Source organism: Calliphora vicina, chromosome 2 (assembly GCF_958450345.1).
Source record: "Calliphora vicina chromosome 2, idCalVici1.1, whole genome shotgun sequence".
NCBI lineage: Eukaryota > Metazoa > Arthropoda > Insecta > Diptera > Calliphoridae > Calliphora > Calliphora vicina.
Genome location: NC_088781.1, coordinates 82,297,519 through 82,369,607, shown reverse-complemented (window position 1 = coordinate 82,369,607; position 72,089 = coordinate 82,297,519).

The following is a 72,089-nucleotide window of genomic DNA, read 5'->3' as shown; positions in this document are numbered from 1 at the left end:
AAAATTTTTTGACTGGGGAATAAAAGTAATTATTGGACGGATATTTGTTTCCTTGGCTGCAGTGTCAGCTGCTTCGTTACCGTTAATCCCGCTGTGACTGGGTATCCAAAATAATTTTACTTTATTTTTCATTTGGATTAGGAGCTGTTGAATTGAAATGATTGTTTCGTTTTTGTTTTTTGTGTTTTTAACGGCTTCGAAAACAGACCTACTGTCGGTACATACAATAATTTTTTCGTTGGACTTTTTGTATGAGAGCTTCTAAAATTGCAGTGGAAAGATTTTCATCTATAACGGAAAATCCGACATGGTTTGTGGTTTTTGAACCGTCTGTGTATATAAAATTCCAATCATGTTCTTTATATTCTGCAAAAGTTTCTTTAAATAATTGTTTATATATTACAGGAGCAGTAGAATTTTTGTTGTAGAGCAGCAATTTATTTTCAAATAATTTTGGTTCTAACAGCCATGGAGGGAAATTTTCTGTTGGAGTGGTGTATTTTTTAAAATTAAATTTTTGTACCAATTTATGTAGATGATACAGTGTGGATAGAAATTTTTGTTCTTTTCTTTTTACTTAACAATGAAATATGTTTCTGAAGAAGTGAGGATTTGTTATTTAACATTTTGTGTAATAGACGAAATTTCATTTTATTTGCATGTATACGTAGATTATCGATACCAGCTTCAGCACGCAGATTTCTGACTGGTGTTGTTCTAAATGCTCTCAAACTTGCTCTGATGGATGTGTTTAATACGTTCTCAACTTTTTGTAAATTTGATTTAGCAGCTTTACTATATATGACTAATCCATAATCAATTTTGGCCAACATAACTGACTTAACAAATCTTATAAGGCTATTAGTGTGCATCAGACTTTTTGGCGATGAGAGAAATTTAATAACATTTAGGGCCATTATTACAACTTGCCGTTATAGTTAAAGGAAACTTGCAGTTCCGTTTTCTACAAATATGTAAATGTTTTGTCTTTTCAAATGAAATATTTGCACCGGAATATTCCGACCAATTAGAAATTGATTGTAAAGCATTTTCAAAATTATGTTTGATTTCGTCACTAGATTGCGCATACCCTATAATATAGAGATCATCTGCATATAAACAGTGACTAATTTTATTATTTCTAATTAGAATGCGACTTAAATCGTCGAAAGCGATAATAAAAAGTGTTACCGATGGTGGGGATCCTTGAGGGATGCCATTGTGTAATGAAAATAGTCCTGAAATTGCATTATTAAGCCGTACTTTAAACTTTCGATTAGTCAAAAATGATTTTATAACATTAAACATTTTAGGTCCAATCGACCAACTAGCTAATTTTTGAAGAACAATATGTACCCCAATTTTGTCAAAGGCCTTAATAAAATCGATTGAAAGTATTGATGTATGCCTTTTTGAGGAACGATTTTTACATATAATGTGGTCCAAATACAATAGTGCGTCAATTGTACTAAGGCCAGATTGGAAACCGGTTTGATTATTTGATAATAATTTATGTTTCTTTATGAACCACATTAAGCGTCTGGAAATTATTTTTTCTAGAATTTTAGTTATACATGGTAAAAGTGAGATTGGTCTAAAAGAGTCAATGTTTTCCATTGGTTTACCTTTCTTATGTATTCCAATTACAAGGGCGGTTTTAAAAAATTGTGGGATTATTCCAGTATTGAAGATTTTATTAAATAATTTTAATATGCGTTCCTTAAAAACATAGGGAACGTTTTTTAGCATGCAGTACGATATTTTGTCCATTCCTGGTGTTTTCCCTTTAGATGTTCCAAAACTATGAGATAGTTCCTGCATATTGAATGGTTTTTCTAATACTAACGATTTATTCGGGCAGGATGTTACTTGAAGGGAAGAGAGGGTTTGTGTTTTACTGCTTTGTAAATTAGATGAGAAGTTTATATCTTTTGAACAATCTGACCAATGTTTCCCAAAAGTGTTAGATAAATCATATGAATTAGTGATATTATTGCCGTTGAAAGAAATTGAACTTATGGAATGAGGTATGAAATTGCCTGTCAATTTACGAATTCCATTCCATAATTGTGCAGATGAAGTTAAAGGGTTGAATTGTTCTGTAAATTCTAAGAAAGACTTTTTTTTTCTATTTTTTCGGCTCTATTGAACATGGCATTTTTTCTTTTATGTAGAAGAATGTTGTCCGTAGTCATATTTTGTCGAAATTTTTTCCAAGATACTTGCTTATCATTCCTAAGTTGTTGCAGTTCTGCAGACCACCAAGGATGCGTCTGATATTCTTGCCAGACATTATTGGGATGCTTTCATTGGCGGATAGACGTATAACTTTTCTTATTGACATTGTCAGATATTTCAAATTGCTCATTAAATTCTAAAATCTTTGTGTGGTAAAGATCCCAGTTGGCCTTTCTGTATAAATTTTGAAAAAGGGTGGAAGATTTCTTGATTTTCAAAAATAACATGTGTATTAATTGGGAAGTGGTCACTATTGAATAAATCGTTAATAATATTCCATTTGCAATTTGGTAGAAGAGAAATAGATGCAATTGCAATGCAAAAGCTGTTATGAGTACTTAAGTGTGTGGGTGAACCATCATTTAAGACTGAAAGATTATTATCATTTAAAAAGTGTTCTACTAGAGCGCCTCTATTGTATTGTTGTAATAGCTTTATGGGGGATTTTTCTTTTTATTAGAATAGCTACTCCCTGTTTGGATGTGTTATTTGGATTGTAAAAGTGACCAATATATTCTTTAGGGGTAATAGGAATGAAATTATCTTTTATTTTGGTCTCTTGTAGACAAATTACGTATGGGTTTTTTTCAACTATTAAAAGTTGAAGATTGCTGTAATTATTGATGTAGCCTCGTATGTTCCATTGAATAATTGAAAGTGACATATGATTAAGAGAAGTAAAACAGAAAAGAGAGGATGATTTATAAGAGAATTTTACTCAGATGAATCTTCTTCTGTTGTCATAAATTCAATTTCTTGAGCGTCAATTTCAGAACTAAGTTCTGAGAGATCGCATTTTTGTTTAAGAAAAGAATAAGAGATTGGGTTATTTGAGTTTTTCGATGGAGATTTATTAACGGTATTTTGTATATTATCATTGATGTTATTAGTTGTTAGTGTTTTTAAGAGATGGTTGTTGCTAAATTGTTTTTGTGTATTACTTGATTTATTGTTTACCGATGAAGTAGTTGCTACTTTATCTTGATAACTTGTGTTCTCTGTGATTGCTTTTGTGGTTTGGTTTGGTGGAGGATCAGCGGTAAGTGGGGAGTTTGTTGTGGTGGGAGTGCTTTGGTTTTGTTCTTTGTTAAATTGTTTGGTTGATGTAGGGATATTGGAGATTATTTCGGGAGTTTTATTTGCGGTGATTGAGGAATATGATGTTGGTAAATTTGACATATTTTGTCTTGTATATAATTTTATAGCCTCTCGCATTGAATATTTCTGTTTATTTTTAATTTTCAAGATTTCTTTTTGTTGCTGGAATTTTGTGCAATCCTTAGAGGATGTGGGGTGTTAGTCAGCACAATTTGCGCAATACGTTCTTGTACATTCTTGGGGTGAGTGTGGAGGTAGATTACAATTCTCGCATGTTGGAGTGTTCCTACAACGTTTGCTAATGTGGCCCAGCAATTGGCAATTACGACATCTTTATATACCAGGAGATATCGATCGATTCTGGTAAGTGATATAAATCAAAAGTTAGTAGAATAACTCCAGAAGGTGTTTTTTTACCATCGAATGTTTTTTCCTTTTCAGGAATTTTGGAAAGGTAGGGTGCATATATTGTGCCCTTAGTATAGTTTAGATTTTCGTGTAGTTTACATATTACTGGGCAAATACCAATTAGTTCTTTTGTAGAGAGAAATTTTTTTTGCAATTAGATCATCTCTTACCAGTAAAAGTAGATTTCCATCTCTTAATTGAGAAATTGAAGAAATTTTCTTGCTAATAAGGTGAAGCGCTCTATGTATTGCGAAACACGAGTATTCCGAAATAGGTTTTTTTCATCAACCGAGGAGACTACAACAAATTTTGGATTTGAAGATTTTGGTGTTGGAAGAGCGGGGAAGTCAATTGGAGAGCCGACTCTCTTACGTTTTTTACGTTTGCTTTGGGGACTGTCTGCTAAAAGAGCAAACCGGTTTTCCCCTGAAGAGGGGTGCCCAGGGGGCATTGTAAAAATAAATTATATATGACTTACAACAATATCGTACTGGAATTGTTGTTATTAAATAACTTCACTTTATGCAAATTTATTTACAAAAGAAAGAAATATGTAAACGCCGAGAGTTTGACCGTACACGTTGAGTGATAGTCGGAGACTGTGTTTTTATTTTTATTGATTTGGAACGGATATACGCCGAAACATTGGTCCTTCTCCCACGGATAAAACACAAAAGAATTTCATCCTCCAACCAAAAAAAGGAAGTCTCCTTGCCAAGGAATTTTTGTGCCCTTTATTTGGAATTTATAGAACCAGCTTTTGAGAAATAAAGTTAGTAAATTGATATAAATAAAGTGATAGAGTTCAAAATAAAGACACTACATAAGAATACATAAATGTGTGTGTGTGTTTGCCAAAAATAATAAAGAAAACAACAAGTACCCAGCAGTTAAGCAAGTAGTCAATGTATCCCTTAAAGACAGTAATTGTCACAAATGTCTTATCACTTGGCTGACTCCATTTTATATATTTTGGTCATTTGACACGTGTGTGCACTTTGTAGTGCAGAGAGAAGACAATTGGTTACTTTATGCATCCCAAGTAATCTAGCGTGAAGACAATTGTCACTTAAGTGTCTCTAAGTAATCTAGAGTGTAGTCACTTTAAACGTTTTGTGAGTAATTCGTACAAACTGGTTTTTTACAAATTGTGTTAATATAATTCTCATACAGTTTATTTTTATTTTTGCTTAAGTATACTGATATCGCATGTAACATAGCATGAAGTCAATAGTCACTTTAGTGTCTCTTAGTAACCTATTGTGAAATCACTTCAAACTTTTTTTTGTACTGCAGTTTATTTTACGCACCAGAAGCGTTGACTACCTTCGATCAGCTATCCGATAGTCACATTGTAATCAAAAGGGTCAATTGACCCCCTGCTTAGGACATGCACGTGTTAAAATAACTAGTCAAGTAGCTGTTCAAGTAACAAGTTACAAAGCTAGCAAGGTAACTGACGCTATGTAACCAGTATGTGAATCCAATGCGTTGCCTACTTTGGACAAGCTATTAGACAGTCCCATTGTAATCAAAAAGAGACAATTGACCCCTTGCCTAGGACATGCCCGTGTTAAAATGACTAGTCACGTGGCTATTGAAGTAACTAGCTCCCACCCTAAATGATGGGTAAAATCACTAGTTCGGTACTGTCTCCTAGAACTGCTGGGTAGTTATAGTCAAAATAAAAAGGAAATTTATTACATTGAGAATTAATTATATTATAAAAAAGTGTATTATTTATACAGTACTTTTTGACATTTTGCGATCGGTACCATTTTAATCAAGGCTGAGTTTTTTTACTTGGACGGACAGCCATAATTAATAATTAAATTTTGTGTGCATTTACAAAGTAAATTAAATAAACAAATTAATAAAACTTCCCGCAGTTTAAATAAAAAAATATATATAAAAAATGTAATTAATTTGAAGTGGATAAATATATTGTGCATATTTTGTTTTGTGTGCTATTACGGCAAGTGGTTATATGAACATAATTTAAATTATTTTGGTATTATTTATTGCAAAATACATATCTATCTTTATTTCATTAATTTAAAATTTATTATTCTTTTAGAGCATATTAGTTTGTTGCACTTTACGGTGATATTGTTGAATTTTATTAATATTATTTTGTATGTCGGTAATTGCTTTGTGAAATTCATATCTTCTTCTTCCTTCTTAGCTAATACATCAATAGTCACTGTACGGTCGGTCGATTTGACTATTACGATTTTTTATTATAAAGTATATAAATTTAAATTTTTTTTGTAAATTTTAAACATCGCTTCATAGTTTGTTTGTTCACTTCTTTATTGATATTCCATTTGAAAATGCCATTGACACCTCTTGAACATTTTATACGCGCATCAGACGCGAAGAGGAACATCAAGTCTACTATAAAGAAGTTTTATATAGTGAATTGAAATTATTATGGGAAAAAGTGAAGATTACTTTCGAAAAGTGTTTTGATGACCTTGAATCATCTGATGCCGCAGAGCCAGAGGATATTCAAGCGGCCGAAAGTAAATATCAGAGTACCCTTAATATTTGTGCGCGGTGTTCAAAGACAATGAAGATCAAGATTGATAAGTCGGCTAAGTGGAAACCCAAAGATTCCTCTGCTGAAAATAGTGAATTAAAATTCGATAACATCTGTCATAATTTACCGCTTCCGCCGCACAGTGGGGCAGAATCGAAATTGTTTGGAAATAAATCTGGCATTCTAAACGGCGTAGCCAAGGAGTATTCGAGTTTAAGTTATTAAAATGGGCCTTACAAATGCTCAAAGTAGGGTACCTTCGACATGTAAAATTTTTAAACACGTCCCATTTTTTTGTTTCCCATCCGATTTCAAAGAATTTTATATTTTTGGAAAGCGCTCGGCTAGATCTTGATCTTGCTTGCGTGTGCTATTTATCTCTTATAATTTCCTAGTTATAGGCATTTCAAAATTGAAATTTTAAAATTTTGCCATACCTTGGTCCGTTTTTTTAAAAATATAGGGCGCACTTTTGGACCGAATGGCCGTTTCATTTTCGCCGACTTTTCAAGCTTTGTTTGGAAAAATCTAAAGTTGTATTACCTCCTGTTTTAGACTTATGTTGTCAAAACAGCTACATATGTGCTAAAATTATAGCCAAACTTCACTTACCAGTGATTAATATTGATGATGAGTACTGTAGGGTGGAAATCGAGTCACTTCATGACTCATTTCAACGCCTCTATATAATCAAGACTCCTCCCTCCAGTATCAGTGCCGGATTCGATATTGGAATCGTTCCAAGGGTTTCAATTTGCTGATCCAACATTTAATCACTCGGGCAATGTAGCGTTAGTTTTGGGACCTGAATTTGCTCCGCCTATTTTAAAAGGGAAAATACATACGCGCCCTGGGCTTTCACTTGCACTATACACCATTTTTGAATGGATTATTTCAGGATTATACCCATAATAATTTATGTAACGATCGCTTTTATCGCAACAAGAGTCCTTAATGGCTCAAAATTTAATAAAGCAACAGAAGTCCTTAATGACTCACATTTATTTGAAAAAAAAATATATATATATTTTATTACAGTCCACAGGATTCCTTAATGGCTCAAATTAGTTATTACATCGTAATTAGACGCGAACCAGATGATATAAGTCTGAAAATAGAGATTGAATGAAGCAAAACTGCGTTCACAGTTTTTTATTTCGTGATCCTGTTTCCTTGTAAAAGGACTTCAAAATTTTAAAGTAGCACATGTTTTAAAATACTTCTGCTTACCATATTTTGCCAAGTTTGGTGTCAAATGACCAAGAAGAATTGTAAAATATTTTGTATTATTTTTATTTTATTCTGACAGGGTCAAAATATATCAAAAATGTCCTTAAAAATTTGTATCCTTTAATATCCTTTAAGATTTCCAATTTTAATTTTTCAAAAAAATAGTTATCACGTGCTAAAAAAGCTACTAAGGTGTTAAATAATACTTTAAATTTGCATTATTTTTTTTTATAATTTATTTTCAAATTTCATCGAAAAAGATAATAGTACTTAGATTATTTGGTACATAATATGTTTTTTCGTAGGTACTGAAATAATTGTCACGTTAAAAAATCAACTAAAATTTTTTAAATCAATTAAAGTTTTTCTACAACGTAGTAATTTTTGCAAACGTGAATAAATATGAAGTGCCCAAACCGTAATAAGTTTTGTGTTGTGTGTGGAATATTCGTACCATTTAATAAATCGCGAAATATAACAAAAACCTTTGTAAGATGCTACGAAGAATACTTTTTAATAAACTCTGCACCTAGATTGTGGTATGTGCCTGAAATTGTAAGTAACTATTGCTACGCTGGTGTACTACGATCAAAGCACATAGATAAAACACGCAATGCAATGAAATACGTCTATCCAGTAGTATGGTTACGCCGCAGTGAACATTCTGCAGAATCTTATTATTTTTGTCAGTCGTACCCATGTATCATGAAGGTTAAGTATAATAAGCGAGAAGGTATTAACTACTATAGTTCCGAGACTATGAACCCTGCAGTATTACGTTCAGCAATAAACCCCAACTCACCGTCTGAAGAACTTCTACAAGCTCCAGAAGTCGTTGAAGATGAATCACTTTGTAACGATACACATGTTGAAGAATATTCTATATATCAACCAGCAGTAAGTGAGTTGGGATATGCTGAACCACATTTTGTAACTCAGACCGACTTTGACGATCTTGTCAGAGATATAAATTTATTTAAAGAAAAGACCGAAATTTTGACATCACGGCTGCATCAATGGAAACTAGTTTCTTCTGATTTATGTGTTACATCTTCGCGAAAGCGTTTAAAAGTCAGCTCATTCGATCAATGTTTTAAGATTGACGACGAAACTGGTATTACATATGCGACTGACATACAGCAGCAGACATAATTGGAAACAATTACGATCCTGCCGAATGGCAACGTGTACCCGTCAGTTCCCATTATTTATGGGACAGATATTAAAGAAACTTATAAAAATATGAATATCATTCTTAAATTAATAAATTACGATGCACATCGTTGGCTTATTTGTTGTGACCTTAAAGTGGTGGCTATTCTCATGAGAATAAAAAATGGATTTTGTAAACATCAGTGCTTTTTATGCCTTTGGGAAGGTCGGCGACATGACTTGCATTATACCGACCATAAATGGCCATATCGCCAAAGTCATCAGCTTGGGATCAATAGCCTAGATCAAATGCCACTTGTTCCATCATCTAAAATAATTCTCCCTCCCCTGCACAATTGGGTTTAATACGCAATTTTGATCGGGCACTTGATCGCAATGGTGCAGCATTGGAATATTTGAAAACAGGAAACACCCATAAACAAGCCATTGAAAAAATTGGCGGGTAATGTGGTACACCATGTTCTTTTAATATTGTATACCAAACAGCATAACCGATACATAGTATTTTAATTTGTAAATGAGTTGCGTTTTATTTAAATCATCTTTAATGGATGCGGTTAATGTTGGCGGCTGACCAAGCTTACCAGAAGCTCCTCAATACATTCTTCGCTTCGCAGGAGACATTGAATGAATTTGTTTTTGTTGTTTCTAATAGCTCAGATAGCGTTGTTCAAATCTTCCGCTGCCTATTTTCATACTTCACATTTCTTTGGCATATTATTTGCTTGAAATTCTTTAGCTATACCACATTAGCCGACCACGTGGTTTAATGAAATTATTATAAAATTTAACATATACACTGTAAATAATAGACATTGGTTTATTATTTTTAATATAAAAGTTGTTAATTTATTTAGTTTAATGTTGTAAGTAAATGTAGCACAGTTTTAAGATGGAGATCAAGATAAACTAAAACAATAATAACAACAAGTAACAAAACAATACAAGGTGTGTGTGTGTAAACATAATAAGTAAAAGAAAACAATAATAACAGTGTTGAAACAGCTAGTAGTAGTAGTAGAGGTACACAGTTGTATGAAGGTGAATGATCACCTTCTCATCACTCTTCTTCGAGAATTGATTGGCAATATTGTAGACGTTGAGGCTGGACTTTGATTCGGGACGATCTTCTAAGAACTGAAGATGTTTGGTTTTGAACACCCTTCGATGGGTCAGGATTAGCGGCTTTAGGTTGACAAGAATCTGTACTCGATGTCTCATTTAAACTGATCTGTTCGTTTTCTGGAACTTGCTCAGGTAGGGTGATGATTTTGGCTTGGGTTGGACGAATATTCACTAAATTTCTACGGTAACTATTTCCGTTGGCTTCTTCTATTACGTACGATCGGGGATGTATTTGAGTTTTAATAATTGCTGGTTTCCAAATTTCATGATTATTTGTACGAGTCACCACCGTATCACCTTCATTGAATTGATGAGATTCTTTAGCACCACGGTCAGCGTATACATTTTGTTTTTCTCTCTCTGCTTTTAGTGACCCACTTATTTTAATTTGTTCTGATGATACTAATTTTTCTTTTATTGTAGGCAACATTCCTCTAACTTCTTGATCAAAAAGACGTTGAGAATGCGATCCTATATTTCCTCTAGGAGTATTCATGTAGTTTAATATACCCAAATAATAATCACTGTTGTCATATGTAGATTTTTTGAGAATATTTTTTGCTATTTGGACAGCTTTTTCTGCCAAACCGTTGCCACTGGGGTGATATGGAGAACTTGGGCCGTTATCTGATTCCAGAGTAAGTGGTGGACCAAAGATTGAAAAAATGTCTTTTAAAAATATAATAACGTTTTTTGTTGTTGTTTCAGAGAGTTTTTGAAATTTAAGGTATCCAGAGTAGCTATCAATGAAAACAATGTAGTCTTTGTTGTTAAAATGAAATAAATCAGTAGCACCAATATCGAAGCCGTGGTTTGGAATTTCTTTTTCCCCAATTTTCAATTTAGTATTATTACGTTGATGAACTTGACAAGCAGCGCATTTTTTTACATAGTCAAAAATATCTTGACTCATTCGTGGCCAAAAAATTGATTCCCTAGCCATCCTGACACATTTTGCATAACTGAAATGTCCGTTGTGTATATACTTTAAAAAAATTTTTCTCAAACTGAGTTGTACTAAAACTTTTGTTGATTTAAAAATTATGCCATCCTCATTCACCGAAAGCTCATCCCTAAAATGCCAGTATTGTTGAACCTCAAGAGGTAATTCATTTTTCAATTTGGGCCATCCTTCTCGAATGAATTTAATTAGCGTTTGACAAGAATGATCAGTTTTTGTAAGATTTTTCAAATTTTCGATTTCTTTGTCAGACATGAGAGTATCATTTGATCTTCTAAATTGTCTTTTTCTTCTTCTCTACTAACTTCATTCTTACAATCGCGACTTAGGGGGTCAGCTAAATACATTTTTATACCAGGTTTGTATATTACGTTTAGGTTTTACGTAAGTAAACTTAGTCTGATTTTTTGTAATCTTGTAGGTGATGAGTGTAACGGCTTTTTAAAAATCGATTCTAAGGGTTTGTGATCAGATTCAATTGTTAATTGCTTACCCCATACGTATTGATGAAATTTTTCACAACCGAACTTCACAGCTAATGCCTCTTTTTCCAATTGGGAATAACTCTGTTGACAGTATGTCAATGATTTAGAAGCATAAGCCACATGATGATCTTGTAACAAAACTGCTCCCATTGCATATGAGCTGGCATCAACCTGAAGCTTAACATCTTTATTTACATCGTAAAGTTTGAGTACTGGCGGTTTGCTTATAATTTCTTTTAATTTTTCAAACGATTGTTGGTGCGTTGCATCCCAATAAAACGAAGTTGACTTTTCAAGCAAAGCTCTCATTGGTGCTGTGATATGAGAAAAATTTCTGATAAATTTACTCAGATACGTGAATTTACCAAGAACTCTCTGCACTTCTTTGCGAGTTTTAGGTGGTTTGAGTCTATTGACTGCCTCAATTTTTTCTGGGTCTGGATACATACCGCTGTCACTTATAATATGTCCCAAAAATTTAACATTTTTACGTTCAAACTCGCATTTTTCTTTGTTTAGCTTCATACCACTTTTTTCAATAATTTTCATTACCTCAGTAGTTGTAGCACGTAGGTTTTCTAGAGTATTCGAATGTATTAAAATATCATCAACAGCTACTTTAACATTTGGCAAGTTTGAAAAAAGTTTTTGCATTACGCTTTGGAAAACTTCTGGTGCTGATGATATACCGAATGGTAATCTTTTGCACGAATATCTACCCCACGGTGTTGAAAAGGTAAGTATTTTTTTTGTACGTTCAGAGACAGGAATTTGCCAGAACCCTCTTTTGCAATCTAAAATTGTAAAAAATTGTGCACCTCTAAGTTGAGCTGCTATTTCCTCAAGAGTATTCATTGGAAAGTGACGTCGCTTAATGTTTTTATTGACACTTGTAGGATCCATACAAATTCTAATTTGGTTGTTTTTACGCACTACAATCATAGGGGACACAGCAGGAGTTGGCTCATTAGTTGGTTCGATGACGTCTAGTTTTACCATTTTATCAATTTCTTTTTTTACATCATCTCTTATTTTAAAAGCAATGCGTCTTGCTGGACTTATTTCGAATTTGTGATTTTCAATCAGGTCAATATCATAAATGAAGTTTTTTAAACATCCGAGACCATCAAATAGTCTTTCATTGACCTTAAGTTGTTGTACTCTTTTAATAAAATTTAGTTTTTCACAGGTATCACCACCAAGAATCGGCTTAACATTTGCATTGACAATTTTAAAATTGATTTTACAAGGTTTTTCTGCTATTTTGCAATTTAATAATATTTGACCAAATACTTTTAATTTGTGGTTACCAAATGATATCAAGCGTTTAACACTACAGGGATGTATGGTTTGTGGACCATTAAGATTACAAATTTTATCATAAATAGATTTTGGTAAAACGTTGCACTCAGCACCAGTATCTAGTTTAATTTTGTATTCTTCCTCACCAATTTTAATGATTTCTGAAAATTTATCTTCGCTTTTACTAGAGGATTGTGAAATACAACCAATAAACAATTCAGGATCACTGTCTTCACTTAATTCCTCACAACAAGCAACATTTTTGTTTTTGTAATTTTATCTATTTACATTTCTTTTACACATACTTTCAAAGTGATTTTTCTGTTTACATTTTTTGCAAATATGGCGAAATGCTGGACAATTGCGTATAGCATGATTTTTTCCACAATTGCGGCAATCAAAAGTTGTTGTTTTTTCAAATGTATTTGTTTTTTCATATTTTTGGATTGCATTTATATTTTTTTCATTTTCGTTGTGTATTTCAGCTGTTTGCTTTTGAGCCAGTTCTGTTGCTTGACAAATTTGGAGGGTTTTTTGTAAGGTTATGTCTTCTGACAACAATTTGGTGCGGTGAGTATCACTCTTGATTCCTAATATTATTTGATCACGTAGGAGACTATCAGTTAATTGTTCAAACTCACAGTTTTGTGCTTGCAGTCTCAATCGTGTTATGTACTCATCGATAGTTTCACCCTCATTTTGAACAATTTTATGGAACATATACCTTTCAAACGTAATGTTTAATTTTGGTGTAAAATAGTTTTCGAATTTTTGTTTAACTTCAGCAAGTGTTTCGTTAGATGTTGCCGGCAACGAGTTATATATTTGTATTGCTGAATATCCAATAGCTGACATAAATGTTGCAAATTGTATATTTTCAGGTTTATTATTTAAGCCGGTTGCTATTTCAAAATATTCATATTGCTGCTTCCATAATTTCCACTCCTTGGCCATATCTTTGTCATGTTCAACCACCATTGGCTTCGGTGGCCTTAAAAAGTTGCAAGCATCCGCCATTTTACGAAATACTTTTTGGCAAAATTGGTTTGCCTATTTTGTATTTTCTTTGTTTAATTTATTTAGATTTTAATTTTGATATTAATTTACGACGGGTTTCGGCACCATGTAAATAAACACTGGTTTATTATTTTTAATATAAAAGTTGTTAATTTATTTAGTTTAATGTTGTAAGTAAATGTAGCACAGTTGTAAGATGGAGATCAAGAATAATATGTGACAAAAATAAGATAAACTAAAACAATAATTACAACAAGTAACAAAACAATACAAGGTGTGTGTGTGTAAACATAATAAGTAAAAGAAAACAATAATAACAGTGTTGAAACAGCTAGTAGTAGTAGTAGAGGTACACAGTTGTATGAAGGTGTATGATCACCTTCTCATACACTAAATATGCTATATTGTTACATGTGTTCTTCAATAGCAAAATATTCCGATTCGACTTTAAAATTAAATTATTAAAGTTTAAAACACGTGGAAAAAATACGCCCATATGCTGGCCGAATATTGTTGGTCAATTTGTCATGACACTACTGGTCTCTATAAACGAAAAACCAAAAATATACACTTTTCTTAATAATCCTTTTTTTGTATACAAATAAACAATTTAATTTGAGTTTTATATATAAACTAGCTAAAACCCGGTGTGCTTCGCTACCCGTACCGTAAAGATTTACAATATATTTAGTCTATCTAAAATTATTTTCTGTTCATGTGAAAAACATGGATTTTCTAGATTTAGTCCGCAAACTTGCAAAGACTGACGTTGAGCTTTATCAATTATCATTGCAAATACTAAGCAAATAGGAAACTGCAATCGAATAAAATCAAATGGCATTTCCGAAGTTATAATTCCCAGTTATAAATGTCGCTCCGATTAGATTGTTCATTAATTGCCTGACTGTAAGTCGAGTGCCATTACAAATACGTAAACTTTTTACATTTAACATTTACTTAATATTTTTCGTAGTCCGCGCATTTCTGTACTAAATATTAATATTGATAGCTGCTATATATAATTTTTCATCACATCTATGGCAGGTACCACGCCCACTATTGCTATTTTGCCCATTTTTGGCCTAAATAAGTAGTTCATACAAAATTTTAACGCTTTACATACTACAATTATACAGATAGATATGAATTTTAGTATTTAGATTGTTTGGGAGGTGCCACGCCCACTACTTTAGTCCGCCCATTCTTGTCCTAAATATTAAAATTGATGGTAGAATATCCGTACAAAATGTATGGATTCTATCTCTTATTGTATCCCATATATTAGATTTTTTAAATAATCATCATATGGGAGGTGTCACTCCCACTGTGGCTACTACTCCCATTTTGCCTCAAATATTTATACAAACGGTGGAATTGCTCATGCAAAATTTGAGGACTATAGCTATTATAGTTTCCTAAATATTTGATTTTTAAAATTAACTTTGTATGGGAGGTACCACGCCCACTTAAAATTTCAAAACAAAAAGTAGCCTATAGCTCCTTCCAGACATACATAAATATACTGTAAAAATTTCAAGCAAATCGGTTCAGCCGTTTAGCCGTCTATAGATCCCAAACTAATAATAATAAACATACATACATACAGAGACATTCACTTTTATATATATATATAGATATAATATGGAATAAAAATATGAAAAAATTATGAAAATACCTCTTATAGTTTTTCCGTACCTGCGATTTAAATTTTGAAATTTTCGAGAAAAACCAATTATTTGGAAATTTTTTGGCGAATGAGCTCTATTTCCTTACTGTTCTGAATTTTAAGTAAAACCTCTTCAGAATATAATAGTCCAGATAATTATAAATATACTTTGAAAGTTTTAGTAAAATTGGAAAACGTTAAACCTTAAATCGTTAATGGCCTGGCGAATTTTTAATAACTTTAACATTTTTTGACCAATTTCTGTTTTTTATGTCTCATTAGAACGACAATTACGTACACATTTCTATTCTTTTAAATTAAATTGCAAAAGTAATTTTTTAATTGCAAAATTTTTACAAAAACTGAAAAAATGCATTTTTTTCCCCTTGTAAATGCATCTCAAAACTTCAGAGGGCTTGCGGCACGTCTTAACCTCAACCGATTTACCCGAAATTTTTTCAGGATGATTTTTTTTACTAATGTTCACCAAACTGCGGGGTAGAGATGAGCAATATTTCCATACCTGTGATTTAATCACTGTGATTGAAAAATCACTGGTAACAACAGTTACTGAATATAGCAAGTAACAGGTACATTTAAGTCGTTCTCTCATATTTTTCAACATACTGTTAAATGTCGTTTCTTAATATTTTTCAACATTCACTGGTAACAAATGGAGAAAGTAACAGGTACTTTTAATGTCGTTCTTTTTTTTCGTTCTTTTCACTGGTAACAACAGTTACTGCATATTTTTAGGCGCATAATTTTATATATCAGTTAGTTCTTTTAAAATTTTGTTGCATTTGCTTAATTCTGTTATTTTCCTATGTTTTTTTAACAGATGTTTTTAAATCAGCAAATATTAGTTTTTGGTTAACATAAGAACAGATTTAAGAATGAAAATAATACATAATTCGTCAATACACAAGGTCTCTCATCATGTCATAATGTCCTAATATTTTACAATGGTTTTTATTGTTTTTCAAGCAAAAAATGTTCTACAATGATACTACTCTGTATGCTTTGTTTATTGTGTTATCGTAACCAACCAGCAGAGACCTGCTACGAATGCCTAAGAGTCGGTTAAGACGAGCTGCTGAGTCGTGATATATTAGGACATTATGACAATATGACTGATAAGAGACCTTGTGAATTGACCAAATGTATTCTTCTTAACATAATTGTTATTTTGCTTAACATAGACAAAACGTGATCACAGTCACTGTTTAAAAGAACAGTGATTTATAAATCACGTTCACTGAGAACAACGTTCTTCAAAAATCACGGGATCGCTCATCTCTACTGCGGGGTGAGAATGGCCAAAATCCAACTTTCGTTTATTAAGGGCCACCCTAATGTATATAAAGGAAAAAAAAATTGTCATTTATATATTTAGGAATATCTAGTCGATGTTTTTAAGTGACAATTATTTGAGAATCTACAAAAAACATGATAGGTACAAAATAATATATGTACTAACTATTTTATTTTTCAATGAAATTTTAAAATAAAGTAATGCAAATTTAAAGTTTTATTTAACACTTAAGTAGTGAAGCTAGAAGGGTGAAATTTCGGTATGTGGTATTCCATAATTGGGTCTCTGGCGCACTATTTTCTTAAAAAAATAATATTGAAAACCTAAATAGATATTAAAGGATAAAAATTTTAAAGGACATTTTTGACATATTTTGATCCTGTCAGAATAAACTAAAAATAATACAAAATATTCTTCAAGTCTTGTTCATTAGACATCAAATTTGACATTATTTGATCAGTAGAAGTATTTTAAAATATTTTTTGAAAAATGTACTTCTTTAAAACTTTGAAGTCCTTAAAAAAGGACACAGGATCACGAAATGAAAACACAGTTTCATTATTAAATTTATAGTTTCAGACGTATATCACCCGGTTCGTGTCTAACGAATTTTTTCTCTATTTGTCGGACGCACAGTGGTATAAGAATAAAAAAGAGGGATATAAATCCGTAACTTCTAAACCCTTACGCCGATTTGAATGAAATTTCACATGCGCAAAGAGGAAGTGTAGTCGAGTTTAAGTTTTGAATTTGACCTCATGACCCCACCAGGAGCGGGACCTGGGGTTCCCAAAGTAGGACACCTCGGGTATGTTCAATTTTAAAAAGGATCCTATTTCTTCGTTTGTTTTCCGATTTAAAAAAAATTACACTTACAGAATCTCCTCGTCTCAATTATCAATTATCTCTTATAGCTTAGGAGATATTCGCATTTGAAAATTTAATTTTCAACATTTTTACCCACCCTACACCAGTTTTTTGGTGACCGCGGTTTCAAATATTCTCCGATTTTATATATTTTTATGGGATTAACAATAGATCTATATATCAAATAAAGAAAGAAGTGTTTAAAAATCATGACTGAGTCCAAAGTTACATGCATTTGAATATAAAAAAATTAAAAAGGCGATTTTTCGCAATTTTTTTGGGAAAAAAGTACTTTTATTCTTTTTAAGTTATCTAAAAATTTTCTAAGAGGATGTATAATGCATTTGTACTTTTTGAAAAGCTAACTTTACGCCAAATATTTTAAATGAAAAAAACATTTATAATTTTTGATACCGACGGGATCAGGTCCATTCAAAAAATGCCTATTTTTTATGTAAAATTCAACTTTAGGGCAAAAATTCTCAAATCGCATACTCGATTAATTTAATTTTCAATTTAATTTTCAAAAAATATAAAGAAAAAAGGACTGGCTACGAGGGCCTTCGCCTTTGAAAAAGTAAGATTTTAAGTATTTACATAGTTAATTGATTACAAAAAGCTGTTATATAAAAAGTATAAAATAGTTTATAATTTGTTCATTATATCCTGAGGTAGATGTTTTCTTAGGTGAATATAATCAAAGTTCTGTATGGATTCCGTTAAAGATGTGATTTGGTTGTTATTGTTGTAGCAAGATAAGAGGTGATCCATAGTTAAGATGTTGCCCCAGTTTGGGCATACCGGTTTTGAGGAGCTGTTTTTAAGGATGTATTCATGGGTTAATTTGGAGTGGCCTAGTCTCAGCCTAGTAAACATTTTTTGTTGTTGCTTGGTAAAGTTGTTAGGATATGTTGGTTTTTGTAAAAGAGGGTTTATTTTTTTGTAGTATGCATTTAGTAAAGTGTTATTGTTTTGATGTTGTTTTATTTTTACTAGATTTTTGGATATCTTTTTTTGTGTAGTTATTTATCAATATGGTTGGGGATTTATTAGTGATTTTAGCAATCGTATCTGCAAATTCATTTCCTTTAATGTTCATGTGAGCCGGTGTATACAGTATTTTTGTGTGTTTGCTGCGAATAAGATTTTCTTTGATCAGAGTGCTTATATGATTTCAAAGCGTTAACGGATGATAGGCTATCAGTGCATATTAGGAGGTTCACTTCGGGTGGTTTAAGTTTGATTGCTTCTTCTATGGCTGTTATTTCTGATGTGAATATTGAGGTAAAGTCAGGAAGTATTCCGGCTTTGATTATGGTGTTGTTTTCATCAACTACAGCGAATGCATTGCCACTGGCGGTTTTGGAGCCATCACAGTACCAGATTATGTAGTTTTGGTTTTTATATGTGTTTATTTGTTCTAGGTGTTGCTGAATAATCTGGTTTGAATTAGAGTTATTTTTGGAGGTATTTGTTGTTTTTATAAAATGCTCTTCTGTATTGGTCCAGGGCGGAAAGTTTACTCTGAAATTTGATGGTTTGTTTAATGAAATTGATAGACTATTAGCTGATTGTGTGATTGCTGCTATAATAGTTTCAATTTTAGGTTTTCTTTTCAATTTTGAGAAGTTGTTTGCGTCATTAAATATAACGTTATTTTTGATTTTTGAAATTTTTATTAATTGGTTGCTGATGAGTTTACAATATCTGTTTTCTATAGTTGGTAGTCCCAGTTCTGTAAGCATGTTCAATATTGGAGTTGTTCTAAAAGCTTGTGAAATGATTCGTAAAGCGTGATGATAGTATTTCTTAATAATTGACAACTGTGTTTTGGATGCTTTTCCATATATTATGAGAGCATAGTCTATTTTGCTTAGAATAATTGATTTAAGAACATGAGTTAAACTGTTAATGTGGCTTTCACTTGAAAGACCGCAAATACTTTTAAGAATATTTATTCTTTTAGAGAGATCACCTGAAAGATACGCAATATGACTATTCCAGTTACATGTCTTATTGAATATAAGGCCAAGAACTTTGAGTTCTTTGACATCGATAAAAGCTGAGCTGTTTATTTGAAATTGTTCTATAGAACATCTGTGTTTACGACAAATGTGTAAATGTTTACTTTTGTGTTGTGATATTGAAGCACCAGATATTTTGCACCATTTGTTGAGATCGATAAACATTTTTTGTAATATATTTTGAAGTTCTTGTGGGTTTTTTGTTTTTGCAAACAAATAAAAATCATCGGCATATAAGCATGAATCTGTTTGTGGTTTTTCATTATTTGGTGGATTTTTTCAAACGCTATTAAGAATAGGACGACAGATAATGGTGATCCCTGTGGGATACCATTATCAAGTTTGGTTAATTTTGAGAAGTGCGCGTTTGCCCTTACAGAAAAAATTCGGTTGCTCAGAAAAGATTTTACGTAGTTATAGATATTCTTTCCAACATTCCAGTCCTTTAATTGACCAAGAATATTGTGACTGCCGATTTTGTCGAAGGCTTTTTCGAAATCAATACTAAAGATTGAGCAGTGATTTCGTGAGGATAGTGTTTTTGCAAGAAAGTATTCAATGTGAATTAGAGCATCTGTTGTTGAGCTGTTTCGTTTAAAGCCAGTTTGTTTAACGTTGATTAAATTATTTTGTGTCAGAAACCATAAAATTCGTTTACCTATTATTTTTTCTAATAGTTTGCTGCTACAAGAGATTAAGGAAATTGGCCTATAAGACTCTGGTTCAAGTTTGTTTTTTGTGGGTTTTGGTATACAAATTATATTTGATCTTTTCCATACATGTGGAATGGTTCCCGTTATAAAAATGTTGTTAAATAGATCTAGGAGTCTCTGTTTGAACGTTTCAGGAGCATTTTTAATCATGGAGTATATTATTCTATCTGGGCCAGGGCTGTTATCTTTAGTTGTCTTCAGAGCTAGGTGTAGTTCATATTTTGTGATTTGTTCTTCAATTAGTTTAGCATTTTTGGTAAGGTTCAAGGGCGAATAGTTTGCAGATAAATATATGTTTTTTCTCTTAAAAATTCGATTGAGTAATTCAAGTTTGATGAAATGTTAGAAAACTGTGACGCAAGAATTTCAGCAATATCTTCGGATGTCGTTGTGATATTACCATCAGGTTTTTTCAATGCTTTTATATTTTGAAATGTTGGGGTTTTATCTGAAAAACATTTTATTGTTCTCCACATGTCGGTGATTTTCATTTTTGGGTTAATTTTGGACGTAAAGTCTTTATATGCTTTTTGTTTGGCCATTTTAACATTTTTCCTAAAAATAGCGTTTATTTTCTTGTACTCGATGCTCAAAGTAAGAGTTGGGGTTTTATTTAGTTGGTGCCATGCTTTCATTTTGTTATCTCTAAGAGTTCCACCAATATGTGTTGTGGTTTGATTTTCTAGGTTTATTTTGCGGGATACTTACATTTGCAGCTGATAGTATGGACTTGGTGAGTAAGGCATTCTCTTTGTTGTTATTGTCAGATTGTTTTCTTTTATTCAGCTCATGTTCTAGAGTATTGCAATAGAGAGACCAATTAGCAAATTGGGGTTTAAATTTAGGAATAAAAGGTATTGTAGCATTATTTCTCTCGAATTGTAATTCGAGAGAATTTTTTAATCATAAATGCTAGCCCCTTTTTGCTTTGATTTTGAGTGTTATAAAAGTAAGTGTGATATTGTTTTGGATGCTTTCTTTTGATGTTCATTGCAATATGCGTTTCTTGGAGAACCACTATGTCAGGTTTATATTTTTTTTATTAGGATTTCAAGGTAGTCGTAGTTATTTATATATCCATTTATGTTCCATTGTAGAATTATCATTAATACTGATAATAAAGGGTAAGATGTAGTGGTTAAAAAATAAAGGAGAAAAGTTATCGTTTGATAAATTATTCTGTTATCATGGTATCATCATCACTAATATCAGATGATATTTGAAACATCTCATCTGATGTTTGTTGTAATGACGTTGAAAGACATTTTGTTGTTTTATTAGTTTTGTTTTGTATTTCATTTTTATTGAGAATATTTAATACTTTGTCGTTTAATATTTGGGTTCTAGATGTTAAGAGAGGGTTTGCTAGTTTTATTGTTGTATTTTGTATTGCTTATGATATATTTTTTGATAATATGGAAGAACCCGAAGGTTCTGTATTGAGTAACTGTTTTGTAGATTTTGTTGTTTGTGTTTTTTCATTGTTGGTTTGTTTTGTATTATTTGAGTTGGTTGATTTTGTTAAAATTGTTTTTTCCGTATTGTTTGTTGTTGTTGGTTCTTCTTCTTTACTTGTTTAATTTTTTTTATTAGTATAATTTTTTTTTATTTCTATGATTTCTTCTAAAGTTTCTGTTGGAGTATTTTTTGTAAAGTGGTCGGCTGCGAAATTTAAATTGACATATTCTGTTGCTTCTGCAATTGATGTTCTATTTATGGTCGAGTGTTTTATTATTTCTTGCCTTTTTAGTATTTTAGGACAGTTTGTGTTGCATACTGCAGTTAATACATCTTACTTGGGTGCAAAGTTCTACCTCACTGTGTAATGTTAGTGAACAAATTGAACAGGTTGGAGGATTTTGACAGCGTTTCTTGGTGTGCCCTATCTTGTAACAATTTTTGCATTGCATAGGTTTTGGTACATAGTGATTAACTTTGCAAAGTTGAAAACCAATTTTAATTTCTGAAGGAAGTTTGTATAAGTCGAAAAAAAGTATATGTAGTGGAGTGTTAGTTGCTTTACCATCTACCATTTTTTTAATTTTTTGAACTTCTGTGACGTTTTGATCAGAAAGGCCTGATTTTATTTCGTCTTCAGTTAGATCTTTTAACTCGGGGCAAAAAATAACACCTTTCACAGTATTCAGATTTTCATGATACGAACATGTGATATCACAAATATTAGATAACTTTTTGGTTTTAATAAGCAAATCTGCCTGTTTTTTGGTTTTGGTAAGGATCAGGATGTTGCCATCACGTGTGAATTTTGTAAAAATTCGATTGCTTTCACTTATAATACCATTAAGAGCCTTACTTAGAAGGAAGATATTAAGTTTGTTTAATGGTTTTTCAGCATTTGTAGATTTCATACAAACAAACTTTGGATTGTCTTGTTGGTTTGTTTTTGATGATAGGTATGGAAAATTGATTTCAGCTTCAATGTAAGCTTTATGTTTAGTTTTCTTTCTTGGAGGGGAGTCTTTATAGAGACTACCTCCTCCTCCCCCTGGAGGTGAAGAGCTCATATTGAAAAGATTTATGTAATATTTTTCACTATGCAGTGGTTTCTTAAAAATTTGCGTGAGTAAAAAAAAAAAAATTAAACCGGTTTTTATTTAGTGATCTTTCGCTACGATAGAATTGTTAAAGCGCGCACAATTTGATATGTATAGTTTGTTCAACTGTTAACTGAGAACTGGTATTATGGATATTATAGCCAAAAAACGAAAAAATACCATTTTTGGGATTTTTCAAGATTTTTTAATTGTCAAAAGTTATATACATTTTCTTTAGAAGAAAATAATGTCTCTATACACGTCTGATTGCGATCGCGGTTTCATCTCCTATGGAAATAACGGATCGGAAGGCTGTTATTGGACTTACCCCACTACTAGAAAATACTGCATTAAGGATTGCTTCTGACTTTTCTACAGACCAACTAAAAAAATTAATTCTTGTGATCTTCAACTCATTTGTAAGCGGGGATGTGATGGATTATCAGCACTCTCGGAATATAAACAAGTCAACACGAGCGAAACCTCTTCGGAATATAAAAGTGTATTTATGGCATCGTTTGTTGCATTAAGAATTCGAAAGTATGAGGACAGCGATTCTCCATCAACCAGTTTCGATGACATTTGGAGGAATTCGACTCCAGGATCAAAAGCTTTTTGTAGGCCAATAAGCTTTGAATATATAAAGGAATCCAAAACAACAACACAAGTGAAGAAATTTGGGGATTCTGGCGAATTTGTTGATACGTGGGGAATGGACTGTATTGAATTAGAGATAATTGTAGGATCCACCAATATTTCTCAGTATATATAATTTCTCATAAATATGAGAAATTATTAGAGGATTGAGTTTAGATATACGATTAGAATAGAGATAGAATTAATTAGATTAGAGTAGATAACGTATAATTGTGTATAGAATGTGTGGGTAAATACTTGTGTGAGCTCACCTTGTGTGTGTGTGTGTGTTATATGTGTGGCTTTTAATAAGTAAAAGGAATATTTGTAGTTTTAGACTTAGAAGTTTTTTAATAAATAAGAAAACCTTTTAAATGTAGATTTTAATTTTTATGTTTGTAATTTATTCTTTCATATAAATTCAAGTACATATTTTAGGTTATAAGGTTTTAATTTTTAACAAAAGTTTTAAGTTTTATGAATGTATTCAGGCTAGCGATTAGAGCTAAGTGATATTTAAAAATTCTGGTTTTGGCATGTTTTAAATTATATTACACAGTTCAACATTTTTCAGTTCATTGCTTTGGGACTCAATTCTGACAATTGCACGTGAAAGTAGCCCCAAAAATAATAACTTCTGCATCATTAGTTTTGTCAAGTTGGCTGCCATATTAATTTAATGGTCATACGTATTTTTTTTTCCTCAAGGTGGATTTTTATCACTTTTTCTATATTTTAGTACGGTTATATCTCGTATACCGTACGGAATATCTCCTTTGTGGCTGAAGCAAAGTTGTAGATATTGAATAGTAGAAAAAAAGTACGGAACATACCTACCCGAAAAAGGTGCATCCAGTGCCTTAAAAATCGCAAAAATTACAATTTTTTTTACCAATTTTTCACCATTTTTGCTCAATAACTGGATTACAAATCCAATTATGGACTGATCACCATGAAATTAGGTCGTGTGATTTGTGTCTATATAAAAGTTATTTATCATGAATTTTGTATGTATACCATCATTTTTAACAGATTTATTCACTTTAAAGTGATTTTCGGAAGCGGGTCTTATAGGGAGCTATGAATAATTATGGACCGATCATAATAAAATTTTTTGACATGAATTTTGTGTATATAAAACTTATTTGGAGCGAAATTTGTGTATATACATATATAAATTAAACATTTATGACCGATAAAGTCCAATTTCATGAGGACATTTGTATGGGGGCTAGGTGAAATAATGAGCCGATTTCAGCCAATTTCAACAGTCTTCGTCCTTGGGCCGAACAAATTATATGTACCGAATTTGTTTATGATCGGTCCATAATTAGGCATAGCTCACATACATATAAGACACGCTTCCGAAAATCACTTTAAAGTGCATAAATCTGTAAAAAATTATGGTATACATACAAAATTCATGATAAATAACTTTTATATAGACACAAATCACACGACCTAATTTCATGGTGATCAGTCCATAATTGGATTTGTAATCCAGTTATTGAGCAAAAAAGGTGAAAAATTGGTAAAAAAAATTTAAAAAAAATGGGCATTTTTGCGATTTTTAAGGCACTGGATGCACCTTTTTCGGGTAGGTATGTTCCGTACTGTTTTTCTACTATTCAATATCTACAACTTTGCTTCAGCCACAAAGGAGATATTCCGTACGGTATACGATATATAACCGTACTAAAATATAGAAAAGGTGATACAAATCTACTAGAGTTGGGTTTATTAGCTCAGTGATGTGACCGCTCTTTTCAGCTCATTGAAATGAACTAGGTAGCTCTTTTAGCTCATTAGCTTAGTATGTTGTATAATGGCCATTTCATTTTGAGAATTGCTTGTAGTGAATTAAATCAATTATTTCTGTTGTTAGTTGTAAAAACACACAGTCTTTTGACAATTAGAGATTTATGCGTGAAATAATTGATTAAAATTTTAAAAAATCAAATTGTATTTTATTTAAACTAATATTTTTGCGGAAAAAAGAGTTAATTTTTTATTATTTCTAATTTCAGATGCTAACCAAATGTTTAGGCAATATTTGTTAAGCAGAACATTCTTTTACCACAAAATAATAAAATTACCAAAAAACTGAAGATATTAACTGGAATTTGAAAAATGAAAAATATGTTGATGATATGATAATTGTGATCCAAAATAAAAATGTGACAATAACTAAACCAAAATGAATATTGTTGCAATTTTTTGGGTGTTTTCCCATTTACATAATGTTAGTTATCAATTGGCAAAATATATATTTTTTACCTGACTTTTACAACTTATATATGATCAACAAAATTTCTACTAAAAATACGAAAGAAAAAATAGTTTTGTGATACAATTTGTATATTTTCAACATTAACTTAATTATTTTATGGTTTAACAATATATAAATAGAATTTCTGAATTTAAGGAATAAGATTTTATTGTTTTACGAAATAAAAAATAACGTAAAACTTTCATTCCAAAAAACAGCGTAAAACCCACGATAGGTCGCTCATGACAGCTGACAAATGTTCTGTTGATGTAGAAGTATGTATAGTAAAAAAGTGCATAAGATATATGGTTTCTAAAAAAAGTGATTGAAATAATATTGCTAATTTTATTAAGAATGTCAGTACTTTGTATTTTTTAATTATGTGTTTTGTTAGATATAATCTCACTAATGTATTATTGAAATAGTATTTATACCCTACACCACCATAGTGGGGAGGGTATTCTGCGTTTGTGCAGATGTTTGTAACGCCCAAAAATATTAGTCTAACCTTAAATTATACCGATCGACTTAGAATCACTTTCTGAGTCGATTAAACGATGTCCGTCCGTCCGTCCGTCTGGTTGGTTGGCTGTCCATGTAAACCTTGTGCGCAGAGTACAGGTCGCAATTTTCAAAATATTTCGATCAAATTTGGTACATATTATTTTTTCGGCCCAAGGACCAAGCCTATTGAAACTGGCTGAAATCGGTCCATTATTTCACCTAGTCCCCATACAAATGACCTTCCGAAATTGTACTCTATCGGTCATAAATGTTTAATTTATAAATGTATCTCCACAAATTGAGCTCCAAATAAGTTTTATATATACAAAATTCATGTCACCAAATTTTGTTACGATCGGTCCATAATTCGTCATAGTTCCCATATAGACCCGCTTCCGAAAATCACTTTAACGTGCATAAATCGCAAAATTCAACATAGTAAACTTTCATATAGACACAAATCACACTACCTAATTTTATGGTGATCGGTCCATAATTGGTCATAGCCCCCATATAAGGCCCAAATCACTCAAAAATATAAATTATTGAAATTTTAAATGAAAAATGTCGGGCTTGACCGACCATATTTTCTTACTTGTTTTTTTACTAATTACATACTTTCAATTACAATTATTATTTTATCAATAACAATTATGTATTTCCCATTTTCATTATTATTTTATGAAATTTACTTAAAAACTGTAGCAATACTCTTTCTTTATTTCATTCTACATCACCATACCATAAATAAATTCACATTCATTCAATAGCACACATATACAAATTCCTTCATGAAAACAAAAACAATTTGAATAACTCTAATAATTCTTGAAACAAAAATATATACGCGGCAGCATACGATCATATACATACATAACAAACCTACATTCGAATGATCGTTTTATTTTTGTAGGACACAATACTCACTCACTTTTCAATGTCAGTGAGCGAAAGAATGTTACAGAATTGACGAGTAAAGTGAAACATTGAAGGTGACAAATGAATGTGCTTGTGCAGCTCTTTCATGAGTACTGAGAGAAACATGAGCATAAAACAAAACCGCTCAGTGCTGAGATGAAAACGCTCAGTATGATGAATGATTCACTTCGCTCAGTTGAGTGAATAGCTCAATTGAACTAGGTCATTCATGAGCTACACTACTCTAAAATCCACCTTGAGGAAAACAATTCGTATGGCCATTAAATTAATACGGCAGCCAACTTGACAAAACTAATGATGCAGAAGTTCTTATTTTTGGGGCTACTTTCACGTGCAATTGTCAGAATTGAGTCCCAAAATCATGTGTTGTACTGTGTTAGCTTACATACACTTATACATACATATTTAATTTCGAATATTTCCAGTATTAAAAATTCACAATAGTTCAATAGTTATGGTTATTCGTTACAATACGTAATACACATCAATATATAAATGAAAATTCCGTTAAATTTAAATTTTTACAATTCAAAAAAATGCATTTAAAATTAATATAAAATTTATGTTATAAATTTTAGTACAAAATCTTGGGTTTCCGGATACAGAGTTCCGGCCACTTTCAGGTTGTACGCAAAGAACTTGCGCTAATGATCGAATTGCTTCGGAAATTATATGTGGATCCGGGATTGCTGTCTGGTTGTTGGAGGATGATTGGTGGTTGTTGGATGATGATGATCTGCTGTTTGATGAGGTTCGGTTATTGCCTGATGTTTTGGTGTTGGATGAAGTTCGGTTGTTAGATGATGATAAGGATCGTACTGGGCCTCTATGATCTTTCTTTAGTTTGATTAGTCGGCTTTTAATACCTGGATGTAATAAGGTATGATGGTAATTTCCGCATCTTCGGCATGTATCCATTGACGGGCAAGCCCTTAATTCAAGGCTTTTGGCGAGGCAATTAGCACAATACTTATATTTGCTGACCACTCGATGTCTAGCCCGTACATCCATACTTAGGAACCGCCTACAAAATCGAATATAATGGAAGTGTTTACAGAGCCTGCATTGGTAAACGTCGGGATCAAGCTTTATTTGCGAACGTCTGTGTTGATGATGTCGGGAGCTGTAAATGAAATTAAATGGAGAAAATAAAGAACAAAGTTGTAATTAGTAAAGGGTTTTAGTTGTAGTGAGCACTGTTAATAATAGTTTTAAAGTAAAGAGAGGGTTATGATAATGAGAAATTTAAGAGACATCATTATTATTAAGTAAAGGTAAGTAACAAAGCTTTACTATAGGTCGTTTTATAGTGCCAGTAGCAGTTCTAATGTCCGCAGTTCGAACATTGTCATCTACACCCGGATATGTGTTTTCAATTCGACCTAAGCGCCATTCGGATGGTGGTAATAGATCATCCATAATGACTACGAGATCGCCTGGTTTTAAGTTTGATATAGTATTTTGCCATTTGTAGCGTTTGTGTAAGCACTTTAAATAGTCTTCTTTCCAACGGATGGCTAATTGTTGATGCATAGCTTTGAGTTTTTCCCAACGGTTTAGGAGTCCTACATTTTGCTCATTCTGTTCGGGAAAACTCATAATAGGAGCTCCTCTGAGAAAATGTCCGGGAGTTAGGGCAGATAAGTCGGCGGGATCTTCTGACATAGCTGAAATAGGACGAGAATTGAGAATTCCTTCAATCTGCGTTAAAATTGTGGCAAGTTCTTCAAAGCTAAACCTATGTGATCCTGTAACTCGTTTTAAATGAAATTTGAAACTCTTGACTGCCGCTTCCCATAAGCCTCCCATATGAGGGGCGTGAGGAGGGATAAATATCCATTCGAACCCATTAGTTATATATTTTTGAGCTATGTCCACAGATGCAGACTTTATAAATGATTCAAACTCACGTTTTAACTGTCGACTGGCTCCAATGAAATTTCGTCCATTATCAAAGTATATCCTGAAAGGGAGTCCCCGCCTCCCAACGAAGCGAGAGAATGCAGCTCGAAAGGCGGATGTGGACAAGTCTGAGCAGACTTCCAGATGAATAGCCTTGGTGCTAAAGCAAACAAAAAGACTTACATAGGCTTTTATTGTAGAGGCATTTCTTAAAATTGAGCTTTTTAGTTCGAATGGACCTGCGAAATCTATACCAGTCGTTTGAAATGGGATTGAGAGATTGCATCTGTCTGGAGGCAAGGAAGCTATTATTTGAGAACATGGCTTTTGTTTATATATGATACATATTTTGCAGTGACGTATTATCTTTTTAATGCGAGACTTTAAACGGGAAATGTAGAATTCGGTTTGTACCATTCGACTCATTAGATTACATTCTCCATGAGCAAGAATTATAAGTAAATGTTCTAAATAGAGTTGACAAAATCTTGAATTCCCTGGTAAAATTATCGGGTAGCGCTCGTTATGTGTTAGCGAAGCATTTGAGAGTCTACCGTTTATTCGTAGAATGTTGTTTGAGTCTAAAATTGGGTTAAGTGTCTTTAATGAGCTTTTGTTAGATATTGGCAGAGAGTTCGAGATGTCTTTAAATTCTGCTGAGTAGTGAGATTTTTGGGCCAAAGTTATTAAGCGAAATTTAACATAATTTACCTCTTTTTGAGCGAGATGTATTTGGGAATGCGTAAATTGTGATCTGAACTTTCTGAGACAGTTGTGATAAAATCTGAATACATATGACAAAATTCTAAGCGCTTTATGGTATGAAGAGAATTTATGCAAAATGTCATTTGTTTGAACAGTTATTTGTAGACACTGGACCTTTTTGTCGATTTCTGGAGTCTGTAGTAATGTCTTTTTAGGCCATTCGGATTGTGGTTTTGTAAGCCAAGGTGGTCCTTGCCACCATAAATTGTTGCATGCAAGCTCCTGAGGTTTACAGCCTCGAGTGCCGAGATCTGCTGGATTATCATGTGTGCGAACATGATTCCAGCTTGCTTTGGGTACATAGTTATGTATTTGGGCTGTTCTATTAGCGACATAAGTTTCCCAGGTCCACGGAGGTTTAGAGAGCCATCCAACAACAATCGATGAATCTGTCCATAAAAAAATTTCACAGTGAGATAACTTCAGAGATTCTGTGACGTATTTAACCAATTTCGCCAATAATACAGCGCCGCAGAGTTCCAATCTAGGTAAGCAAATTGGTTGTAAAGGGGCTACTTTACTTTTGGCTACGATTAAGTTAGAGAATATTACTTGAGATGATGTTTGACACCGTAAGTAGACTGCTGCGCAATATGCTGCTTTAGATGCATCAGAGAAGCCATGAATTTGAGTAATATCTATTGGTTTACTTTGTAGCCATCTGGGTATTTTTATTTTATCGATATGAGTGAGATCCAATAGTAATTTATTCCATTTATTTACGATTTCTGAGTTGACATTGTCATCCCACTGTAGACCTTCGAGCCACAACTGCTGCATAAGCATTTTAGCTCTTATTACAATGGGAGTTATCCAACCTGCGGGATCAAAAATGGATGCAATACCTGACAATATTTTCCTTTTAGTGATGTTTTCAGATGGAGATATTGGAGAAAATGAGTAACTAAATTCATCAGTTAAGGCATTCCATTTAATTCCTAACGTTTTTGTAGAGCTTGTTTCATGAAACCGGAGTAGATCTGAGTCATATAGATCTTCGCTTGGGATATCAGTAAGTAGTTGATTATCATTTGCCGTAATCTTTTTTAAAATAAAACCAGCTGATTTAAGGGTTTTTATAATTTGAGACTGTGTTTCTTTTGCCTCCGCTATTGTGTGACCGCCAGACAATATGTCGTCGACATATGTCTCTTGACACAGGGCTTTAGCTGCTTTGGGATAGTTTTCTTTATAATCTTCAGCTAGTTGATGAAGAGTGCGAATTGCAAGGAATGGTGCGCAGTTGACTCCAAAAGTTACAGTATTGAGCTGATAGTCTCTAATTGGGCTATTAGGGTCTTTTTGAAAAATTATTCGTCGAAAAGGTCTATCATCTGTATGAACTAAAATTTGGCGATACATTTTTTGTATGTCGCCGCTGAAGACATATTGGTAAATGCGCCAGTTGAGAATAACTGTTATCAAATCTGAATGTAACGTGGGACCAGTGTGTAAAACGTCATTAAGTGAATATCCAGATTTTGTTTTACGAGAGGCATTAAAGACTACTCTCACTTTTGTGGTTTTGTGTTCCGGGCGTACTACTGCGTGGTGGGGTAAGTAGAAAGAGAAGTATTTGCCATCTGACACAATTTCACGGTACGATGATGGTTCCATGTGTTCTAACGTTACATATTCTTCAAGGACGTTGTTGTATTCCTTTTGTAGATCAGGAGTTTTGGAAAGAGATTGATTTATTCGAGAGTATTGAACTAGGGCAGGAATTCGAGAAGACCCAAGACTTTTTGAATCGGGAAATTCTTTTTTGAATGAAAGTCTTACGATATATCTTCCACTAGCATCTCTGGTAGTGGTTTGTTTATAGAAGTTCTCGCAATATTGATCATCTTCTGAAATTACAGGTTGGGAGGGTAACTCTTCTTGTTCCCAAAATTTTCTTAATGTATCATTCAGATGGGGGTTTCAGAGGGTTTGACAGTCGTGGAAAATGTATGCACCGTAAAAGGTCGAATAGGACCGCTTAAAACCCATCCAAATATTGTATTATACGCTGAGGCCTGGCCACATACATTTTTTTAATTCCCTCAATGTTAATAAAATGCTCTGAATCATTACCGAGAATCAGATCTATTGGAGATGATTGATTAAAATTTGGATCTGCTAGATCAAGATTTGAGAGTTGTGTGGAATTAAGAGGTTCAAGTGAAATCGATGGAATTTGCTTAGTAAGTTTTGGAAGAATTATGGTAGTTACTGTGAACTTTGAATTATAACGTTTGGCAAACAGAGTAATATTACATTCCTTACTCGCCGACTGAGTTTGACCCCCTATTCCAACTATTTCGAGATGAGCTTTCTGGTAGGGTAATTTTAAAAGCGATCGGACTCTTTCGGATAAAAATGTTCTCTGAGAACCTGGGTCAATAAGAGCTCTAATTGTAAACAATTCCCCATTATGTTCTATTTGTACCAAAGCTGTGCGAAGTAATATATTCTCGCTGTTAGAGGAAAAATTAGCTTGGACTTGACAATTTGCTGATCGCAATTTTCCGATTAGTAGCAAATTCGTTTTTTGGTTGATCTGGTAAATTTCCTTGCTCTCTGATAGTTACACCGCTCTGCCTGGGATTGGAAGAGTTTTGGGGTTTTTGCAAATGCAGCTAGGTATGATGATCTGATTTACAAATAAAACATGTGTTTTTGCTGGAACATTTCGCTTTCAAATGACCTGAGGAGAGACAGTTATTGCAGATCTTGTTTTGAAAAACATAATCTATTCTCTGCTGTACAGTAAACTTTCGGAATTTCCCATATGTTCTTAATAGGGGGGTCAGACGGCATGTATTGCTTGTGTATTGGGACATGTATTCGATACATATGGAATTCCATGTGTATGTCAAAATTCACGTTATACATATGATTCATAATTTCCACGTTCAAACGTACATATGTAATTGCATGTGACATAACCTCTATTAGTTTATATGTTTGTTGTTTTTAACAATATATTTATTTAAAACATTTTTAAATCACAATATATATATTTAATGCAATGAAATTTATTTTGTTATGATTTTTCTTTACTCTTTTTTGTTTTGTTTTTTTATTTTGCACTCACACAGTGTTGTATTTCAAAATACAACTCTGTTATACACACGAAAATAGAACATGCTCTAATTGCCAAAAATGTCACGAGTAATACACATGTATTTTACATACATAAAGTTTCATATGGATCACACGGTATGTATATGTTTACATATGGAAAAATGTCCCAATACATGGCACAAAACACAAGCAATACATGCCGTCTGACCCCCCTTTAAGTGGTGATTTTCATTACAGAGCTTACAACTATAATTTAGTTTTTCTTGAGAGGAGTATGCCTGTATTTTAGGGTGAGAGAAAGCGGGAAGAGTAATTCGCTCCTTAGTGGTTTTTATAGATGAAATTCTCTCAACTACTTCATATCGGTTTACGAGAAATTCATCCATTTGTGCCCAAGTTGGCATTTCACGCTGGGTTTTGAACGATTGTTCCCAAAGAGCTAGAGTATCATCGGGTAATTTAGTTGAGACTAAATAGATTAAAATTGGGTCCCATCCATCGACCTTCACGTTGAGTGCTTTAAGCGCAGTTAAACAGTCAGTGACTGTGGAATGAATTTTCTGAATGCACTCACTATTTTCAGAAGCAGCGACTGGGATGTTAAAGAGAACTTTCAATTTGTTGTCTATTAAGACTCTCTTATTGTCGAATCGAGATTTTCTTTGAGACCGTTCACTTAGACATCAGAGAACGAGAATTGTACACATTGCAAAATTCGATTCAAGATCAATTTTTGATGTTTATTCGAGAGGGATGAAATAGGTTTATTTATGTGAGTTTTAAATGTTCATAGAAATTATCATACAAAGATTGATAATAACATGTAACTAGAATTAAAATTTGTTATAATTACCCTACGTTTACAATTGTAAGTAGAAAAGGGTAAGTTTTAGTCGAAAAAACTCTGCAAATCCTTTTTTTTTAAAAGTATAGAATTTTCTTTTAAATTCGATATAAGTAGTGTTCCTTTGCTTTTGAGAATAAGTTCAAGTTTCCTACTTGTAATTTATACTAAAAAATTGTATTACAATTAAATTTCCATCACTATAGATATTTCTATCGATATCCCAATTCAATTTGTAATGAATTTCCAATATTTTTATAATAAATTTTCTTTTGCCACAGTGTCAGAGAACTTTAATCTATAATATAAGTCAATTGTTCTAACTTTTTAACAAAATTTTCAAATTTTAGTGAAATAATCAAGATGTATTCAATAAGGTGAAGTTACGAACACAGTTTAGGCTCTGTTTATAATTTGTTTATGTTGTTTTTTACTTTCCTTATATATTTTTCTTTTGTTTGCTGACATTAAATTATTTATTTCAATTGAAATTTGTATATTTGTGGTTTGGGCAATTGGATTTGTAAATAAACTGTGTAAAAATTTGAATTAAATAGAAACAGGTGAACGCCAATGAATTTTTTGTTTTCTTTTTTTTCAGAAATATTGAGCAATGAAAATTATAATTTGATTTATGAAGAAAATTTATTAAATTTTGTTCAGAATGTTCCCAAACAAGGAACTACAGTTGTGAGCATACAATTAGTAAAACTTGTGTTCAGGGTAACAAATAAGCAATGTATTCACAAAGGAAATAAATGATTTTGGATTTCAAAAAATTTTGAGTTAATGAAATATATACGTAATAATTTTGAGATTTTTATGATAATAATTTTAAGAAATATAAAATTTTATGATAACTTTTGCTCTATTGTAACATTCTTGATTTATCCTTTAGTTAGTTTGTTTTGTTCTGTTATTTTTTTTGTTTATTCTTTTCGTTTTTACGTTTTATTTATAATTTGATTTCACGTAGCTTTTGTTTTTTTTTATTTTATTTATTTTGACGTTTGTTTTATTTATTTTTCGTTTATTTTGACGTTTGTTTTGTTTGATTTTCGATTATTTTTGTTTCTCTTTGTTATACACGAAACTCACCACACTAAGCCTTTTCTTATTCTTCTTAATTTGCTCTCAAACTGTTTTCTTTTCTTTTGTTTCTTATTTTTTTTTTTGAAAGTGTTGCCAGGATTAAGTAAGATGAACTAAATTATTTTTTTAATATTTTAAACACGATTTTATATGATTAATTTGCAATATCAAAACTATTTTTTATTATTTTATTAAATTTTGTTTAATGTAAAATGTTTAAAAATGATTTGTTTGATTTTAATTTAGCATTTTAGAAAATTTAAACAACTTAGTGGTAACTCTGTTTTATTTTTTGTATACTCTTTTAACTTTTTTTTTTGAATACAGTGATCAATAAAATAATTCGAACACTTTTTGTTAGGTATTGTAAATATGTTTCAAGTAAAAGAATTATTTATGAAATTTTATTTATGTAAATTTATTTATTTAACTTTTTAAATCGATGTGAAAATATTTTATGATTTGTTAGCACTATTTTATTTTATCAATTTTTATTTTCTTTTTAACACTTTTCCCTTTATATGTATGTATGTATTAGAAACTGAAAACCTTTTATTTATTATATTTTCTTTCTTGTAAATCTGATTATATACTTATGTATATTTATATACATCAAAAGGAGCGAGATGGCTATATAATTAGCAGAAAATATTTTCTGTACTTATAATTTCATTTTATTTATCATAACGGAATTTATATACTATTTTTTTTTGAAATAATTTTGTGTAGACGAAATTGATCTTTCATTTTTTTTCTATATACTGGTTTTATGTATTCTGTCTAGAATTTTGATTTGTTTAATTTTGTTGATGACTTTTTTTTTTTTTGCTACTGTTATATGTTAACGGAACCCTTTTTTTACAGAACTTAAAAAATTTTACATATTTTTTACTTTTTTTTTACACAATTAGGTGTAAAACACGTTTTTAACACTTTTCCTCAAATTTTAAGCAGATTTTACTTGATTTTTTTAGTTTTTTCTAGTTTCTTTTCTTTGAATTTAGATTTACCGCCGCGAATGTGTTTTTGTTTTTTATTTTTGCCCTATTATTTGTGTATTTTTTAGTTTTTTAACACTTTTTCACTGATTTCACTAATTTTACGCAAATTTTTCTTTATTTTTCTAGATTTTTCTTAGTTTTTTCTTTGATTTTTTGTTTTACCGCCGCGAACGCGTTTTATTGTTTGGTTATTTGTTTAAACTAATTATGTACATATGATATGTGCCAGGGCACACTTAGAAAGGTGACTGCATCACTACAACAATACAAAACAACAGGTACTTTGTTTTTGTTAAAAAGTAGGTGAACTGTCAAAGCTGCCTGTTGTTGTTTTTGCTTTTGGGTTTGTTGTACTTTTCGCCACAACAACCACAAGTGAATTGACAATTCAAACTGAATAAAAAAAATAATCAGCTGTTTCATCGCAGTCACCTTTCTAAGTGTGCCCTGATATGTGCTAATATATGGGTACATTTTTCTTACCTCATTCTCTTTGAGTTGAATTTGATTAGTGATGTTAACTGGAGCTTTTCTTTTCAGCTAAAAAAGGACCATGAAGAAATTTGGGGATTCTGGCGAATTTGTTGATACGTGGGGAATGGACTGTATTGAGTTAGAGATAATTGTAGGATCCACCAATATTTCTCAGTATATATATGGGGGATTTCATGTCAAGTGAACCAACTTTTGAAATCGATGTCTTCCGATCGGGATGAAATTTGCACCAAGGTTAGCTCTATTGGATAGTAACTCAGACACAATTTTTCAACAACATCGGTCGAGAACTCTCTGAGTTATAGGGGGTAAAATTTTGACAATTTGGTCAAACAGGGGTTTTTTCTTATCCATGTAACTTATTACCTATTGTTCTTAGCAAAATGTGTTCCAAATAGTATAGATAGCTATTTCTTCGATCTTTCGAAAAAAAATATTTAAAAAAAAAAATAAAAAATTTTTAATATTTTTTTTCCGAAATCAAAAACTTTTTTGACTTTTTTTTAAAATACGCATTTTTTTTTTTTTCTTAAAATAAAGTTTAGATATTTTCCTTGAACACCTACTTGGTCGCTTAGTGGGATGCGAGTGGGATATCTATCAAAATAAATATTTTGTAACTCAAAACATAAAATTTTTGACTTTTTTTGCAAAATCAAAAACTTTGTTGACTTTTTTTTTCAAAATGGACCCTTTTTTAATCTTTTTTTTTAGGTCAAACAAAAGCTTAGATATTATCGTTGAAGACCCTTTTGGTCGCTTAGTGGGATGCGAGTGGGATATCTATCAAAATAAATATTTTTTAACTCAAGACTTACAATTTTTGACTTTTTTTTTTGCAAATACGATTTTTTTTCGAAATGGGCCCTTTTTTTAAAATTTTTTTTGTAGTCAAAAGAAAGCTTAAGTCCATTCCTTTAAGATATTTTTAGTCCCTTAGTGGGATGCGAGTAGGATATCTATCAAAATAAATATTTTGTAACGCAAGACATACAATTTTTTAATTTTTTTTTGCAAAATCAAAATTTTTTTCCAATATGGGCCCTTTTTTAATTTTTTTTTTTGCTCAAAAGAAAGCCTAGGTCCATTCCTTTAAGATATTTTTAGTCCCTTAGTGGGATGCGAGTGGGATATCTATCAAAATAAATGTTTTAACACAAAAATTGTATGTCTTGAGTTACAAAACATTTATTTTGATATATATCCCACTCGCATCCCACTAAGCGATCAAAACCATCTTAAAGGAATAGGCCTAAGCATTCTTTATAGCAAAAAAAAAAAATTACAAAAAGGGCCCATTTTAAAAAAAAGTCAAAAAAGTTTTTGATTTTGCCAAAAAATCAAAAATTGTATATCTTGAGTTACAAAATATTTATTTTGATAGATATCCCACTCGTATCCCACTAAGGGACCTAAAATATCTTAAAGGAATGGACCTAAGCTTTCTTTTGACTAAAAAAAAATTTTTAAAAAAGGGCCCATTTTGAAAAAAAATTCGAATTTGCAAAAAAAAAGTCAATAATTGAATGTCTTGAGTTACAACATTTTTATTTTAATAGATATCCTACTCACATCTTCCTAAGTGACAAAATAGGTCTTAAAGGAAAAGACCTAAGCTTTCTTTTGAGCAAAAAAAATTTTTAAAAAAAAGTCCCATATTGGAAAAAAATTTCGATTTTGCAAAAAAAAATTAAAAAATTGTATGTCTTGCGTTACAAAATATTTATTTTGATAGATATCCCACTCGCATCCCACTAAGGGACTAAAAATATCTTAAAGGAATGGACCTAGGCTTTCTTTTGAGCAAAAAAAAAAAATTAAAAAAGGGCCCATATTGGAAAAAAATTTTGATTTTGCAAAAAAAAATTAAAAAATTGTATGTCTTGCGTTACAAAATATTTATTTTGATAGATATCCTACTCGCATCCCACTAAGGGACTAAAAATATCTTAAAGGAATGGACCTAAGCTTTCTTTTGACTACAAACAAAATTTTAAAAAAAGGGCCCATTTGGAAAAAAAATCGTATTTGCAAAAAAAAAAGTCAAAAATTGTAAGTCTTGAGTTAAAAAATATTTATTTTGATAGATATCCCACTCGCATCCCACTAAGCGACCAAAAGGGTCTTCAAGGATAATATCTAAGCTTTTGTTTGACCTAAAAAAAAAGATTAAAAAAGGGTCCATTTTGAAAAAAAAAGTCAACAAAGTTTTTGATTTTGCAAAAAAAGTCAAAAATTTTATGTTTTGAGTTACAAAATATTTATTTTGATAGATATCCCACTCGCATCCCACTAAGCGACCAAGTAGGTGTTCAAGGAAAATATCTAAACTTTATTTTAAGAAAAAAAAAAAATAAAAAAAAATAGCGTATTTTAAAAAAAAGTCAAAAAAGTTTTTGATTTCGGAAAAAAAATATTACAAATTTTTTATTTTTTTTTTTAAATATTTTTTTTCGAAAGATCGAAGAAATAGCTATCTATACTATTTGGAACACATTTTGCTAAGAACAATAGGTAATAAGTTACATGGATAAGAAAAAACCCCTGTTTGACCAAATTGTCAAAATTTTACCCCCTATAACTCAGAGAGTTCTCGACCGATGTTGTTGAAAAATTGTGTCTGAGTTACTATCCAATAGAGCTAACCTTGGTGCAAATTTCATCCCGATCGGAAGACATCGATTTCAAAAGTTGGTTCACTTGACATGAAATCCCCCATATATATAAATATGAGAAATTATTAGAGGATTGAGTTTAGATATACGATTAGAATAGAGATAGAATTAATTAGATTAGAGTAGATAACGTATAATTGTGTATAGAATGTGTGGGTAAATACTTGTGTGAGCTCAGCTTGTGTGTGTGTGTGTGTTATATGTGTGGCTTTTAATAAGTAAAAGGAATATTTGTAGTTTTAGACTTAGAAGTTTTTTAATAAATTTCTTATTTTTTTAAATGTAGATTTTAATTTTTATGTTTGTAATTTATTCTTTCATATAAATTCAAGTACATATTTTAGGTTATAAGGTTTTAATTTTTAACAAAAGTTTTAAGTTTTATGAATGTATTCAGGCTAGCGATTAGAGCTAAGTGATATTTAAAAATTCTGGTTTTGGCATGTTTTAAATTATATTAGCTTACATACACTTATACATACATATTTAATTTCGAATATTTCCAGTATTAAAAATTCACAATAGTTCAATAGTTATGGTTATTCGTTACAATACGTAATACACATCAATATATAAATGGAAATTCCGTTAAATTTAAATTTTTACAATTCAAAAAAATGCATTTAAAATTAATATAAAATTTATGTTATAAATTTTAGTACAAAATCTTGGGATTTTGTACAACAAGATTTAATAAATTGTATTGAAGCGGAAATTAAAAACTTGGAACCGATAACAATCGAAACTGAAAATTATTCATTTAACATTTCCTTTGATTTAAAACTAACGATGATTGATGGAAAAGTTGGCAATGCTATTACAGGAAAATCATCTACTTGGTACTGCTACATATGTGGTGACAAAAAATCCGAATTTTCGAATATTTCAAAGGAGAGGACAATTAATGAGGAAACGCTAAAATTTGGAATATCACCCTTACATGCTTTGAATTTGTTACAGAACATTAGCATTTGAAAATATTCATGAATTTAAAGACTTACTTTATATTTTAGATATGGACTACTGTGAGTCCGATTATTTTACAAAATTATATTAATTTATTATACATTTTTTAAATAAAGAATATTTTTATATAAAATAATTACTTTTTTTGGCTGTAGAAATTCATAAAAAAGTATGTTTGCGCCTACCTACACATACAAAATTCTATAGGTTATATTGCCTAAAAATATAGTATAAATTCAACTAAGCGCAAGGGTAGAATGGCATTTACAAAGTTATTTAGTAAATATGCCTAAAATTTTAGTTGATTTTCTTGTTCGAAAATTCCACAAAAATGTTTGTTAAACTTTCTTATAAATTTTCAAAATTACAAATGATAGCAAAGCTAATTTATACTTTTATTTTTGGTAAATTATCTATGTAATAAAATATCTGTTTAGTTAAATTAACTGTTTTTCTATGCTATTGTACTAATAACAATGATATTGTTTTTTTATTTAATTTATCTTTATTTATTCATAACAAGAAAACATTAATGTTATTTTAACGATGACAGCCTTCATAGTTTAGTCATACATCCAATCTTTCAGAATTGTTTTGCTACCCCTTCAAGTTTTCAAGATTCTATAAAAGAAAAAACCAAAACATTAAATCTGATTGCATGATAATGCAGGTTATTACAAGAAGAAGTGTTATCCTCTTCCTCACAACATTATCTGCAAATATAACACAGTCGAATCCTCAGTGCAGGTTTATTTTTCTCAATATCATGTTACTCTCATTGGAATATGATTTCGCATGTATGCATCCTGAAACTATTTACATATATTAATACCTTTTATTTTATATATATGTATGTAGATTACTGTTCGGGAAGTCTATGGTCCGCGAACTATTGGCTATTTTGTGCAGTCCTTAAATTCATCACAAAAGGCCCGTCTTATGATACAAATTCTCCTGTTTGTTGAGAGAACCAAAATTTCCATTTTGGATATTAACGCCCTTCCGAATGTCAGTGATCTAGTCGCGTATCATGCAATATCTACATTGTTCCGACTCAAAATTACCGAAAAACGAATTGCAGCTTCTGAAATTTACATCTGAACAGAAAATCAACCCATTGGCGAGCGGTTGCAAAGAAAGACTTAAAATATACAATTATTAAAATAAATTTTATTAAATAAAATTTGTACAAACCTTTTTTCTTCATAAATGTTGTTATTCTTTGTAAATGTTTTTAAATTGACAATAATTTAAAAAAAAAAACACAAAAAAATGTTCGATGAAGATAACTAACTACAATAGTAGAATTAATATAGTTTTTAGTTAAAATGTATTGTATTAATTAACTATTGGCATAGGTAATACAACTTATTTATTTAGTTTCATATAAAAATAATTTAACTTTGCCAGCTAAGGTAATATTACCTCGAATATTTTTTTGAGTGTAACAACATTTTTATGACTGAAAATAAAAGTGTTAGGTAAATTCTCAGCGAGTTGTTAAGTTTTCCCTAATTAATTTGCCACGTAAAAAACATAAGATAGACATGTTATATATCATTGGATAGAGGATTTTGTCTATTTTTCAATAATGTATTTAACAATTTAATTTGACAATTTAAAAATTCATGGAATACTTTTTTGAAAAATATGACAAAAAATGCTTTTTAATTGTCTCATCCATTTTCAAAGGTATCATTTCTTTAAGTAAATTAGAATTTATTTCTATCCTGGATAATGCATCAGCATTTGTGTTGTTAATTCCTTTCTTGTAAATTATTTAGAAATCGTAGTCAGATAATTCCAAACGAATTCTTGTTAGTTTTGAGCTAGGATTTTAATGTGTAAATAGTGCGACAAGTGGACGATGGTCAGTCACAACTATAAATTTTCTTCCAAAAAATTGTATACCCCAGTGTATACCAAGTAATTCCTTTTCTATCACTGCTTTATTTCTCTCGTGCTTACTCAATGAACGGCTTGCATATGATATTGATCTGTCTTCCCCAATTTCACCTTGTGACAATACGGCTTCTTATGCAAAATCCGACGCATATGTGGTTAAGATAAAAGGTTTATCAAAATTCGGATATTGTAAAACTGGTGGACTTATTATTTTCATCTTAAGAGTTTCAAATGATGTTTGACACGGTTCTGTCCAATCGAATGTTTGACCCTTTTTTAATAATTTGTTTAAATTATTAGCTATGTCAGCAAAAATTTTAATAAATCTTCAGTAGTAATTACAAAAAGCTACGAATCTTCTGCCGTCATCAGCGTTCTTTGGTACAGGATGATTAGTTACAGCTTCAATTTTTTCAGGATCTTGTTTTATGCCATTTGGTGTTATTAGGTGACCAAGATATATTACTTCTGGTTTTAAAAAACTACATTTATCTGCATTAAGTTTCAGATTATACTTTTGTAATCGATGTATATTGGTAATGACCGTTTGGTGTAGAAAAAGCTGTATATGGTCGAGATTGTTTTTCCAGCTCAATCTGATGAAATGAACTTGTCATGTCCAATGTTGAAAAATATTTGGCTCTACCCAATCTGTCTAAGACATCTTCAATCCGTGTTAAAGGAAATTTATTTATACTATTTTATCATTTAGCTTCCTAAAGTCAACCACTAATCTCCATTTCTTCAGATCAGTCTGACCTTTTTCGGAACTAATAGTAATGGTGCATTATATGGACTAATGGATGGTTCTATGATATTACTTTCCAACAATTTCTGAACTTGTCTATTTATCTCATCCATATTGGCTTGTGGCAAACGGTAATTTTTTATGTATACCCGACTATTATCATAAAGATTTATCTTTTGTTTATAGTTGTTAGTTTTTAAGTTTTCATCGTCCATATGGAATACAGATTGATACTTATACAATATGTGTAAAAGTCCCCGTTTATAAGCATCTTCTAAATCATCTAGTTTCTATCGATCCAGTAGTTTATTAAATCTGTCTTCTGCGTTTTCGTCTTCATGAGGATTCATATTAATAGAACATACTTCATAATTACGTAGTGGAACAGTTTGAATTTTCAAATTCTTCACTATTATGGGTTTATCTGTAACATTTAGTAATTTAATATGTTGATTTCCTTCTTTGGACACGATTGCGTTCGCCAAGTATAAACCATTAGTAATTTCTCTATTTTGTACTACTCCATATTCATCTAATTTGAAAGGTATTATAATATCACTTCTTTGGGGTATTCTTAAGTAATTAATAGAAAATACATTAGAAAATACATTATAATATATACATATCATAATCTATATTGCATTTATATTTAGAGAAAAAATCTCTACCAAGAATTCCATCTGTACTTATGGAAAATCATTTGGTACTAGTTTTGTTTTATGTTGAATTTCATTATTCTCGATTTTAATTTTTATATTTGTGGAACCTATTGATTTAATGACTTCTTTCGAGATTCCAGTCAAGTTACAATAATCATCTGGATCCTCATCATAATGACATACAAAATCTTCCTCACAGTCATGAAAATCATGACTGGGTCCAATGTTACATGCCACTATAGGAAATTTTCTTGGCCAAAATGTAAAATTTAAATTTTTGAAAAATACATTTTTTATGCTTTAGTATAAATAAAAATATAACAAAGTAAACATATATTTTTAAATTTTGCAAAAAAGTTGATTATTTGTCCCTTTATCAGTTGTTTTATGTTCGATTTCTAAATAAGTTTTTATATAACGATTGAGTGCAGCAAATTTTGATACAATTTCAAATAAAAGTTTTCATATTAAATATATAGAGTTTTTAAAAATTAAAAAATGGAAAATAATGTTGAAAGTGAGTACTTTATTAATATATAGAGAAATCTTGGTGAACTCGGCTATTAGACCGATTAAATTTGAAAAATTAAAGTGACCTTACGATGAAATAATAAAATTATGAAACTGAATTTTATTTGGACTTAGCAGATGTTAGTTATAACATCATAACAGTTCTTTAGGACAGTCAATTACCTACAGAATTTTTCATATTTCAGCTGCATATATTTGCATACTTTTTCAAAAAACGCATTTTTTTCAGGTAAATACAGTGTGAAAAACTCAGAATTATTTAATGTATGGCATGAGAAATATGGTGAAAATGAAAAAAGAGCCGCTATACATGCATATTTCTTGTCACATATTGATGAAGTGATTGTTCAGAAAATCTAAATCAATGTTTATAGGAGCGGCATCCGTTGGATGCTTCGGCGTCATAAAATATATAAATCTGATAGATTGTTGCATGCACGAAAAAGCAGCCGTGTGAATAATTTGACCGACGTTTTTAATACAGCATTGGATACATCTGATCCTTTCATTTCCAGTATTTCTCTGAACAAACGGATTAAAAAACATAAGAAATTAAAGCTTCCTACAGAAGTAATTAATATGCTGAAATCTTATCCTATTTCTTTGGAAAATTACCAAACAGATGAAGAGCAATCGGAAAGTGAAAATGAAGAAATAGAATCGAGCGTTCTTTTGAACCCTTGTTTTTTAAATATGGTTGATAATTTAGAATTAGAAAATCAAATTGATGAATAAATTAAAATTTTAAACATAACTAAGTTTGTTTTATTATCAAAAGTTAGTTTACACTCAAAAAACAAAATAGAAGAAACATACAACCCGGTAAACACAGTTTGGAAGAAATTTTTAGTTAATTTTATTTTTATCTTTGAATTTTTTTTTTCAGTGTATGGAAAAGTTTTAATGGTCCCTCCCTCCCTTTTAAGAGTCTTCAAAAATTCGAATCCAAAAAAATTATTTAAATCGGTCCAGCCATTTGGCTGTAATTAATTATGGCCAACAAATGGGGAAAATTTCCTACAATATATTGTAGTTAGTTATCTTCTTCGAACATTTTTTTGTGTGTTTTTTTTAAATTATTGTCAATTTAAAAACATTTACAAAGAATAACAACATTTATGAAGAAAAAAGGTTTGTACAAATTTTATTTAATAAAATTTATTTTAATAATTGTATTTTTTAAGCCTTTCTTTGCAACCGCTCGCCAATGGGTTGATTTTCTGTTCAGATGTAAATTTCAGAAGCTGCTAATGCTGGAAAAGAGTGATCTTAGAGTACTAACGGGGCTATTTGGCAGACATTGTGGTCTTAGATAAAATCAATTCGTTTTTTGGTAATTTTGAGTCGGAACAATGTAGATATTGCATGATACGCGACTAGATCACTGACATTCGGAAGGGCTTTAATATCCAAAATGGAAATTTTCGTTCTCTCAACTCTCCTGTTTGTTCATAAGACCGGCCTTTTGTGATGAATTTAAGGACTGCACAAAATAGCCAATAGTTCGCGGACCATAGACTTCCCTAACAATAATCTACATACATACATATATATAAAATAAAAGGTATTTATAATTGTAAATAGTTTCAGGATGCATACATGCTAAATCATATTCCAATGAGAGTAACATGATATTGAGAAAAATAAACCTGCACTGAGGATTCGACTGGGTTATATTTGCAGATAATGTTGTGAGGAAGAGGATAACACTTCTTCTTGCAATAACCTGCATTATCATGCAATCAGATTTAATGTTTTGGTTCTTTCTTTTATAGAATCTTGAAAACTTGAAGGGGTAGCAAAACAATTCTGAAAGATTGGATGGATGACTAAACTATGAAGGCTGTCATCGTTAAAATAACATTAATGTTTTCTTGTTATGAATAAATAAAGATAAATTAAATAAAAAAAACAATATCATTGTTATTAGTACAATAGCATAGAAAAATAGTTAATTAAACTAAACAGATATTTTATTACATAGATAATTTACCAAAAATAAAAGTATAAATTAGCTTTGCTATCATTTGTAATTTTGAAAAGTTTATAAGAAAATTTAACAAAAATTTTTGTTGAAGTTTCGAACAAGAAAATCAACTAAAATTTTAGGCATATTTACTAAATAACTTTGTAAATGCCATTCTACCCTTGCGCTTAGTTGAATTTATACTATATTTTTAGGCAATATAACCTATAGAATTTTGTGTGTGTAGGTAGGCGCAAACATACTTTTTTATGAATTTCTACAGCCACTTTTTACGATCAATCCTTAAATTTTATACCTATATAAATAAAAAAAAGTAATTATTTTATATAAAAATATTCTTTATTTAAAAAATGTATAATAAATTAATATAATTTTGTAAAATAAGTCTTTAAAGTAAGTCTTTAAATTCATGAATATTTTCAAATGCTAATGTTCTGTAACAAATCCAACGCATGTAAGGGTGATATTCCAAATTTTAGCGTTTCCTCATTAATTGTCCTCTCCTTTGAAATATTCGAAAATTCGGATTTTTTATCACCACATATGTAGGAGTACCAAGTAGATGATGTTCCTGTAATAGCATTGCCAACTTTCCCATCAATCATCGTTAGTTTTAAATCAAAGGAAATGTTAAATGAATAATTTTCAGTTTCGATTGTTATCGGTTCCAAGTTTTTAATTTCCGCTTCAATACAATTTATTAAATCTTATGTTGTTGTTTTGGATTCCTTTATATATTCAAAGCTTATTGGCCTACAAAAAGCTTTTGATCCTGGAGTCGAATTCCTCCAAATGTCATCGAAACTGCTTGATGGAGAATCGCTGTCAGCATACTTTCGAATTCTTAATGGAACAAACGATGCCATAAATACACTTTTATATTCCGAAGAGGTTTCGCTCGTGTTGATTTGTTTATATTCCGAGAGTGCTGATAATCCATCACATCCCCACTTACAAATGAGTTGAAGATCACAAGAATTAATTTTTTTTAGTTGGAAGTCAGTAGCAATCCTTAAAGCAGTATTTTCTAGTAGTGGGGCAAGTCCAATAATAGCCTTCCGATCCGTTATTTCAATAGGAGATGGTATAATGCTCTTCTCCTTTTCATTTAATTTATCATACGACGGTAAAATATCCACTCCTTTTTCTGACAGCGCTTTTCTTAACGTTATGTAGTTATCACCACTTAATCCCAGTTGCAACATAAGCGCAATGGCTTCTTCCTCAGTCAATGTTGTATCAGATGATGGTGTGGGAATGCTCTTTACAATTCTTTTCAGTCGTCTTGGAGATGCGCTGGGAAGAATAGTTTCAATTTTAATGGCATCCAAAGGCTTTTTTCTTTTCTTAACATAGCCTTAAATGTGTCCGAAACTTCTTCCTTAGATAGGGTTTCTAGTGAATTCGATAACCTTTTTTTCTTCGATTTTGAGCACAAATCATCATATTGCTTACAGGGAGCACCAATACTTGATACGCAAATAGCAACTTCTACACATTCATCCAGCCAATCAGAAAATTTTGCATTTGAGTACCGAACACTTTTCAGTTTTATATCAACTGAAGTGTTACCTAATAGGTCAAACGTTTCCTTAAAGGTAGTTTTTTAAAGTGACCTATTGAGGTAAAAACCATGACCATTTTAAATAATACCTACGACAATTTTCAAATATAGGTATACAATTTAAGGATTGATCGTAAAAAGTGGCTGTAGAAATTAGTAAGGTATGTTTCAAAATTATAAGAACACCTTGTAATGTAAAATTTTTCATTAAATTTTATCATATTCTTTATAAATTACTTTGGGAACATATAAATTTTTAAATGTACTTTTCATCAATATGCTATATTTCTTTGTTGCTTTTCTAATTCTTAATATTTTTTAAAATAACAAGTAAGTCAGTGTTTCAGAAGTATAAAACCATTTCAATTATTTTAAGAATAAAACACAATTTCAATTAAATTATTTGCGAATTAGTCCACCTTTATTTTTTATAAGATTAAATATTCTCGAGGTCATATGAATTGATTAAGTTTTGATCAATATTTGACCATTCTTGGCAATTGGGCTTTTTAATGAACTTAAATTTTCATATTGGCGATTTCCCGAGTAAACACGATTGGACAATATACCCCAAATATTTTCCACAGGCTTTACATCTGGGGAGCACGCTGGCCACTCTAAAACTTTTATATTTTTTGAGCTAAACCAGTTCATTGTAAATCTGCTGTTATGAATGGCAGCTTTATCTTGCTGGAAAATGTAATTTTTCATAGGATTTTGTGCTATGAAAGGCAATAAACTCATTTTCAGTTTTCACGTAATCTGTGCTGTTCATTTCACATGACACAAATTGAATTTCAAGACATCCATCGCTACATAATGCTCCCCAAACCATCAGCGAACCACCACCAAAATTTATCTTGGAGAAATGTAGGAGTTCTTTTCTAACATCTCTCCAGTAGCCTCTATTTCCATCTGGACCATCAAGATTCCATTTTTTTCATCTGAAAATATAACTTTAAATAAAACAGATAGTTATTTTCAGAGTTTAAAATTACTACTATATTAGTCAAAAAATTGCAAAAAAATTCATAATTTTACATGAAAACTGCAACAAATATTTAACAAGATAATATTTCATTGTATACATACTAAAAATATAAATACTATTTACGAATTCCATATATGCACAAGCTTCATGGTAGAAATATTTGTCGCAGTTTTTCCAAAAATATTTTGCCTTACAAAATATTTTACGTTGCAGCTAGAAGACAAAATGAAAATTTTTCATTTTTAAAACATTTGCTGCCTAAATATATGTATATTTTTGGTTAGCAAAAACAAATAATTGCTTGTGTATAATATACAAAAAAATTACTACAAAAACATCATACATGCAAACAAATTGCATCGTGAAAACCATATACTGCAAACGATATGCGCAGTGAAAAATTCAAACAATGAAAATATGGAAGATGCTAAAAGTAGACTGCCAAACCATACGAAGTTGAAAAATGTAAAATACGAAATTGTGCAAAGTTAAAAATGTTTAAAGCGAAAATGTTTATTTTTAAAATATTTCCGCCGCATATATGGTTTTGTTTTGCCGCATATAGTCATTGAGTAGAAAAATGTGAAAAAAACTATGAAGTTGATTTGGGTGTACAAAATAAAAAATTGTATTGAAATGTGTGTTAATAAAGAATTTTAGTGCAATAAAATAGAAGTTTTATATTTTGAGGTATGTAATTGTATGTATTGTGAAAGGTAGCAATGCAGTGAAAATTAAATTAAATAAGATTCTGGACAAAGGATAGCTAAAGGATTATTGAATTTTTTGATTGATTGGCTTTTTTAATACGAATTCAAATGTATTTATGCTGGTGGTAATAGGAGTCCAGAAAAATTAGTAAGAAAAAAAATAATTTTGTATGTAAAGCGGTTAAAAAAGGATATATAATGCAACAACAAAATGTGACAAAAACAAAATACCATAAATAACAGAATCATTCATTTTATGAATAAAATCTATCATAATAAAGTGTTGTACATTCAAATGTTTCCTTTCGTAAAATTTGTAACAGGAGAACAAACAAAAAAATAAGCAGCATAGAAAATAATTGTGGAAGAACAATTTTATGTGTAAGATATAATGCAAAAAAGGCACAGGTATAATTACAACAGGAGCAAAACGAAATTAACTGCAACAACATCAACTTATACACACAAGTAGGTAATTATGATATAAAAATGCTGTTTGTGTGTACATACAACAACAATTTATGCAAAAATCATAAACAAATACATAAATAGGTTCAATCGTGATCGTGAGTGATTTTGTAGCAGGAGAAAAAAGGATAAAGAGGAATGATTGAAAATGTAAGCATCAACAAAAGAAATGAAAAGAGTTAAAAAGGGATAGAAAATGCAACAACCAGATTATGGAAGGACACATGAATGAAAGCAAGAATAATTTATCACTACATGTGTAATTCCTTTATTTGTTCACTTGTCATTGTGAAATTCCTTTGCTTTGTATTTGTTCCTATTTTTTTAATGTATTGTTGTTGCTTTATGCAGCTAGAGGACACACAAACCACAGTTGTATTTCAAAATTACTTGAGGTAGTAGTTAAGTAGTTGTTGTTGTATTTCCTTTTTCTCCTGCTGCACTCGTGCCTATGTAAAAAATTTGTGAGCCTTCGTTGCATAATTTGTTCTCTGTTGCTTATTTGTTTTTTTGTTCTCCTGTTAGAAATACTACGAATGGATACATATGAATGAACATTTAAAACAATGATGTTCATTTCATTGTGCTTTCGCGCTGAGTAACAACACACATATTCTTGTTCTCTTTAAAAGAGCGTAACAAATGTCTCATTTTTTCAGAAATTCATTAAGCATTGTTGTTGGTTGGTTTTTGGACGAAGCAAAGCAAACACACGCGTTTCAATTACAAATGAACACAAAACAACAAAGTCAGAAATAAATAAAAAATTTTGAGAATTTCGGTCGTATAATGTGTATTCTTTTATTTCCTTAAAATTTAAATTACATTCATTTAATAAATCGGTTATATCTGGCAAAAATTCTAAATCTAAACATTCTTTATTTTGTTCTTATTTTAAGTGTTTGACATTATGTTTGCTGGGTAGCTCTCTCACCAATACATCTTCATTTATATTTTTGAACATCACTGATTTAAAAACACAAACAAAGTCGATCATTTACGCTCTCACTTGATATTTGTATACAGTAAAATTTTCTTCATTGCAGAATTATATTTTCAGGAACTTTCTTAAATTTCTTATCTCCTGTTATTTATAACCTCTTTGTATTCATTTGTAGTGATAAATTATTCTTGCTTTCATTCATGTGTCCTTCCATAATCTGGTTGTTGCATTTTCTATCCCTTTTTAACTCTTTTCATTTCTTTTGTTGATGCTTACATTTTCTATCATTCCTCTTTATCCTTTTTTCTCCTGCTACAAAATCACTCACGATCACGATTGAACCTATGTATTTGTTTATGATTTTTGCATAAATTGTTGTTGTATGTACACACAAACAGCAATTTTATATCATAACTAGCTGACCCGGTGCGCTTCGCCACCCCAATTAGAAGAAAGAAATAGTACTATCAAGTCTCACTTTGTGAATCTAATTGTAAATGTCTAATTTCATATTTCTGGGTCTATTATTATAGAAAATGCAAAATGTGTTCGTAATTTAAAATTTTTAGGTTTATTATTATAAAATATTCAAAAAGTACCATTGCAATAATGAAATAGTACCATTGATTATCACTTTTAAATTCGCATTCACTAAACCATAACCCGTCAAGTTTGAATTTTAGATTTGTATATCATTTCCTATATTATCAACTAATTTTGTTTCTATAATACTTAAGATTTAATAAATTATCACAAAACCGAAACCGATCGGTTTTTAATTTTTTAAAACCGAAACCGCGGTTTTCAAATTCTTCGATTTTTTGGAAACTCTAGGTCCATTATTATAGGAAATTCAAAAAAGTACCATTAGAATATATAAAAAGTACCAAAAATCCCCCACTTGTGGTTTCCCACTCACTCGGGTCCATATAAGCTTAATTTCATGGCTTTAGGTTCATTGGTAAAGAAATTACAAAAAGTACCATTCGAATAAAGAAAAAGTACCAAAAAGTCTCCCCTAGAATTCTAACTCACTTAGGACCATGTATGCTTAATTTCTAGTTTTTAAGTCCATTGCTATAGAAAATTAAAAAAAGTACCATTAGAATAAACAAAAGGTACCATGAGGCATCCGTTTGAATTTTCAATCACTTAGGACCATATACGCTTAATTTCATATTTCTAGGTCCATTATATTATAGAAAATTCAAAAGGTACCATTAGAATATAGAAAAAGTACCAAAAAGCACCCACTTGTAGTTTCCCACTCACTCGGTTCCATATAAGCTTTATTTCATGTTTCTAGGTTCATTGGTGAAGAAATTACAAAAAGTACCAATCGAATAAAGAAAAAGTACCACAAAGTCTCCCCATAGAATTCTCACTTACTTAGGACCATATATGATTAATTTCATGTTTCTAAGTTCATTGTTATAGAAAATTCAAAAAAGTACTATTAGAATAAACAAAAAGTAGCAAAAAGTCTCCCCATAGAATTCTCACTCACTTAGGACCATATATGCTTAATTTCATGTCTCTAAGTCCATTGTTAAAGAAAATTCAAAAAAGTACCATTAGAATATACAAAAAGTACCAAAAAGCCTACACTTGTGGTTTCCCACTCACTCTGTTCCATATAAGCTTTATTTCATGAAATTACAAAAAGTACCAATCGAATAAAGAAAAAGTACCAAAAAGTCTCCCCCTAGAATTATCACTTACTTATGACCATATATGCTAAATATCATGTTTCTAAGTTCATTGTTATAGAAAATTCAAAAAAGTACCATTAGAATAAAGAAAAAGTACCAAAAAGTCTCCCCCTAGAATTATCACTTACTTAGGCCATATATGCTTAATTAAATTAAGCATTGGGTGTGTTTACTGATATGTTGTTATGCACTTATCAAGAACAGCAACTGATAGCATCAATTGCAGAAATGTCAATTGTGCTATAGCACAACTACAGAAGTGTGTATTTTTGCTAGAAAAGTTTACCAGCACAACAAAATAAAACGAATGGAGTGCAATATTAGCACGACAAAAAAACTGTGTGTGCTACTAAAGCACGAACATATATTTTGGTGGATATGCAATGGATTGTGTTTGCTACTAAAAATTGCAGACTAGCATTGCAATTTTAATAGTAATACGAACGAACAGTATGAATATTTACATTAGCTGATTGTGATGAAATGAGATAATTTCATATTTATTGCATAGCCAAATGTAAGAAATATGTTGCTAGAGCTGAATATCGAAACCCTGCTTAATTTCATGTTTCTAAGTCCATAGTTATAGAAAATTCAAAAAAGTACCATTAGAATATAGAAAAAGTACCAAGAAACCCACACTTGTGGTTTCCCACTCACTCGGTTTATATATAAGCTTTATTTCATGTTTCTAGGTTCATTGGTGAAGAAATTACAAAAAGTACCATTCCAATAAAGAAAAAGTACCAAAAAGTCTCCCCCTAGAATTCTCACTCACTTAGGACCATATATGTTTAATTTCATGTTTGTCGATAACTGAAATAATTTAAAATGTTAAAAAAGTACCATTAGGAGAAAAGTACCAATTTCCCTTTTCTTACTTGAACACCCCTCAAGTTTGGAATATAAAAATATTCCATTTTGCCAAAATTGTTTATGCTACAGGCATGTATCAATATATTAAAATCTGTGTTAATGTGCCCAAGAATAAATATGTTTTAAAAAAAGTACCAAACTGTTTACCCGGATTTGGCCCAATATACACCTTGGTACTCGAGTTCCAAATAACATCCTGTTAGTTAATTTTTATATGAATCCAGGAACCAACGTTAAAAAAATTATCAAAATTGGCTTAATAATTTCAAATATAATGTATTTTCCCGGTTTTATTCCCTTTTTGGTACCTTTTTTATCCCCATTGAGGTGGTACAATTTCATTCAAATAAATTTCTGTAACGTGGTAGGAGCTCATAATAAAATATTCGTATGTCTATGTCAAATTAGAGAAAAACATATTTTATGAAAAAGTACCAAAAATTAACACAATTTTTATCCCTTAAAGGTTCGAATTTCCAAAAAGTACCAAACTTATATTTTTTATTTTTTGTTAATTAAAGAATACGATTTAAAATTTGTTTCTATGTTTATTGGTTTAAAAGATACATAGGGTGCAAAAAAAGTACCAAAATACAGTTTTTACCCGTTTTCTCCCCTAAAAGTTTCGAATTTCCAAAAAGTACGAAACACCTGTCAGCTTATTTTTTAAATGGAGTAACATGCTATATTAAGTTTTTTTGTATCTTTATTAGTTTTGAAGATATAAGGTTACCGAATTTACCCGTTTTTACCCTTTTTTACCCCCTAAACGTTCGAATTTCCAAAAATCCCTTCTTATCGGATCGTTTTGGGGAGGGAGGAACCCACAGTTAAAATTTCGTGATTCTAGCTTCAGCCGTTTGGGCTGTGCGATGATGAATCAGTCAGTCAGTCAGTAACGTTACTCTTTTATATATATAGATTACCTACTTGTGTGTATAAGTTGATGTTGTTGCAGTTAATTTCGTTTTGCTCCTGTTGTACTTATACCTGTGCCTTTTTTGCATTATATCTTACACATAAAATTGTTCTTCCACAATTATTTTCTATGCTGCTTATTTTTTTGTTTGTTCTCCTGTTACAAATTTTACGAAAGGAAACATTTGAATGTACAACACTTTATTATGATAGATTTTATTCATAAAAAGAATGATCCTGTTATTTATGGTATTTTGTTTTTGTCACATTTTGTTGTTGCATTATATATCCTTTTTTAACCGCTTTACATACAAAATTATTTTTTTTCTTACTAATTTTTCTGGACTCCTATTACCACCAGCATAAATACATTTGAATTCGTATTAAAAAAGCCAATCAATCAAAAAATTCAATAATCCTTTAGCTATCCTTTGTCCAGAATCTTATTTAATTTAATTTTCACTGCATTGCTATCTTTCACAATACATACAATTACATACCTTTTTTTTTTTTTTTTTTTTTCAATGTATCTTTATTTACAATCTATTTTACAATATTAAGTAAATTATATAAAAAGAAAATAATTAACTTACATTATTAGATTTCAGTAAACCTAATAATCTTATATAATATAAACTATTTACATTATTTACATATTTACAATATATAATATTATTATTTTCTATATGGTAAGTCTAATACATGAAATTTTTTTAGTCTTTTAATCTCTTCTGAATCATCTAATAATGAAATAGCTAGAATATTTGGATGGTTACTGAGCCTTTCTAGGTAACGAGAACTAAATCTGTTTATTTCATTTTTTATGGTTGGAATCTGAAGATCCTCATGAATGCGGTGATTTGTTACATACCAAGGTGCTTTAACAATTTGTCTTAATGTTTTTGATTGGTATCGTTGTAGGATTTCTACGTTAGAGTTACTTGTAGTTCCCCATAACTGTATACCATATGTCCAAACAGGTTTAAGTATAGCCTTATAGATTGTGATTTTGTTTTCAAGACTGAGTTCAGATTTTGGTCCTAATAGCCAATACAACTTTTTTGTTTTTATATTTAAATGTTCTCTTTTTTTTTTGATGTGATCTTTCCAAGTTAGTCTTCTATCCAGATACATTCCTAAGTATTTGACACTATTGGATTTAGGTATTTGGGATCCATTGATATAAACCGGTGTACAATCGTTTTTTCTCAAAGTAAATGTAATATGTACTGATTTTTCAGTATTAATAAAAATTTCCCATTTTTTCAGCCATATATCTAGCATATCTAGTTCTCTTTGTATTTTTGTTGAAGCTATAATAGGAGATTCATCTGACGATATTATTGCGGTGTCATCAGCATATGTTGCAAAATTACATACCTCAAAATATAAAACTTCTATTTTATTGCACTAAAATTCTTTATTAACACACATTTCAATACAATTTTTTATTTTGTACACCCAAATCAACTTCATAGTTTTTTTCACATTTTTCTACTCAATGACTATATGCGGCAAAACAAAACCATATATGCGGCGGAAATATTTTAAAAATAAACATTTTCGCTTTAAACATTTTTAACTTTGCACAATTTCGTATTTTACATTTTTCAACTTCGTATGGTTTGGCAGTCTACTTTTAGCATCTTCCATATTTTCATTGTTTGAATTTTTCACTGCGCATATCGTTTGCAGTATATGGTTTTCACGCTGCAATTTGTTTGCATGTATGATGTTTTTGTAGTAATTTTTTTGTATATTATACACAAGCAATTATTTGTTTTTGCTAACCAAAAATATACATATATTTAGGCAGCAAATGTTTTAAAAATGAAAAATTTTCATTTTGTCTTCTAGCTGCAACGTAAAATATTTTGTAAGGCAAAATATTTTTGGAAAAACTGCGACAAATATTTCTACCATGAAGCTTGTGCATATATGGCATTGGTTTATAGTTTGTATATTTTCAGTATTTGTGCACATTAATATGAAAACGATTCATATTTATTGCATAGTCGGTAGTCAAATGTAAAAAACGTTTAACTAATTTTAAACCCTGGTTATTTTCACATTTACAAAAAATTTAATAAATTCATACCTGAGTCCAATTAGTTTTCATATATTCTTTAACGAACTGTAATCTTGCAGCCACATGACGGGGTAGTAACCGCTGTACTTGGGTAATTTTTGAATATTTTATGTTTTTATTTTCTGTTATTGTTCTCCATGTGGTTGTTTTTGATACGGAAACACCCGTTGAGGCCTTTATATTTTTCAGACTTAATGTTGAATTGCTAGCTAAACGATTAATGTGGGCTATTTCTCGCTGGGAAAGTATTTTTTCCGTCCGGATCTTTTTGTTTGTCCATAATCCTCAGGATTACTTAAAAAATTTCTTACTACAGTCACACTTTTTCCCAATTTTCGAGCAATTTCTCTAAATTTCAAATTTTGATCTTTAAAGGCCAAAATTTTACCTTGTTCTTGTTCGGATAAACTGCATCCATGTGGCATAGCAAAAACACAATTTTTTCATTATTTTAAAACCAATTTTAGCTGAAGTTATTGCTTTACTAAATTGCATTATCAGTTTTTCTTCGCTTGTTTTTATAATAATGAAACATTCAAATAACCGAAAACTTCCAGAAATGAAACAACAAAAATTTCCTAAAATTTTTGTTCGCATATATAAAGAGTAAATGCAAAAATCTATTTCTCTTAATAAATATTTGTTGATCAATTCAATACTTGCAGAGAAATTTGAAAAAAATTTATAATTTTGAAACATACCTTATGTTTGCGCCTACCTAACAACCTTTTTATGACTGAAAATAACAGTGTTATGTAAATTCTCTGCGTGGTGTTAAGTTTTCCCTAATTAATTTGCCACGTAAAAAACATAAGGTAGACATGTTATATATCAATGGTTAGGGAATTTTGTCTATTTTTCAATAATATATATAACTTTTGTCAATTAAAAAAATCATGGAATACTTTTTCGAAAAATATGACAACATTTTTTTTTAATTTTTGCTACGATACAAATATTTAAAATTGAAATAAAATTTTTATTTATGAATATTTTTTAATGAAATTTTACCTTTATATAGATTTTTTTATTGAAAATGGAAAAATAAAAACTGTTGAGAATTTGCAACGCTGTACTCAAGCCAAATACATACAACACTGATTTTATAATTGTTATACTTGTCAAAAGAATAACTGTTACATTTTTTTTAATAATCATTCCAATAACTTTCATCGTTAAATAAAGGTAAAAAATTGAATTGCTTTTGCCTTTACATAACCATTAAATAAAGTATATTTGTTAATTTCTATATACCACTCAAACGTTTTTTATTGTTGAAGTTCCACTAATAGTTTTTGGTAATTAAAAACTAACAAAGGTTATGGGCCCAGAACCCTGGTAACTATATTTGGAGTTATTGTGATTTTTACGTTTTCAACAATAAATAATTTTGTGAGGTTATATACCCAAGGAGTTTTTTTTTGGTTTTGATTGTTTTATCCGGAGTTTTAAAAAACAAGATGTCGAGTGGTATTGCGAGTATAGAGAAATTAAATGGTGAAAACTATACAACATGGTGTATACAAGTCAGAAGTCTGCTGATCACAATGGATTTGTGGAACACAGTCGTAGAGTCTTGCCCGGAGGAAAATACACAGAAAACTACGTGGCTGATCAACGACAGCAAGGCGCTTGCAACAATTACCCTTACACTAAGGGTGAGTGAGTTAATACACATAAAAAATTGTACAACTGCGAACAGTGCCTGGTATGTATTAAGCTCAATATACAAATCAGATACAGCGTGCAGAAAAGTTAATTTGTTTAAGAAGCTGGTTAAATTTAAATTTCAATGCAAAATATTATAGTTTTGTGGTAGCAATTGTATTATTATTATGTAGCCTTCCCGAGGAAATGGAGAGTTTTGTGGTAGCAATTGAAAGTCGTGATCATTTGCCAAAATATGATAAATTAATTTCTAAAATCTTAGAAGAAGAGATGAGACAAGGAAGTAAATTAAATAATCATACAGAGAATGTTTTCGCAGTGCATTCAAAGAATTATTTTAAAAAGAATAAAAAATCATTTAATACCAACAACAATTATAAAAGTAAAAATACTTCAGCTAAAAATTCAAACACTAACAACGGTAATGTTAAAAGTGAAGGTCATGTTAATAACATAAACAATATCAAATGTTTTCGGTGTGGTAAAAAGGGCCACATACGTTCTCAATGAAAAGCAGCGAAATGCAAACTCACACCACTACAGTTTTTATATATTGTAGTTGTATGAGTTGAATATTATTCTCCGGCAAAAAAAAAACAAATAGCTGAAATAATGAAATAAACAAGCATAAAAGCGTAACACAGCCTGCTTCTATCAATGCTCATGCGAGACTGACTGTTTTTATACAATGTGTGTGCTTGCGTACATGTGAAAATAAAAACAAGAGAGCTCATTTGAGAGCTCATTGCATTTCGCTGATGTAAAGAGAAACATGAAAATGATTTTGCATGCTCTTTAAAAGAAAATGATTTTGCTTGCTCTTTAAATGAAAATAAATGTAGCTTGACAGAAATGTGGATACTCGACAGCGGCGCGACGTCGCATATGTGTAGAACAAAAGAGTATTTTGTTACATTAAACGAGTCGGAACAGAAAATTGTTTTAGCATCGGGTGAGAGTATTAAAGCAGAAGGCATAGGAAACATTAAAATAAAAACTCAATATTCTTGTAACCTTGAATTAAGGAATGTTTTGTATGTACCACAGTTACATTCGAATTTTTTGTCTATTAATAAAATAATGAAAGCTGGACATATTGTTAAATTCGCTGATAATAAAGCAGAAATGAGAAGTAAAAAATGAAAAACTAATTTTGACGGCTGATTTAGAATGTGGAATGTTTATTGCAAATATAGAATCAATTGACAAAGTGGAAAATATAGAAAGTGCCTACGGTTTAATAAATGAAAGTGTTGCAATAAAGTGGCATCAGCGGTTTGGACATTTAAACATAAATGATTTAAACAAATTAAGCACAAATAATATGCTGAACGGTTTTAATGTGAAAATGCCAAATTTCATTGAGTGCATTACATGTGCTATGTGTAAAATTTCTGCCAATCCATATAAAAATTATGCAAGTGTACAAACAAAAGTCTATGCTAGACTGGTGCATACTGATTTATGCGGACCAATTGGTACAAAAACATTGAGTGGTGCTTCATATTTTATCACTTTTATTGATGATTACTCACGATATACAACAACGTTTTTCTTAAAAAATAAATCAGATGCCTTTGATGCATTCTGTACTTTTGCTGGGACCGCGGAGATTGTACGAAGCGACAATGGAAAGGAGTTTGTAAATTCCAAATTTAATGAGTTTTTCTCTAAGAAAGGCATTGTTCATCAAACAACAGTGAGTTATTCGCCACAGCAAAATGGTGTTTCAGAGAGGGCGAACCGGACGTTGGTTGAAATGGCAAGGTGTTTGCTGGAATCTTCTGGGTTGCCACAGATGTTATGGGGAGAAGCTATAAATACTGCAACTTACTTGAGGAATCGTGCTCCAACCAAGGTTTTAAATAATATAACACCGTATGAAAGATGGGTTGGTAAAAAACCTTCAGTTTTTCATTTAAAAACATTTGGATGCGATGCAGTTGTTTTAAACAAAGGGCCAAAGCCGAAAGGTGGTAAATTTTTGCCTAAAGATAAAGTAGAAGAAGAACATTTATTTATGGAATTTTTGAAAGAAAATGAGGCAGTCAACATTCAAGCGGAGGAAGAACAAAATGAAGAGCAAAGAGTTAATGAAGAAAGGCGAATTGTTGATGAAGAAGAGAAAATCGAAACTGAAGAAGAGGCTGATGAAGCCGATAGAGATGAGCCAATCGTTGTCGGAATGAAAAGAAAGCGTGGTAGACCAAAATTGATAAAAACCGGTGGCAAAGGCAGACCCAGAAAAGTATATTGTACTGAGGATGGCGTTGAGATGTTGAATTCTATTATAGAAAATCCAGACACGGTGACTGAAGCTTTAAATTCGGAAAATTCCATAAAATGGAAAGAAGCTATGAAGTTGGAATATGATTCTTTGATTAAAAATAAAACTTGACAGCTTGTAGATAAACCAAAAGGAAAAAATGTGATCGGCTGTAAATGGGTATTTGCTTTAAAACGAAAACCAGATGGTTCAGTGGAGAAATACAAGGCTGTTCCCAAAAACAAAATGTGGATTACAAAGAGACTTTTGCGCCCGTTGTTCGTCATTCAACTATAAGGTTGTTGTTGGCCTTATCAGCTAAATTTAAATTATTGGGAAATCACATCGATATTGTAGCAGCATATTTAAACGGCAGTATTGAGGATGATGTTTATATTTTACAACCACTGATGTTTGAAGACCAAAGTAACCCTAATAAAGTGTGCAGATTAACAAAAGCTTTATATGGGTTAAAGCAAGCTGGACGAGAGTGGAACAAGAAAGTTAATGATATCTTGTTAAAAATTGGTTTTATACGATGTAAATCGGATTCATGCGTATACATTCGAAGAGATGGTCCTAATTTAAACATTATTGCGATTTATGTTGATGATATGTTGCTGGCATGTTCGAATGAACTTGATATGAAAAACATTATCTTGGATCTAAACAAAAATGTAGAAGCTGTTGATCGTGGGCCAATATCATTCTATTTTGGAATGGAAATAAATAGAGATGATTTGCGAGATGATATTACAATTCACCAAAATAAATACGCTCAAGAAATTTTGGAACGATGGGGTATGGCGGACTGTAAACCAGCATCTACACCGTGGCCAAGTGAAACTGTTTTAGAGAGATGTAAAAATAATTGCAATGATTTGGACGTTAAATGCTATCAAAGTTTAATTGGTGGTTTAATGTACCTTGCGGTAATAACACGGCCAGATCTAATTCATGTTGTATCGAGGTTATCTCAGTTTAATTGTCATCCACATGAAGAACATTTTCGAGCTGCAAAACACGTCTTGAGATATATTAAAAAGAATCCAGATGGTAAAATAATGTTTTCTTCTAATTTTAATGAATTTACATGTTTCACATATGCTGACTGGGGCTCTGACACAAACGATCGGAAGTCTTACTCTCGTCATGTCATGTTTGCGAGTGGTGGTCCTGTAGCGTGGGAATCTCGAAAGCAGCCTATAGTAGCGTTGAGCACAATGGAAGCTGAGTACATAGCTTTGTGTCAAGGTACAAAGGAAGTAATTTTTCATCGAAACTTGTTAGAAGAACTTTGATGATTATGTTACAAACCCAACAACTATATTTTGCGACAACCAAAGTGCTAGTTTTATGGTAAAAAACCCTGCTGTACATAAAAGAAGTAAGCACATCGATATTCGATACCATTATATTCGAGAGCAGTATGAGTACAAGAATATTAATATAGAATATATTCCATCAGATGAAAATGCAGCAGACATTTTAACTAAAGTTTTATCTAAAAACAAACATTTAAATGGTTGTAATCTTCTAAAATTAAAATTGTAATTTTTGAATTTTTGAATTTAATTTGTAAATGCATTTGGCTTGAGGGGGAGTTTGTTGAGAATTTGCAACGCTGTACACAAGCCAAATACATACAACACTGATTTTATAATTGTTATACTTGTCAAAAGAATAACTGTTACATTTTTTTTAATAATCATTCCAATAACTTTCATCGTTAAATAAAGGTCAAAAATTTAATTGCTTTTGCCTTTACATAACCATTAAATAAAGTATATATGTTAATTTCTATATACCACTCAAACGTTTTTTATTGCTGAAGTTCCACTAATAGTTTTTGGTAATTAAAAACTAACAAAAACAAATTTTGAAATTTATAATCAGGAATCCGTCAATTCCCAAAAAAGTATTGAAAAATCACAAAAATGGGATTTATTCATTTTTTGGCTATAATATCCATACCAGTTTTTCAAAAAGTACAAATTAATTATATATCCTCTTAGAAAGTTTTTAGATAACTTAAAAAGAATAAAAGTACTTTTTTCCCAAAAAAATAGCAAAAAATCGCCTTTTTTAAATTCAAATGCATGCATGCAATAGTAGAATTAACATAGTTTTTAGTTAAAATGTATTGTATTAATTAACTATTGGCATAGGTATACAACTTATTTATTTAGTTGCATATAAAAATAATTTAACTTTGCCAGCTAAGGTAATATTACCTCGAATATCTTTTTGTGTGTAACAACCTTTTTATGACTGAAAATAAAAGTGTTAGGTAAATTCTCTGCGAGGTGTTAAGTTTTCCCTAATCAATTTGCCACGTAAAAACCATAAGGTAGACATGTTATATATCAACGGTTAGGTAATTTTGTAATGTCGCTTGCTATGATAAGATGATTTCTATAAAATTTATATATATTCTACTAAATATGATCCAAATGTACTATATTTTGATTATAATAAATAATAAATAATGATCTTGTTTGCTATTTTTCGTTTTTCAAATTTTGAATTATTTCATTTCCGTTATTAGAACTTAACAGATTTGTTTACATTACTTACAACGCCATCTGTTAGTGCAGGGCAAAAACAATGTAATACTCCTATCGTTGAATTGACGTTTGTATTGATTTTTGTTTATGAAAATCTAACTTTAGTTAGGGAATAGAAGTGTTATTTTTTCAAACCGCTAATTTATGAACGCCAACCTAGATTTCGTTAGGGCTTTAGAGGGAAAATTCTGGCATTTTCCTGAAGGATTGCCTAGAGCCAACATTAAAAGTTTCCTTATTTTAATTCTTTGCATATTTGCCAACATTTAATTTTTTATTGTGAGTATTTAAGTATTTCAAACAAATCATATTTTATGCACTTTAATTTATTCTGTACGAATAATAATAAGCCATAACATTTTGTTTTTCTTTTATATGTTTCTATTAAATTTTATTTTGTTTGAAGAGAGAAAACCAAAATCATTGTTCTTTGATAGGACAGAACTGGCCCAAATCAAGAAGATTTTTCAATTTGATGAAAATCAAAATTAAATGGTGAGATTTTCTCTCTAAAATAAGATAATTGTAAGGATTAAACAAAAACTTTTGGTTTTATAGGTTGAAATCTTGGTTGGTTCTTCACATTTGGTTGGGGTTTTTTTATATAAAAGGTGCCAATTTTAATGGTAAGATTAATATAAAGAGACTTTCTCTACGATTTAATTTAACAAAAACATTTATTTTTTTGTTATTGTTATTTAGATTGGCACTAAATTAGTGGTTTAGCTGCTGTTTTGCACATATTTGTCCCAAAATTGATACATGAAGCTCAGTAAATTTCTTGGGGAGAGGAAAAAATCAGTGATTATCGGCTTTTTACATCGTTTGGAAGTGTTGTGTAGTGAAAAAAAGGAAAAATTGAATATTTGATACAGGAAATTTTAAATAATAAGCAAAATTTAAAGGGAAAAAGCAAACAAATCTAAAAATAAGAATAAATATTAAATACGAAAACTTAAAACCTAAAAGTGGAAGATCATATAAATTTCAAAAGAAATTATTAACAAAAACCAAAAAAAAAATAAAAAAAAAGAGCAAGAAAAAGTGATTTGTTTAGTTACACTAACAAAATATTAGTGAACAAACCAGTTTGCTCTTACACGGCTAAACAAAAATCTAAAAAAGAATAAAATTTTTTCAAACAAGATAAAAGAAAAATTCAATAATAAATTAGTAAAAACAATATTGAAAAATATAAAAAAAATAATTTTATCTTAATTCTAAAAAAAAGTAATTTTGTCTAAAAAGAAAATTAAAACCTAAAATAATTAAAATTTGAGAAAAAAAACAAGTACATTTAAAAACTAAGAAAAAACTAAAAGATTGAAAAATTATATAAAAAAAGTATTAAAAATAAGTTAAAATTTTAAATTGTTAAATTAAGTAAGTGTTAAGTGTTTTTTTGTATATCGCCGTCGGTTAGTGTAACAAAAGAATTTAGTTAATTTTGATAAAGTAAACAAGCTTGCCTATAATGTAATTGCATTTACATTAAAGCAGTAATGCGCAGCCCATAGCACAATTGTGCAGAATCAAATCACACGTATTCTTATGCTCTTACATTTTAGTAGTCGTTGTCCACTCAACGAGACAACTAGGAATACGCATGAGCACTGGTGTATGACTTTTTCTTTATTTTTTCAGTTTTTGTATTTGTGTGTTTGTAGGTGCACTAAATAAAATAAAGAATTGAATGTGTTGGTGAGAGTAAGTGTATTGGTGAGAGGATTTATTTTTGCGAACCTCTGCATTAAAGCCTAATTTACACATATATAAATATATTTATGTTATTACAAACAGACGCTCTCAGCATTAATTTAACATTGTTGGTTTGGCAATGCTGCTAAATAATTGTTACTTTTTTTATATATGTGTATAAAAGTGTTTGCTTTATGTTTTCTTAAATGCAATTTATTATAGGTTTATGCTAAAATATTATTAAATTAAAAATATATTTTAAAATTTTAAACAATTAGTGCTATAAGTGTTTGTAAAATTTAAACAAAGTTAGTTACAGAGAACTTTATAAGAAGAAACATATCTCTCTCTTAAATATCAACGTTACATCATGCTGTACTCTTCGAAAGATCTTTCGTCGTGGGAGCTACAATAACATTACATCAATGTAAGTTTCTCTTAACATTTTTTTTATCATTTTAAATTCTTGTTCTCTGTAAATGTTTTGTTTGTCTTTATATATTTACATTTCTTTTAGTTATTTTTGGTAACCATATTAAAATTTAGTTTTTGTTTAAACAATGGAATTGATTAAAATTCAAGAAAATATTAACATTTAATCTAAAAAAATAATTAAAAATTGTCTAAAAATTTATAATATTTATAAATATTAATATAATGATTAAATTTTAATATGGTTCCAAATTTTTTTGTATTCATTATTTTTAGTCCTACTGTATAGGGTTAATGACCACATAGCTAAATATTAAGTCAGTTTTGTTAAAATTAAGAGTTTTTTTTTGTTGCTAAAATTTTTTTTTGTAAACATAATTTTCATCAAGTTTTTTTTGATTTTTGTAAGTTTTTTTTTATCAAAAATAATGTTTAGATTTTTAATTTGAAATTTAATTTAAATAAATCAAAATGATTTTTGGCTAAATTTTTGAATTTTAACTGTTTGATTTAAAACTTTTTGGATGTAATTTTGCTGTAGTTTGTAAGGGATTACTAATTGGGTTTTTTTAAGGATATGTATATTGTTAGTAATCATGGTAGGGTGGGCAAATTATTGGGTCAAAACATCTGATTCAAATGACAATAAGGTTTTAGATAGTTTTCTTTTTTTATATATTCATTTTCCTCAGATTTTTTTTTGTATTGCATGCAAAATTTAAAATTTTATAGTGGCAAAATTCACACGAAGCAGCAGGCAATGAACCTCCCCTCCGACGAGCAATAAGGCTGGATAAATGCATGCAACTCGCTTGTTTATGCAGACTTTTTAAATATTAACACGTTATATGCTACAGTATAAGATTTGTGGCGCCCAACGTGGGGCCCAAACAGTAGTGAAGCAATTATAATTTTAACATCTATTTGATTTAATCACTTTTAGATCAACGATTTTCTGTTCGGCTCCTAATTATTCTAATTTCTATTCTATTACTTTTATTTTAATTTTTTTCCTAACTGTGTAACATGAAATTCAATGGATTTTATTGTTTGTTTAGCTTTTAGGCTTTCGATTTTAACCTTTTATTTCATGTTACTTCACTTTTTCTATTTATGTATTTTTATTATAACATTTTATATCTAATAGGAATTTAGATCCTGGACAATTGAGCTAGGTCTTACCATAGTTATATTTGTTTTAATAAATATACCCTAATCAACTTTTGAAGGAAATAGAATAGGTTTTAAAAAGTAAAATATTCACTATTTACTATATTTCAGAATATATTAAATTTTCAACTTTCTAGAACAAAATGTTTTCATATACAGCAAATTATAGCCATTAGTTGGAATAGATCAAACAGTTAAAGTATAATTATATCGATTTTTACATAAATATACTAATACAATATACAATAATATCTATAATATATAACAATATTTTATTATTCTTATATTTTACTAATTTTTATTATTATTTATTCTCATTTTGTTTTTGCATGTTTTTATTTATTTCTGCATGTTTTTTTTATTAATATTCCATTAATTTCATTAATTATTTATTTTTAGTTTTTGATTTTTATTAAAATTCAAATTCACTTTTTATATATTTTTTTAATTTTTATCTGATTTTTTTTAATTTTTAAAATTCGGTTTTTTTTATTTTTAAACGTTTTTCATTTTCGTTTAAACGGGTTGTCTTTCTCATTTAAACTTGATTCTTGTTCTGAAATTTATTATCATATTCTCTTATCATAGCATTGCTATTACATTTTTAAACCAGTTTTTTTGATTGCAAATTTTAATTTTCTTATAATTCTAAAATATATTTCATCATTTTCATAGGACAATTTCCAATTTTAAAACTTTGGAAATTCTAACAAACAAAAGCCTAGAACAAAAACAAGTAGTCTCTTTTGTTTAATGTGTTATTGCTTATACGCAGTGTAGGCATATTTGGTTTTTTGAGAGTTATATAACACTCTTGTAATAGTTACATTAAACAACTCTTGTTGTGTTATCAACTTTTGCTAAAATTTTGTTTTCTTTTTGTGTGAGTGAGTCAATAACAGACAATTGTATATTTGTTTTGTGACTTTCCTTTTCCTGTTATATTGACAGATTTCCGTGTCCAGGAATTATAAACATAATTTAGAAACCAAAACATTTTAAAATTCGTTTAGAATTTATTGAATTTTAATAATTTTGTATTTTTTATAACAATTCATAGCAATTGTAAATAATTGATTTCATTGCGAATTAATTTTGGTTTTTAAATTTTCAATTTTATTTTATTTTTTTATTTTTGTTTTTTTTTTTTATAATGAATCCAGACAATATTGCCCCTGGTGACAAGACAACTACATGTGATTTATGTCGCAGTGTAATCTTGTCTAAAACTAGCCAAATTCAAACATGTTGCGGGCATATTTTTCACAAACCTTGTTTGTCGAAAAGTATAAAAACTAGACCATATTGTCCAATTTCTAGTTCTAGTTCAGTTCGGACGTGTTTATTTTTACTCCGAGTTAACTCGTTATTTTAATGTATCTATCGGAAAATAAATATAAATATCACCTGTTTATTATTTACGCGAAAGGACGCTTTTTTTTAAATAATATTATTAAATAAAAAATCAAAACAACAACTAAAAGACAAATAAGTAAAAAAAAATTCTTTATATTTTTTTCTTTTTTTGAACCTTTTTTGTGCATTGACTATTAAATAAAGATCAAGAGTGTTAACGAAAGTAATTACAAATACTCTTAAATGAGTCTCTTCAACGAAAACAGTGAGCGAAGGTTAGTGTAAACGGCAGAAATGCATACGTTACAGTTAATGTAGACGAAAAAAATATAAACAAAACAAACAGAAGAATAGATGACAACTTGTTTTTAACCGCCAAACCTGTTAACCGCGCTCGTTCTTGTTCCCCCGCATTGACAACAACTAATGATTGTCAAACAAAAGAAAATTCAACTCAATCAGAAAATAAAAATATTTTATCTATGCCTGAAAGTATGCTAGCTATATCAGCTTCAGATACGAAATCCACCACACTAACTACAAATAAAATTAACCCATTAAGCGGCGCTGTACCCAAGATTAGCCAACCATTAAATAATGAAAATAAATCCCAAATACAGGTTGGAATGGACCGGTATATTACAGTATTACAACGGGCACGAAGCCCCAAGTCTTCGAAAGCGGCACCCTTGGCTAAATTATATAAGTGAACCTGCTAGACTAAACAATGAAAATCGTTTTTCTGTTCTGGAATGTGAAACTAATGAACCAGTAAATAAAATCCATTGTACAAAACCACCCCCCATTTACTTGAGAGAAAATAATTCGAATCCACTGGTTCAGAGCCTGATCTCATTAATAGGAGAGAACTCTTTTTACGTAATCCCAATCAAGAAAGGCACGATTCATGAAACTAAAATACAGGTCAATAGTGAAAACGATTATAGAAAGGTTGTAACATATTTTGAAACTCAAAAGAAAAGTTTTTACACTTATCAGCTGAAAGGAAGCAAGGGTCTACAAGTTGTAATAAAGGGTATTGACTGTAATGTTGAACCACTCGAAATAAAGCAAAGCTTAGAAGATAAAGGCTATAAGACAAAAAATGTGATAAATATTAGAAATCGCGAAAAAATACCCCAACCACTCTTCCGTGTTGAACTTGAACCCGGTGACATAAACCTGAAAAAAAATGAAACACATCCCATATATAACTTGAAGTACTTATTGCATCGTAAAATTACGGTAGAAGAACCACACAAACGATTTGGCCCCGTTCAATGTATGAATTGCCAAGAATATGGACACACCAAGGCATATTGCAAATTGCCACCAGTATGTGTCATTTGCGGGGAGTTGCATAACACATCCCAATGTAACAAATCTAAAGATGATCCTAAAATAAAAAAATGCAGCAATTGCGGAGGTAACCACACTGCAAACTACAGGGGTTGTCCTGTCTACTCAATTGTTAAAAAATCACAAAGCCAGAAACCAAAGATTTTCCCCGCTCAGCCATTAAATAACATCAATTTGAACTACAACAAAGTAACATATGCAAATGTACTTAGAAACAACCAAACTCAGCCGCAAGTCCGTCAACCCCAAAACGAAAATATGAACCCAGAGGTAAGAGAGCAAACGCCAATTTTCAATTTTACCCGACTAGAATCTACAATGTGCAATCGGTAAATAACTTTACAAACTCAATGAGTAACATGATGCAAGAAATGCTTAAGATGCAATCAATGTTATTGCAGGCTGTGCTTAACAGACCATGAACTGCCTAAGAATATGTTTTTGGAATGCAAACGGCATACGCCAACACAAAAACGAACTCGAATATTTTTTAAGAAACCAACAAATTGATGTAATGCTGGTTTCTGAAACTCATTTGACGTCCAGAAGTTCCTTTCGAATAAATGGATATGTAATATATGACACCAAAGATCCCAGAGGTAGAGCATGCGGAGGCTCGGCAATTTTAATAAAAGCTCGAATAAAACACTACTTAATGTGTGATTTTTGCGAAGATTATCTTCAAGCTACTACAATCTGTCTTGAAGATTTTCATCGAAACTTAGTGATTTCATCGATATACTCACCCCCAAGATTCTCAATTACAGAAAGTCAATATAATAGATTTTTTAAATCACTAGGCCCCCGTTTCCGATTTATATGCGATTATAATGCTAAGCACACATTCTGGGGATCACGACTGATTACCCCTAAAGGTCGTGTTTTGTTCGACTCAATTTCTAAAATGAGTTTGCATGTGCTTTCGAGCGGCCAACCTACTTACTGGCCTACTGACCCACGAAAAATACCGGATGTTATTGATTTTAGCGTAATGAAAAATATCCCTAGAGAAATGATTCAAATTGAATCCTCGCTGGAACTATCTTTAGATCACTCACCCACTATTATTACTTTATTGAGCCCCCTAGAAATTGTATCCCCGACTGGTAATTTAGCGATGGCAGGCACAAGAATAAATTGGCTCAAATATAAAAAATACCTCAGTACACATTGCTCGGAAAACATACCGCTAAGAACACCAGAAAACATCGATCACTCTCTTATCAATTTCGATAAAAATCTCAGAATGGCTGCTCAACATGCTACCCAAACACCCCGACAATTCAGATATAATAGAATTAATTCTGCAGATGTCGAACGGCTCCTAAATGAAAAAAGAAGATTTCGAAGAGAGTGGCAATTGCACAGATCCCCCAACTAAAATCGAAGCTTAAAGATTGTATAAAAAGACTTAAAAAGCTCTTGGAATTTCGAAAAATGGAATCATTGAATAAATATTTAGAAAGCCTGGACGCAACCCCGCAATCGGATTACTCATTATGGCGAGCAACAAAAAATCTTAAAAGACCCGTTATATGTAAGTCCCCTTTGCGAAATTCAAGTGGTGGTTGGGCAAGAAATGATACTGAAAAAGGGAATCTGTTTGTTAATCATTTAAAAAAAGTATTTATACCGAACACATCAAACGAAGCAATTGAGTTGCCACCTGTTGCACCCTATTTTGGAGCAGCCGTACCCCTACGTTTTGAGATTCGAGAGATCGAAAATGCTATTGCTGATTTAAATCCCAAGAAAGCGCCTGGTATGGATAAGATCAGCAACAAGATGCTTATGGAGCTACCCCGGATAGCAATAAAAATAATTCTTTTTATTTTTAATGCTATATTACGACTTGAATATTATCCTCCAGAATGGAAGGTTTCACTGGTTACCATGATACCCAAGCCGGGAAAAGATCACACAAAAGTAGAATCATACAGACCCATCAGCCTATTGTCTAATATATCAAAGCTATTTGAGAAGATACTTATGAACAAGTTGTACCCGATGTTAACTGAAAACAATTGTATTCCGAATCATCAATTTGGATTTAGAAGAAAACACAGTACTATCGAACAAACCCATAGACTTGTAAATATGTTGAGAAAAGCGAATACTGTTCTGCACTCTTCATCGACATCTCTCAAGCGTTTGATAAGGTATGGCATGCTGGATTAATATACAAATTGAGTCAAAATTTACCGGCAAACACACATAAGCTGTTGGAAAGCTATTTAACTGGTCGAACATTTAAGGTTAAAGAGGGAAACTTTTTAAGTACTGCACAACCCATTGAAGCTGGAGTCCCCCAAGGCAGTATCCTGGGACCTTTTTTATATTTGATGTATTCGTCTGATATGCCAACTAACAATCGCACTCATACATCAACATTTGCTGATGATACTGCTATTCTAAGCATTCATGAAAACCCTCAAGAAGCGTCTCGTTACTTACAAAACCACATATTTGAATTAGAACAAGTAAGAGTACTATATTCGACCGTGCCGAATCTTAAATACCCTCCACCTAAATATGATGGTATAACAACTGAATAATATACTTAACAATTGTTAGAAATACTAGTTTACGCAGACAATATTTTATTTCAAAAGTACATAATATAATTGAAATTCATATTGGAACGTATGAAATTTAACAATTTATATACTTAATATTTAGTTAATACGTTTGGTCAACATTTTTCCTTTTTTACCAGATTATAAAAAAAGGATATACAAATATATTTAGACAAATTTCAAGCTATTGGGTTGTGGGACTTATATGGGAGCTATGACCTATTATGAGTCGATTGTCATAAAATATTTTAACGTGATTTGTATGTATTTGTATTGGAGTTGTTGCGAAATATGGACCAATATTCACAAAATTCAGTAGTATGATTTTAAAAATTACTGATCGGTGTACTATTTTGGTTCAATATATGGAAGCTATGACCTATTATGGACCTAAGTATTTGAGAGCTATTTTTGTACAATTTTATATAAACAACGCCATTATCAAAAGTGGACATTATATGGGAGATATGGTTAATTATGAACCAATATTTTAAAAATCTTGTAGTACGATTCTTGGATACAAATTAGTGTCGGTGTAAAACTTTGGTTCAGTACAGATTACTTTAAATATTTGTGCAGGTTAATGTGTTTTCCGGAAGTGATTCTTATATGGAGGCTATGACCAATTATGGGCCTATCATCGTAACATTTGGTACATCGATTTTTGTGTACATATATTGAACAAATTTGTTTCGAATTTTAACCTGATAACTATATTTGTATGAAATTTATGAGGATATTAGTGATTTTCGGGAGTGGACCTTATATGGGAGCTAAAAAAATCCAGAAGTATGATTACTGGATTCAAATTACTGGATCTGTGCGTAATTTCATTTTGATATCGATATGTTTTTAATACTTTTTAAGGTTAATATCTTTTTTCGGAGATGGGCCTTATAGGGGAGCTATGACCAATTATCGGCCAATCTGCATAAAATTTGGTACAGTGATATCTATATATATGAGTATAACTATTGTCGAATTTTAGCATGATAAATGTATTTATAAGAGATTTGTGAG